Here is a 70,616-nt window from a genome sequence, read left to right as displayed (position 1 = left end):
AATTTTTTTAATTAATAGGAATTACATTTTGACTTACCAGAATTTTCCAAATAGTAGTTTTGCAGGCTAGATTACCCTTCTAAGGCCAGAAGAGAGAATTTAGTCATCTTGTTATAAAAAAGGCCTAAGGGAAATAATCAGGGAGGCTATGGGGCAACCTCCAGAACTTTTATCCACTACTACTAAATCCCCTGGTTCCAGAGCCCTTACCTGTAGATAGTGACATGGGGAGACAAAGGACGGTTTGAACCAGTGTTCTTAGTCCAGAACCTCTCCATCTCTTCTTTGGCTGTGGTTCCCAAAGGGACAGCACTAAAATAAAACCAAAAGGTTTTAAAATGATTAAAAGTAAACTTGGTTTAAATTTTCACATAACAAAAAGTTAAAATATATAAAGGTAAGCTGGGCTAGATGAACCTATGTATTAGGAAAACATGGTTTGTCCACTCACCTTATCTTTCTGCCAAGTTTGACTCAGTTATTAATAACCTCAATCATCCAATGAGGTCATATCAGAGGATAACTCTTCTTTCCAATCCCCCAACACACTGGTCCAGTAATGGAGGCTAAACTTCTTTCTTGTTGGGCAGCAGGGCAAATATATTTCAAAACCATTTACATAAATGGATTATCCTTTTCCCAGGCCATGGGTGATATCTCATACATTACCACCTGCTCTCATCTGGCTCTTCAAGACTCCTTTTTAGGTTCTCAAAAATCAAGAAGTGGATTCAGCTCAGTACCTCTGAATAGCTTCTTGGTTTTCCTTGTCACTGGGCTAGGCTGAAGCCAACTGTTTTTTTCTTTTTCTTTTCTTTTTTCCTTTTTTTTGGCTGCACTGTGGGGCATATGGGATCTTAGTTCCCCTACCAGGATTGAACCTGCGCCCCCTGCAGTGGAAGTGCAGAGTCTTAACCACTGGACTGCCAGGGAAGTCCCTGAAGCCAACTGTTAAAACAGCTGTGTTCAACACTTTAACTTACTATGTGCCTATATTAAACATGATCTATCCCCCTCAAGAAAATATTTCCCCATAGATTACTTATTAATTGCAAAAGTTAAAAACAGTAACTCCATACTGGGAAAAAATTTAGCAGACATTTCTGTATTCAAATGATCAAAGTTAAAATCACTAATGGGACAAATGACATCATATGCCCCTGATGTGATGTACTGAGAATACAACATCATTTATGTATTACTCTTGCCAAAAATGGATAACCTGAATCTAGTCATTAGAAAACAATCAGACAAACCTAACTTAAGAGACTACAAAATAACTGACCTGTATTCTTCAAAAATGTCAATGTCATAAAAGACACAGGAAGGCTAAGAAATAGTTCCAGGTTAAAGGGTACTACAGAAATATGACAACTAAATATAATATGTGAGCCTAATTAGATCTTGGATGGGGGACAGGTGGACTGTATTTCTATAAAGTACATTATTTGGGACAAATGGAAAATCTGAAAAACAACTGTATATCAGATAAGATTACATCAATGTTAAATTTGCTGAATTTGATAATTGCATTGGTATAATTATACTGTGTTTTATAAGATAATGCTCTTGATCTTAGGAGAAGTTTGTTTTTTTTTTTTTTTTTTTTTTTTTTGCCGCATCACACAGCATGTGGGATCTTAGTTCCCCGACCAGGAATAGAACTGGTGCCCCCTGCAGTGGAAGCTCGGAGTCCCAACCACTGGACCGCCAGGGAATTCCCTTAGAAGTATTTAGAAGTAAAAGGTCATGATGTCTGCAATTTAATCTCAAAGAATTCAGAGAAAATAATCACAATAATTAAATTGTGCTGAACCACACTAAATTGTCACTACTAGGCCAGTTTTGACCCACAAAAAGGGCAATTTCATATAGCACAACCTAAAATATATACAGTGATAGGTAAACACAGCAAAATGTTAACAACTGATGAATGTAGGTGAAAGGTATACAGAACCTCCTTGTACTATTCTTCCAACTTTTCTGAAAGTACCAATTATCAAAATATTTCTATCTCTCTTTTTTTTTTTTTCCGGCAGTACCACACAGCTTGCGGGACCTCAGTTCCCCGACCAGGGATTGAGCCTGGGCCGTGGCAGTGAAAGCACTGAATCCTAACCACTAGACCACTAGGGAACTCCCTGGAAGTACAAAATATTTCTAAAATTAAACGTTAAAAAAGAAAAGAACCACAAAGAGACAATTGTTGAAGTCAATAGACTAGAAATGAATATAGCAGAAAGAAACAGATATAAAGACTAAGGCCTGGGAGCTGCCCAAAATGCAAATCAATAAAGTTAGATATAGCAGAAAAGCTTAAAGTGAGGAAAATTAAGAAAAAAACAAAGATATATTCTTATCCTTCCTTCTTCTACTACCAGATGAGAAAGATAGGTACCACAATCACTAAATTTTCAGCGAACCATCTACAATTACCTGCTTTCGTACATATCCCCAAAATATCAGTCAACAACCTACTGCTTTTCCCTGATGAAAAAAAGGTTAATAATAATCTCCATATCTAGAAACTTACCTTCTGATACAGAGCAGAGGACTAAGGTGGGCACGGAGGCAATGATGGCCAACACGTCTGAAAGATAAGAGAACCAACAGTCAATATACATTTAGAGACCTACTTCAGTAAATCAACTTCTCTATTTTTTACTGTATTAGACTTGGGGTGGAGGGGAAAATTAGGAATAAGATGAAAACAATGACAGTATCAGGATCTTTGAGATTTTTTCTAGTTGGAAAGCTACAACTTTAAATAACTTGAGAATAATCACAAATATTACTCACAAATGCAAAATAAGGTTTTAGCTGAACACAAATAATACAAGGTAAAAGAATAATCAGAGTTTGTCATGTTCAACAAAGAAATACAGAAAGCAAATTTTTTCAAGCTAGATGTTAAAGGAGGTGATGGTTAAAAGACAGGGGTTTAAAAAAAAGAGGGGGACTTCCCTGGCAGTTCAGTGGTTAGGACTCCTCGCTTGCACTGCAGGGGGCAAGGGTTCGATCCCTGGTCGGGGAACTAAGATCTTGCATACCACGAGGCATGGCCAAAAATAAAATAAAATAAAAAAATAAAATAAAATTTAAAAAGGGGGTTGGGTACAGAATAAGCCAGTGGCAACACCAAGTACTATACAACTTAGCCAAAGCAGACACCTGATGCAAATGGATGAATTTAAAAGGTTTAAAGAACAAGGGGTTTGAGGAGGCAGGGTCCCAAGTATTAAGCTGTCATTTTAGTAACTACCAACAAGTTCCAGACAACCTGGATGAACTTTACATGAAAAAGGCTGTCGGGCTTCCCTGGTGGCGCAGTGGTTGAGAATCTGCCTGCTAATGCAGGCGACACAGGTTCGAGCCCTGGTCTGGGAAGATCCCACATGCCGCGAAGCAACTAGGCCCGTGAGCCACAACTATTGAGCCTGCGTGTCTGGAGCCTGTGCTCCGCAACAAGAGAGGTCGCGATGGTGAGAGGCCCGCGAACCGCGATGAAGAGTGGCCCCCGCTCGCCGCAACTACAGAAAGCCCTCGCACAGAAACGAAGACCCAACACAGCCAAAAATTAATTAATTAATTAATTAATTTTTTAAAAAAAACTTAAAAAAAAAAGGCTGTCATATAATAGTGCAAAAAATATGAGAATGTAGATTTCTTTACTATCCACATGAAAAGGTACTTGAAGAAGGTAACACAAGTTTTCTACTAAAATGTTGCTATTTTTGAAATGTATATATCAATACCAGAACTGCTTTTCAAGTCTGAGACTAAAATGTACCCAGGCATTCTATCTAAAGAGAATTTAACTGATCCAGCGTTTACATGGTATTATGAAAAACACATGATCACTACACCCCTTTAACTCACGTTATATCGAATCTTTCCAAAGGGATTTGAGATAGTTTTCAGAGTGAAGCTCTGGGACCAAATACATTGAGATTCTACAAAAGTTTATTGTATATACACTATGTGCAAGGCACTGTGGGGATACAAGATCACATTAAGATCCAATGATCTTCTAAAAAAGCTCATGATGTCCCTCGTACCATTGATATTAGATGCATAAACATTTCAAGAACCTTACACTCTACACTAGAACACTAGAAGGGCCCACTATTTGAAGGAGAAATAATCCAACCAACACTTCCTTCAGCTCTTCCCTCTTTCCAGCTTCGGAGGCAAGAGGTGAATACAGACATTGTGTACCCAAGACTCCCAGAAAGAAAGAAGTGGGAACAAATCTCTTTAAATCAATTGAAGTAATTGTGACTCTGAAGTTGCAGGGCATGCATTCCTCACACCAGGCTACATCCAGTCACTCAGCCACCCAGCAAGAGTTTGCAGATGTGGGTTGGAATCTACAGCACTCTCTGTCTAGTGCTATTGTCTCCCAGACAAATACCAACGTAATCTTTCCACAAGGCCCTAACAGAAACTAGTTGCACAACTGCATAACCTTATTTGAAATATGACAAGAGTAGATATCTCATCTATCCTTGCCTTTCATGTGAAACCAGGAACCCTGAAAAGATTTCTTTTTCCACCCAGGAAGAGTGCTTTATATGTTATAGCTAGAAAGTAATAGTACTTTCTTTGTTTTATTTTTAATTAACAAGCCAGAACTTATTTCTAGTTAGTGCCGGTCCCTTTCTAAATGCATTATACATGTCTCCCCCAAAATGTAATCATGGCTCAAATTGTTTTTGAAACTCTTCTCTGTACTGAGGCAACAACAGTAATGTAAAAAGAACACTGGACAAAGTAAAAAAGCCAGACTGGAGGTCTAGATCTGCATAAGTTGTGTAACTTAGTCAGTCACTGAGCTTCAGCTTTTTCATTTATAAAATAGGATTGATAATACCTACATTATTGGTTGTTGGGAGGACTGCATGAGAAAATGTATAGGAAAGCACTCTCTAAACTGCAATATCCCACATATATGCAATTTGGTATTATTTCACTGGTCTCCCAAAGGTCTTTAGAATTCACATCACGTTCTTTTTAAAACTCTTCACAGTGTAAAAATATTCATCTGCTGAAAATGGATTTGACTTTTGGAAAAAACCAAAAGTTATTCAAAGCCAAGTCTATGTGATCAAATTGAATAAGATCCAGATCCATTTTTGGTCCAAAACAAGATGTGACTATAATATAATGAGTTTCTCTTGTATGCCCTCTAAACTTGATCTGATGGCATGTCAAAATTTAGTTTCATAAATGTCTGAGGTAACTGCAACATTGAAATATTTATATAACCTTGAAGGACACAATGAAGAGCAATCACTTATATACAAAATTTCTGATTAATTGTGTGAGCACCCAACTAACTCCAAAGATACAATGTAAGTCATTCTTGATTTCTTTTCTCTTACATCCCCCCATATATATGCAAGGCATCACCCAATCCTACCAATACTATCTAGGAAACTTCAGTCCATTGTTTTAGTATGTATTCTCTTCATTTCTCACTAGGAGGACTATAACAGGAGCTCCTGAATTGATCTCCTAGCACCAATCTCTTCCCTATCGTTCAATATTACCAGAGTTAAATTACTGAAAAATAAAGCTGACTTCATCAATCATCTGCCTAAAAGTGTTTAACAGTTCCCCACTACTTATAAGGTTCACACTGCAGTCAAACAAGGCCCTTCTCAACATGACCTAATCCAATTCTCCAGAGCTATTCTCCTACAAGTCCCCTTCAGCCCTCTATACTTCCACCACACTGAATGTTACGTTACCCCCAGACAGAGCATGGTTTCTTTTTACCACATGCCTTTGCTCAGACTATCCTCTGAGTGGACCTCCCTCGCAGCCTGATAAACTCATCCTTCAAGATCCAACAACTCCCAAATGGCAACTTCACCACTCCTTTAGCCTTACCTGCTGCACCTGTCATGCTCCCACATCACTTGTTCATACATCTAAATCAACATTATGTAGCTTATTAATTAATCCAGTTATCTCCTTTCCTAAAATTGAGCTCCTCAAGAATAGAACTGGAATACTTTGCATCTATAGCACCTATAATAATATGCCAGAAGAGGCTCAAAAAAATGATTTGTGAATTAGTATGCTTATTTTAAAAAGCAGTCTTAAGAATTTAGACTTTAAATAAATTAAACCTTGTTTTTGGAGGTGCTTCACGTGTAGCATTTAATATAATGAGCAACGTTCGGAGGGTTAATGACTTGGTGGCTTTGTGCTTAAGCTGCGTGAACATTACTAGATAGAAGCCTAGCTGTTCTTAGTTCTCTATCTCGGTCTTGGCTTTGGCAAGTCATTCCCTGACTGACTGCCAATGGAGCTTGTGCTACTTAGCTGGTTATTCCTCCCTAGCTAGTCCATGAACTTTAGGGAGTACACAAAATATAGAGCACTATTAAAAAGCCATGACATACAATACTGTGGTAACTAATCATTTTTAGTTAACCAAGCATTAAAAATGTTTAGCCAATATTTCTCTTAAGTGAGTTCAAGTTATCACTGTTTTCATTCACAAATGAAGAAACCACAATCATGCAATCAATGACCTTGACTTGTCCAAAATAAATGGAATTAGTGACACTACTAGAACTAGAAACTAGCTCCTAGAATTTAAGGTGCCCTTTCCATAAGAGTTTTGTACTACCACTAATGAATCCTAGTGATGACAGCCTTACACAGCTCAAAATGATACAGATTGGACATACTCAACGTGTTCAGTGATCCTGGGTTTCTAAGCGCTAATCATGAAACTCCTAAAATGAACTGTTTAGATCCAATATGATCATTACAAGCTAAACGTTAATTCCACCAAAAAGCCTGTGACATCTTCTAAAATATGATATATCAAAGAATTCAAAAGCATTCAATTATGGTCAAACTACTTGTAATAAAGGAGGCAATCTGGCAAGACTAGCCCTGACACGCTTTAGAAAAAAGACACAATTGGAAATAAGAGTCAGGGAGAAAAACGAAGGATTAAGATAAACCATTCCTGATCTCAGCTCCAAGAGGAATCATTCTGTCACAGAGAAAAACTAAATAAAGTCCGTCTATTTTTATACGGGGTGATTGAAGTGGAAAGAGAAATGAGAAGACATTTGGGGAAATCAGGAATTAAATCTCAACTGCATTAAAACTAACTTTCCATAACAAATAGTTTCCAAAAATAGTGCTGGCACGAAACTATGCTGGGATTCGTACCAAGAGCGTCTAAAATCGCTATGGCTAGAAAGGCTCTGAGCAGAGAACGAGGCTTTGTAGACAGTAGACAGTTCAAAATGGAAGACAATCTAGGATATTTCTCTGGACAAGGAGTTGACACTACAGAGAAAAACTGGGGCATCTACTCCCCTCACCCACCAAGTAAAAAAATAAACTAAAATTGAAGTTCCTGGCTGCTCTGGGGCAGCAGAGCGACCACTATCGGCGCTATTGCTAATCGTCACCCCGATAGGGGTCTAGGCCTCCTGCACTCTCTGCCAGGGGCCCGTTAGGAACTGGGACAGTGCCCACTCATTGCCAGCGGCTGGTGTTTGCAGGAGTAAAACGCAAAGGTAAAGTACACCAAGGTCCTTCTCCTCGAGGCCCAAGCCCCAAGTAAGAGAAGTTAGACCTACTTATTTTCTTGGAGTTCGGCTCTCGCTGCAGCCCCGAGAGCAATCTGGGGAAGAACTATTTTAGAAATGGGGAAAAACTATTTTAGAAGTGGGAAAGCCGAAGCGGCGAGAGCCCCGCGACCCATCCGCAAGGAGTAAGGAAAAGATACTCGGCCAGGGACCCCGAAGCCCTACAGGGTGCACAGGAGACGCTAGGGGAGGGGAAGGGTCTCTACGTTTCCAAAGCGCGTGGCCTCCACCCACAGGTCCTTTCCCTGCCGAGGCACGGGGTAAACAGCTGTTAGCAAGACGTGAGGGGCCAGTGCAGCTCTCCCGAGAGCCGCCGGCACCGACTCCCACCCCCCCACTAAAGTCACCTCAACAAGAGCGCAGCCATCTTGGGTTCCGGCCTGGACGGAAGTGACGCCGACGTCCCCACCACCTCTGGGCGAGGGGAGGGGAGGGGGGCGGGGCTTCTGTCACGTGACGACACCAGCTTTTTCAGAGGATTGGGAGCGTCTCCGGCTCTTCCCTAGTTCCGACTCTTCGCAGATTTTCTGTGCGCAGTTAGTCTCTGACCCCGCCTCTCTCAGCTGACTTCTAGAAAGTGACAAGTTTTCCGCAGGACTGCCGCTGACTCAAATTCTGCAGTCTGCGTTTTACCTTTTTGTTTTTAGAGGTGCTTCACAGGTAGCACCTCTAAAAACACATTTTGTTTAGCACCACAAAGCAGAGGACTTGCACAGATTCTTCACTGAGGACTTCTCAGTCTAGTTTCATGCCTTCCCCCTCCCAGGTGGGACTAAAAGTATTATAGGGTGACTAAGACATGCAGGGAAAAAGATACTTTCGGCTTGCAGCAACATGGATGAACCAAAAGATTATCATACTAAAGTAAGTCAGAAAGAAAAAGACAAATAACATGATATCGCATATATGTGGACTCTAAAATATGGTACAACTGAATTTATTTACAGAACAGAAACAGACATAGAAAACAAACATAGTTACCAAAGGGGAAAGGAGGAGGGATAAATTAGGAGTTTGGGATTAGCAGATACAAACTACTATGTATAAAATAGGTAACCAACAAGGTCCTACTGTATGGCACGGGGAACTATATTCAATATCCTGTAATAAACCATAATGGAAAAGAATATGAAAAAGAATATATATATGACTGAATCACTTTGCTGTATACCAGAAATTAACACAACTTCGTAAATCAACTATACTTCAATTAAAAAAAATTTTTTTGTAAAGATACTTTGGGCTCCTTCCCATTCTTATGTGAACCGTCTTCACCAATACAGAGATAGTGCACAAGTTGAGATCCATGGGGGAGAGAACCTCTCAGAGCACCATTTCCGAGCGTGGGGAGCGTCCTCTAACCACCTCGATTAGCTTTATGTCTCACAATTCCTGGGCTTGAGCTGCTGCATGAGCTAGATGCCCACTAACCAAAGACAACGCTCCCTTGTTCCTTGTTTCAGGGCTATGTGGGTGACACCCACTGCCAGAAGAACCTGGGGTAGGGGTGGGGGAGAACTCGCTTTGATTTATATACGTAAAAACAGTTTTGAGGAACCCAAGCACAGCAATCACTTCCAGAGCACTTATAACATAAGGGAGAAAACAAGCAAGTGGAAAGGAACGGAAAAGCGCAAAAGTTCTTCAGCCTCTTTTGAGGCGGAAGGGTGAGGAGAAGTGAAGCAGACAGCCCAGAGCAACTCCTGTTCGGCAATAAAAACATATCCGTTACATTAATATTCAGATTTTATTTATATTTAGGGCTTCTGTACTTTTCCTTTCAGGACTTAAATAGCACAGATTCATTTATTTCTACATCAAATTAATATACTATTTTGCATTTCTATAATGCTGGCAAAGAAAGCACTTTAATAAACTTCTGGACTGGAAGGGACCTTACAGGCTCTCCAACCCGATTTTCTCTCCAGTGCAGGAATGTCCTCTGTAGCGCTGCTGACAGCTGATCTTCAAGAGTGTGTTCTAACACATTCGATAATGGGTACCTCAAAAAACAAGTTTCATTTAGTAAACAATTTAGTCATTAGGAAGTTGTTACGGTAAAATACAGTTTTCTGCTATTGATCTTCCAGTCATTGATCTTGCTTTGGCCCTCGGAAGCTTCACATTAACAAATCCAATGGATGCCTCTTTCACTTAGTTCTTCAAATGTTTCACGTAACGTATTTGTCTTAAAACTCAGCTCTGACCATGTAGACACTCCCATTCCTAACCCCAAATACCATCCCAAAACCATCAGCAAATTCTTATGATGTACCAAATTAAATCCACCCCCTTTAGTCTGTCATTTAAGGCCCTCCACAAACTGGCTTCAACTTTCCTGTACAGACTCCTTTCCTCTGATGCCTGTTCAAGATCCCCCAAATCGAGTAAAAATGGAGGACACCAGATCTGCCCTGAATATTCCCAAAACTTCACAAACCTACCCACCACCCCCCACACACACACACTTTCTTATCTCTTTGTCTTTGCTTTTGTGGTTCTATCTGCCTAGATACCCTCACTGCCAATTTCTCCTTTTCAAAATGGCATGCATCCTTAAAGGTTGGTCCACATCTAATATTGCCTTCTAGACATGACTCCCCCTTCCTCTGAACTTCATTTATTAAATGAAAGTTATTGATATTTTTGTGTTTAATCTCTGTTACATAACTTAATTTTCCTAATGTAGCTCTATGTGCCCTCATTTATACTCTCAGCACTTTGTTCATCAGTCTGCTATACAAGCATCATGGTTTATTATATTTCGTTGTTAATGGGTTTGTCCTCTGATTCTCCCCTCTCTGTCTCCCCAAACTAAATTTTGAACTCCTTGAAGGAGGATCTTAATTTTTATTCCTCTTTCTATTACTCACATACCCACATATTCGCATACTCATATATGTAGCTGGCTGGCACTCAATATAATTTTGTTGCCTTGCTCTTAACTGAAATGGACTTAATCTGCAGCATTAGGCAGTGAAGGACTTCCTGAAAAAAAGGGGAAAATCAGGGATTCTTCCCTGGATATTTTCCCATGGAAAAAAAGTTTTTTATCTGGAAAGAATCACCCAAGATGCAGAGAGATAGGGGAAAAAAAAAAGACACCCAAAGGACTTGGTCATCTCAAGAAGCCTGTAATGCAGCCCATAGTAGTCAAGATAACAGGGATATCCTGTTTTCAAAGTTCTCTGGGGGAAACCCGCCTCTAACTCCTAGAGCTCTAGGGGAGCCACTCTCAGGCATGGAGGCTAGGGAGGAATCCCTTTTCATAGCCTTAGGATTCAGGTTCCTCCGCCCATCTGTCCCTCAGAGAAATGTGTTTGTGTCCCTTTTTCTGTCCCTCCCCCTCACCCCCCCCCCCGACATTCCAGCCTGGGGCAGGGGGAGGCCAGCAGACACAAAGCCCTCAGTGTATGGGGTGGTATGTGTCCCCCCCCACCCCTCCACCCAGAGGACACAATGCCCCTTCTGCTCCCTGCACTCTGCCCCCCTCCCCACCACCTCTCAACTGCACATGCCAGGCTGCAATTGGCTACTCGCTCAGGACAGCCCCCTCATACTGGGGCCCTGGGGGATTTTAAGCGGGTTCCAGGAACCCCCGCTCAGTTCCTTGTCCCCCACTCTCCCAACCCCGCAGACGCTCCGGGCCCTAGCCCTGCCCCAGCTATGGCTCCTGGGGCTCCCTCTTCCAGCCCCAGTCCTGTCCTGGCTGCGCTACTCTTCTCCTCTTTGGGTAAGTTGAGCCACCCCAGTCTGGGGGCCCCGGGGCTCAGGTTGTCTCTCAGCAAGCTTTCCTCTGCCTTCGCTGTGCTCCTCACTGCAATCAAAGAAAGAGTGAGCAAGAGCAGGAAGGTGATATTCTATGCAGAGAAAAAAAATATATATAGTTTGGAGGGAGGCTGTAATGGTAAAGGTATTCTGTGAAGGGAAAAGGTAAAAGAGTGTAGAGAGCTCTCCTGAAGTGGACCTGACTGGACCCGGGTTGGAAACCAATAACATGCCCCCAAAGCGGTGGTGAAGGCCTAGTAGGAAACACTGTTAGAGCTTGGTGAGGAACATGTTCAGACATCTGGGTTCTGGTCCCTACTCATTCCCTAGTCGTGCAGAAGGTAACTTAACCTTAGTTTCCCTGAAGAGAAAAGTCAGGGAATGTGATCTAAGGAAGGAGCCCAAGGTTTGTGGTCCCAACTCCTCAGATCCTTTGTCTCTTGGTGCCTCAGTTTCTCTCTGTGGATCTGCGTCCATTATGTGGGTGAACAGAGTAGAAGGGAGGTTCTATGAGATTCTAGGGTCTTGTCCCATCTAAAGCTATCTTCCACATAAGTTGACCAGCCCCTTCCTTGCCCCAGGGCAGATATTGGGTGAGGAAGAGAAGTTCAAAGCAGGGTTATCTGAATGGATTGTTCCCTTCTCCAAACTGCCCTGAAGCCTAGTGCAGTGGGTAAGAAGTAGGGCAAATGGGGGGAGGGGAGGAAGGGCTGGTTAGAATGTCTGAGATTCTTTGCTGTCAGCTCCTTGAGTCCTAAACCTAGAAGCTAGACTCTTCTGGACTGTACTGGACTATTCAGAGGTACCCTGAGAAAATGTTAAAGATAGGGAGTTGGAGAAGGGCGTGGTGAGGGAAATGGGGAGAGGGAATCTTGGAGTATAAGAGGGAGAGAGAGTTCTGTCCCACTCATAGCACCATTGAACAGAGCTGAAGGGCAGTGGTTGATATTTGAACAGGAGGAATAGAAGTTAGATCCAATGAATAACCTTCCTTGTTACATTTGGGATACCCAAGAAGGCTCTAAGGCTGAGTCCCAGGAGGTGAGTCACTGGTATTGTATGCTGAGGTGGGAGATTTGGGACTATGGACCCCAGGCGGGGTGCGGGGGGCGGTGAGGGGAGGGGAGGCATGAGCCCCCAACATTGGTCAGTGGTCAGACAATGGGTCTCTATTTATTTGGTTGCTTCCTCCCCCTCCCATAGAACAAAAGGGTCTACAGTTGCCCCCAGCCAGGGCCAGCCCACACACATAATCTCCCTGGAATGGCCTTGTGTGGGTGAGTCTTGGGAGTGGCACTGGGACAAAATGGCCAAGAGGAGGGTGAGGAGGGTCAAACCAGAACCACAAGGGGCTCAAATGCAGAGTCATCTGAGCTTTGGGCTTGGGGGTCCTGCTCTGAATCAAGCTTCCCCTGAGAGGGATATGAGGTCCTTCCTTCCGTGACCCCCCAGTCAAGAGCAGCTGTATGGCAATCAGAGATTCAGCAATGAAGACAGCTGGGTCAGGGAAGAAGACTTACATTCTCTAGTTATCTTCAATTTTTCTGCAAGAAATTTGAGTTTGTTGTACTGTGAAATACTATGTAGCTGTTAAAAATAATATTGATCTGTATGCATCAAAGTGGAACACTCCCAATAGATACATATATTCTTTTTATACATATATTCTTAAGCAAAAAAAAAAAGTAGACTATAATGCAATGTATGTTAAAAAAAAAAAAAAAGGAAAGAAAAGAAAGCTCCACAGGAAGAAACTATTTCTTATAAGTACGTGTGTATCTTGAGTTTATATTGAGTCTGACACATAGAAAATTGTTACACATTAAACTGATAACATTGGTAATATCTGGGAGGGGACTACAGTAAAGGAATTGGTCAAGAGAGACTTTAGCTCTCTTTATCTCTATTGCTTGAATAGTTATAAGAAGAATGCACTATGTGTTACCTGTATAATTTATAATAAGTTTTAAAAATTGTAAAGCCTGCATCTAAGGGATAGCTTAAGAATTAGATACTGATCCAAAGGGAAAGTTAGACTTGGAGACAGAATTCAACTTCTGGAAGTCCTCAGGAGAATTCTGGTACTGCTGATTTATTTCTTCTATGAACATGCTGAAGAGCTTGAACCAACACAGCATTTCCACTCATCTATTCAATTAGGCGAGAGAGACCTGGACCTCAGAATTCGTCATTTCTGTCCCAGTCTTTGCTATGGCCTCTGACTCAGGCTTGACTTCCTATTGATCTCACTCGCTCTATATCCCTTTTTGGGCCCACATGTGCATCTGATTCCCTCTCTATGTTTGCAGTGCTCTCCCCAGCCCAGGCCATTGTGGTTTACACGGACAAGGAGGTCCACGGTGCTGTGGGCTCCCAGGTGACCCTGCACTGCTCCTTCTGGTCCAGTGAGTGGGTCTCAGATGACATCTCCTTCACCTGGCGCTACCAGCCAGAAGGAGGCCGCGATGCCATCTCGGTGAGTGCCTGGGGGGAATTCTGAGATTGCATAACAGAAAGGGTGCTTCAAAGAACCACAGAAAAGAGAACTTGGGCTAAGGAAGGGGAAATCCTTTATGAGCCATAACCCCATCTTTGGCAAGGTAAGTGGCAATCTTCGTCACCCTGACTAGGGCTGAATCCCCTCCCCAGCATTACCGTCACCAGCCCAGAATTCCTCACCCTGAGGCTAGAAATACATGCTTCCCCTCATTCCTCATAGATCTTCCACTATGCCAAGGGACAACCCTACATCGATGAGGTGGGGACCTTCAAAGAGCGCATTCAGTGGGTAGGGGACCCTCTCTGGAAGGATGGCTCCATTGTCATACACAACCTGGACTATAGTGACAACGGCACTTTCACCTGTGACGTCAAAAACCCACCAGACATAGTGGGCAAGACCTCTCAGGTCACGCTCTATGTCTTTGAAAAAGGTGTGAGAGGAGATGGGATGTGGGTATGGGAGGGAGTTCAGAGAGGGGATCGGGCCTCCCTGAGAGGCTGGGGGAAGGGGCAAAATGCCGGGGCTAATGCCCCTCAGCCTCTGGGAGAGTGGGCAGAAGGCAGCCTTGGTTGGGGTGTCTTACAACCCGAACCGTAGGGAATAGGTGTGGGGCTAGGAACCAAAGATACTTGTCCCTGCTCATTCCCCCACTTCTTTTCCTTCCCGTTTTAGTGCCTACTAGGTACGGGGTGGTGCTGGGAGCCGTGATCGGGGGTGTTTTGGGGGGTGTTCTATTGCTGCTGCTGCTTTTCTACCTGATTCGGTACTGCTGGCTACGCAGGCAGGCGGCCCTGCAGAGGAGACTCAGGTAAAGGGCGGAGCCGACTCCCCTTCCCTAACCCACTACTCCCCATCTGGGCGGAGACTAACCCAATGGGTGGGAGGGCCAAAGGGAAAAGGAAGCCTTGACCCCTCTACAAGGGGCTCCAACAGGGCCAAATCCATCGCACCCCCTTTCCCTGCAGTGCCATGGAGAAGGGGAAATTGCACAAGTCTGTGAAGGACTCGTCGAAGCGCGGCCGGCAGGTTAGCGGGACTTGGGGGGCCTCCGGGCAGCAGTCAGGGGCAGGATGGGAACAGTCAAGCCCCACCAGACCGGTGACTGATGCGTGAACTCCTCTCCACAGACGCCAGTGCTGTATGCCATGCTGGACCACAGCAGAAGCACCAAAGCTGCCAGTGAGAAGAAGACTAAAGGGTTGGGGGAGTCTCGCAAGGATAAGAAATAGCGGTTAGCGGGCCAGGCGGGGGGTAAGGGGTCAGGGGCGGAGTCTTCCAAAGGCTCTCAGATGGTGGTCATAGAGATGGAGCTACGAAAGGATGAGCAGAGCTCGGAGCTCCGGCCTGCTGTCAAGTCCCCCAGCAGAACCAGCCTCAAGAATGCCCTCAAGAACATGATGGGCCTGGACTCAGAAAAGTGATCACCCCCCCCCACCAAGGCCCTGCCAGAAAAGGGGAACCTAGGCTCCTCTATCCCCCGTCTAGGTGCTTTCCTCCTTAGCTCCCCAGCCCTGCCCTGCCCTCACTTCCCTTTGAGATGTAAGTTTCATTCCAAAATTCATTCCCCAGGCACTTCATATTCTCCCCCACCTTCACCCTCTGGCTTTCTGGAAGCCCAGGGCTCCATCCTACACTTCACCTGCCCCAAGGACTCTGTGTTTGGTGCCCGTTCCTCTGGCGCTGAGAAGAAAGGGACCTTGATACCCCCTGCCTCAACTCCAGGCCACCTGATATTCCCATCCCCTGCACCACCTAGCCTGTCCCTCTGACTCTCTTCTCTCTGACCCTCCCTCCCCTCTGTCAGGTGGCCCAGCTCCAGACTCTGCCCTCCCAGCTAACACCCAGGTCACCCAGATCAGACTCTCCTTCAGGTTTTATTTAGGTTGTTAGTTATTTTTTATTTTTTAATCCATTCTTGTTTGTTTGTTTGTTTGTTTATCTGATCTGTGCCCATGCTCTACCCTCCCCCCATGACTGAGTACCAATGACGTCATGCGGCTTTGGCAATTCCCCACCCCCCATTAAATCCTTAACGGAGAGCCAGCCCAAGCAGAGGGGCCCCTGATCCTCAAACCTCAGCTACAGGAATGGTGCCCCTGACCACTTTGGAGCACTGTTCTGGGACTCAAGGTCACGGGAAAGGAGAGGGAGAGACAAAGGATCTTCATAGGTGAGGGGGTTGAGGAGGGGACAAATGAGCCTTAAGAAATAGCTTTTAAATAACCAAAGACAAAGCAGGAAAAACAAATGGGAAACAGGGGGGAAAGGGAAGAGGCTGCACTCCTAGCCACAGGGGATTCTTAGGATTTTTCTACATTCTGTATATTTCTTCTCAAACCCCCAAATCTCCTTAAATGTTTAATAAACACTGACATTTCCAGAAGCTGCTGCCTCCATCTCCAATTTCCTCATTCTTCTGGGAATAATCCCTGCCCCTTATCCCATCCCCAACCTCCCACCTTCCCCAATCCCTCTCCTCCCCAACTTCTTCTCCCCAACCGGTTTCAGTTGTTAAGAATTTGATTTCATGGCATGGGGTTACATAGTATCGTGGAAAGAACTCTGAAATAGGCTCATAAGACACATTCATACATTCAACAAATATTCAGTGAGTTGGTACTATAGTACACAGAGTTTGTACTATGTGCTAAACTGTGTGTCAGGCTCTGCGTTTACATGGGTTATAACAGATTCCCTCTTCACCAAGATCTGTATTTTTAAAATATCCCAGCCACTCACAAGCTGATCCAGGGCTAGTCACTTGGCTTAGGTAAGCCTGTTTCTGCATTTGTAAACAACTGAGATAATGATACCTGCCCTACTGAATTCCCAGGATTTTTGTAAGAATCACATGATTCCATCCTGTGTATGGAAACCTTTGTAAACTATACATTGATATACAACTAAGATATTGAGGATCAGTCCTTTAAAGATGGAGTCCTTTCAATCTTGCCTAAAGGATTACACTTTACAAACTAGCACTAATCTCATTCACCCCTACAAACTCACGCACACACAACTTTGTTTTGTTGGTGCATTTTAGGTATAATATTAATAGCTCATTAGCTGGTTTGTTGGTATGCTAATGATACACCATTAATATCCTGGAATCCTTAAATAATTATGGAAAAACATATATATCTTTTTCCCTTGGTGGTTACTGATAGCAAAAAACCCAAGATTCTCACAAGTCATTTCTTCACCTTGTTAAGACGTTAAAGATAAGATTTTTAACAGCAGCTTTGCCAAAACCCAGAGTGCTTCCATCTATTTCAAGGGCTGTCTTCCACTTCTCTTAAAAGAAAAATTAACCCAAATTCATTTTAATATAAAAGCTAATAGATTCCATTAGGTAAATACAAATGAAAACTACAATGAGATACCACCTCATACCCATTAAGATAGCTACTATCCAAAACAAAGTGTTGACAAGGGTGTGGAGAAGTTGGAACCCTTGTGCACTGTTGCTGGGAATGTAAAATGGTACAGCTCCTGTGGAAAGTATGGAGGTTCCTCAAAAAAATTAAATACAAAATTACCATATGATACAGCAGTTCCATTTCTGGGTATATATCCAAAAAAAATTAAAAGCAGGGTCTTGAAAATATATTAGTACACCCATGTTCATAGCAGCATTATTCACAATAGCTGATATGTGGAAGCAACCCAAAGGTCCCTGGACAATTGATGACTGGATAAGAAAATGTGGTATATCTATACATACAATGGGATATTATTCAGCTGTAAAAAGAAAGAAAATTGTAACATATGCTACAACATGAATGAACTGAGAACATTATGCTAAGTGAAATAAGCCAGGCATAAAAAGACAAATACTGTGATTCCACTTACATGAGGTACTTAGTCACAATCATAGAGACAGAATGTAGAATGGTGGTTGCCAGCCGCTGGGGAAATGGGAGAATGGACAGTTATTGTTTAATTGGGATAAAGTCTCAGTTTTATAAGATGAAGAGTTATGGAGATGGATAATGGTGATGTTGCAAAACATTATGAATGTACTTAATACCACTGAACTATACACTTAAAAATGGTTAAGTAGTAAATTTTATGTTAATTGCATTTTACCACATTTTTTAAAATTGGAAAATAAAAGCTAATAGAGTCTACATAGCTTTTTCAGGGTGGGAGAGGAAGCTTAGTCACAACTCAATGAAGTTGGGAATATCTAAGCTAAAGAGTCTTTATCAGTAGACCAGAATATGGAGTCCAGAAATGCAAATAAGCGTGGGAACATATTTTATTATAAAAATAACATTCCACTTCAGTGGTAAATTAATGGATTATTTAACAAAAGGTATTGGTGCAATTGACATATGTCTAGAAGAAAACAAGGTAAGATCTTTATCTCATGCCATATATAAAAATAAAATCTAAATATTAAGAAATAAAATACAAGTATCTGAAGGAAATAAGCATATTCATTTAATCCTCAAATGGAAAAGGCCTTTAAACAAGACAGGAAGTCCAGAAATCTTAAAGGAAGTACATAAAATCTTGAACCTCTTTAATGGCAGAATATATTATAAATGAAACCAAAAGACACTTGGTAATTGTGGAGAAAAATACAACACAAATGAAATATCTTCCTACACATAACAATCTAATATCTCCCTTATTCGCATCTTCAGCTACTGTCCCATTTCTCTGCTTCCCTCTATAGCAAAACTTCTTGAACAAGTCTAGGGCACTATCTCCTACCTCCCATTCTCCCTTCAACACACTGACCCCATCACTCTACTGAAACTGCTCCTGTCCAAGGGCATTAATGATGTCCATTTCACCAAATTTGATGGTCATTTTTCAGTCCTCCTCACCCTTTCAGCAGCATTTAACATTAATGGCCATTTCCTCTTTCTGATAACACTTTATCTCTTGGCTTCCTTGAAACACACTGATGGTTTTTCTCCTACGTATTTGAAAACTGCATGACAATTTTAAAGTAGAGATTGAAACAACCAGGAAGACATCTTTTGTCCCTCACGAAGTGTGTTTGTTTATTTAAATTAAGGCTACATTTGAGCGTCACAGGGCAACAATCATCTTGAACTGAATATAGTTTTTTTCCTCTAGATAGGGCCTGAATTCTCACTACTCTCATTTCCTTACCTGCCCGACCACCCTTAACATGAATTTGCTGCTCTGCCTTAAAACGTCTAAGAAATTGGACAAATATTTATGTGTGGGAGTGAAGTTGGAGAAGGGAGGTAAAGTCAGACTACAAAACAGAGCTTTTCACAGTTCCTCAAACAGGCCACCAGTCATCATGTCCATCTCTGGCTATATTAGCTACTCCTTAAACCCAGAGTTCCACTTAATTTTTTGTTACCTAAAGATTAAATTCTGGAGTTCACTTCCAACAACTAGTATAATAACATAAAAATGAGAAGAAAGGGAGAGATGAATAAAATGGTTAACTTAGACAAACACATATCTAAAACAAGCAAACAGAAAATATGCCAAGTTACCACAGTCCTCATTTCTGTAATTGGTCAAGAAGCCGTAATTAATATCTGTAAACTGCTTCAACTACTCATTCCATATTTCCTATGTCTTCAGCCAGAACTTCAGATAGTCAGAGTTCTTTACCTGGTAGGGTGATCCAAACTTCCATTTCTGACTCAAGATCTGTCCTGTCTTTTTTTTTTGGTTGCTATGTTAACATTTACTATTAGGCAAGGAAGTATTAAGTGGTGCCCCAGAGAATCTCCTGGGTTCCAGAAATAGCTCTCCTTGCTCCCGTTGTGTAGCAGCATCCCAACTTCCCCTAGGTCATCAGGATAAATCACACCAGCCAGCCAAGTAATCATTTTTTTTTTGCCTCTTGGTTCAGTGATGTATAGAGCCCAAAATGACCAGGTGGCAGTCTCCTCTTCTAATTCAGTGGAACCATTGTGCCTAATGGTAGAAGCATTCTCCTTTTGGAGACTAAGTCCTCCAAACCAGTAAAGCTCAAAGTTGCCAGGAGAAACAAAACTTCTGTGAGTTGGTTATTAGGTGTAATAGTGAAAAAGCCACCCGCACTTTTACCCCTTGACTCTGGAACCCTTGTATTCTGGCCATGGAGGAGAAAACACCATGTAATAGTCTCTGATTCAAAGCATATATTGCATTTTGTAAGCCAGAACTTCATTCTTTCAGGGTATTGTCTCCCAGTTGCTGCTGTAAATCTTCAGTAAACCATTCCACGTTTCAAATAAGCTTCTGCTTTCAGATGATGGGGTACATGGTAAGACCACTTAATTCCATGAGCACAAACCCATTACTAAACTTCCTTTGCTATGAAATAAGTTCCTTGATTAGACATAATGCTATGGGGAATGCCATAACTATGAATAGGCATTCTGTGAATTCCCCCAGTGTTGGTGCTGGCAGCAGCATTATGAGCAAAGAAGGCAAACTCATGTCCAAAACGTCTATTCCAGTGAAGACAAATCTATGCCCCCTCCATGATGAAAGAAATCCAATGTAATTAACTTGACATCAAGTGTCTGGCTGGTCCCCCCCAGGGAGTAGTACATATTAGGGACTCAGTGTTGGTCTCTGCTGTTGACATATTAGGCACTCAGCTTTGGAATCATCTAGAAGATTTGTTTGTTTGTTTGTTTAAAGCATTTTAAAAATTTATTTACTTATTTATGGTTGCGTTGGGTCTTCATCTTCATTGCTGCGCGCAGGCTTTCTTTAGTTGCGGCGAGCGGGGGCTACTCCTCATTGTGGTGCGCGGGTTTCTCATTGCGGTGGCTTCTCTTGTTGCGGAGCACGGGCTGTAGGCGCGTGGGCTTCGGGAGTTGTGGCACGCAGGCTCAATAGTTGTGGCTCGCGGGCTCAGCAGCTGTGGCGCTCGGGCTTAGTTGCTCCGCGGCACGTGGGATCTTCCCGGACAAGGGTTCGAACCCGTGTCCCCTGCACTGGCAGGTGGATTCTTAACCACTGCGCCACCAGGGAAGTCCCTCTTTGCTTATTCTAAAAGAACCCAAAATTAGGAATGGTCTAAAGAAGGAACTCACCCCTGTTTTTGGCAACCTAAAACACGGATCAAACCAGTCTTGCTTTAATTCCTGTTGAAGCTCTCTGTGACCTGGGACAAATCACGTGACTGTGGAACCTTGAGTTTTGTTAAGTTGATATCTATCCTATGGTGCACTTAAAAGAAGAAATTGAGAATATATGTAAACCATGTCACTAAGTACTTGGCATAGAGTGGAAGCCCCATCCATGTTAGTTCCTAGTCATCCTCTTCCTCCCTTTTTTCCCTCTGTTCAGTTGAAGCAAGTGGGGAACCTCTCCCCCAGTACGCACTCAGGCAGGAGGGCCTAACTTGCCCACAGGTCAGATCTCCATCTACTACTGTCTGCTTCACAATTCAGGCATCATCACAACACAGACATGATCCTTTTGTCCTGCAAAGGCTTTCCTTTCTAGGCATTAAGTGTGGCTTCCAGCTGAGTCCCCACTATTTATCTTGTGGTCCCTCTCTGAGTGTCCAGCTCATGGTAAAGACTTACAGCTTGGCAGTAAGGTTTGGGGGCCTCTTTTAGAGAAAAAAGGGGTGGAGGCAGGGGAAAGATGAATTCCTGAATCTTCAGGCTAGTGCTGGGCATGACTTTCCAAAAGCTTAGGTCAACAGTTCCCAAACCTCTCAGACACAGTGCCCGTTTTACTATCCAGGAATGATATTCATATGTAATATAAACTATAAACATAATTTCAAAAAGTAAATATAATACTCTAACCATATTATAAAGGTGAAATAAAAGATTAATTTATAATACAATTGTCTGTATTTTAATATGTAATGTTCAGGCATAACTACACTGGAAGCATATAACATAGCGGAGACTTGAACCTACATGTAGAATCACTGTAAATACAACAGCAACAAATGCAAACTGATAGGGGCATATGTATCAGTGACTCAAATACCATAAACAGTATTGTCATTGACGACGTGGATTTCTGAAACGGTAAGCAACTCATGATAAAGTTCTGAACAAAACAAATTATAAGTTCCTTCAATCTACATGTTAGTTGCATTTCTGAAAATTCAGTGTTTAAAATGGTGCAAAAAGTACTTTGTGTTCATACGTAAAATGCAGTTGGGTTCCAGGTACTCTCAGATTATAACAGGTTTTTCACATTAATACACAATGGTATTTTTAACAGTCACGTGGGATGTGGGACAATTTTATTTTGTGCAGCACTATTCTGGTCATTGCAGTATGTTTAGCATCTTTCACCTCTGAAAGCTCAATACCAGGAAACCCTCCCCCATCCCCACCCCACCCCCCTACATATCATGACAACCAAAAAAATACCCCCATGGACTTCCAAAACATCCCCTAGAGGGCAGTACATCTTCCTGTTGAGAACTGGCTTGGGGAATAAGTGAGACCTGGAGCCCTCCCAGGAGTTAGAGAAGAGTTTGGTTTCATTTCATGATGCCCACATCTCTTCACCTTTATACCCTAATGTGAGTCTGTTGACCCTTCTTCCTTTTCTGGGCATGCATATCAGCCCTACCCGCCAAGTTCTGTGCCCCATTTCTTTAGCCATTTCGTTTCAAACCACCTTTAATTCCAGAGGGCCTGCCCCTATATTCCTTGGAGCACCAGGGGAGGCAGCTGGATGCTGTCAAGCCACTGACAGAATTCTGGTAAGAGTCTAGCAGTACAATCAGGTAAAGCCAGAGCTGGTGGTCCCCTAGAAATATGGGGGACCACAGAGGGTCTAGGTCTTACTTGTGTGGGCTATGAGGGACCAAGTAGATATGCCTGGGCTCAGCTAAGGGAAGCTTGGCCCTCTCTGCCCTCTAAACTAGGCTGAACGACATCCTCGACAACAAAGCTCTCTACTCTTCAGTCATCCAGTCCCTTATCAAGCTGGTACAAAGAGCACAGATTCTGGAGGCAGACTACCTGAGCTCTGATACTAACTCACCTATTCACTTGCTTTGGGAAGGTTATTTAATCTCTCTGTGCCTCAGTTTCTTCATACGTAAAAGGGAAATAATATGTCATAGGGTTGTAAGAATTAAATGAGTTTACATATGTAAAAGTGCTTGGAACGTGGTCTGGCACAGAGTACTTTACAAATCTAGATATTACCACTGTCATCACCATTCATGCCCTGCGGGTAACATAAGGCTAGGGAGTTACCCCAACTTGATGAACATGACGAAACCTATGTCAACAGAACATTATGTGCAGGTAATACTCAAGTGATCTAGGGGAGATGGCCCTCTTGCTTCATTCTTGATGATCTAAGTGATTAGGGAATAAGAAAGGCCTATTAGTAGTAGCAGTAGTGTTATACCAAGGGGAGGCTAGAATCCTGAGAGCAGGAGGGAGGGCTGTCAATGCCACCCTAACCCAATGGCTGGAGGAGGGAAGTAGTCAAGGAGGGAATGAAGAAGTCTCTCCTGAAGCCTTGGGAACAGGCTGACTTTCTGAAAATCCGTGGATTGTGAGTTTCTGCCTTTGCAGATCTGGACTCAGGGCTACCACCCAAACAACCAGAACAGTAGGCACCAGTGATGTCCATCTTAACAAACCACCTGACCCACAAACCCTCAGTTTTCAGAGGCACAGACAGCACAGGATTGAAACTGAAAGACAGCAGCTCACTGGAGAGTGATTCCAGTGAGAACTGGTTCTCAGGGATGAGTACAGCAGGGACAAAGAAGCTGCCAGGAGTCACTCCCACTGAAAACAACTCCAGAAATAAGGGAAACACAGCAAGGGTAGACAGAGAGAGGCAGAGGTGGACAGGAAGGGAAGCTCCTAAAAAGGGCATTAGGACAGGGGTTAAGTGTAAGAGTAAAAGATGCAAGAGATCAAAGTGGAAAAAGATGGCTCTATATTGGGGCAAGTTCAAGGAGAGGTCAAGAGCCCTACCCAGCAACGACACCAAGTCCCTGAAAGTAGGTTGTCCAGGGAAGCAGGATCCTTGTCCTTTTAGCTGCCTGAATTTCTCCCAAGACTTTCACCTCCAAGTTTGGGCTTTGGGAACATATTTCAAAGTATTCCCCGCTCAGATCTCCAGACCTCTTTCACTTTTGACGAGACTCTACTCCCAGCTCTGCCACGCCTACACAGAGAAAAAGCACCAAAAGAGTTATCAGTGATATAGATGTGACAACTGCATTTGCTTTCTTCCTCGACTGTTTCTAATGCGTGTGTCTTCTGCTAAACCACTTATTATAAGAGTATTCACCGATCCCTCAAAGACTTGTGGTTTTTGCTCCACAGAACAAAGCACTCAGGAATAATTTCTCAGTGATCAGTACTCAAGGATCGTGTCTCTGGCAGAGAGACAGAATTCTATGGCCCCAAGGAGGAGTTACAGATATGCCAGAGAGGAAAGGCTCAATTTGAGTGCCCTATGGTAGAAGTAAGCAGCCTGGGCAGAGAGAAACCAGCTTTCAGAACTTTTATTGAGAACTACCACTGGTCCAGCAAAAGATGCCTAAACCTTTCTTTCCAGTTCAAACTATCTTCCCCAAGGCAACAGACTATGTTTTTGCTACCATGCCCTTTCTTTAAAAAACGCATGAGGACAAGCATAGTACCCTGGAGCTAGTAGTAGTGAAGGGGAAAAAATCATGCTCCAGATCAGTGTGGCAAAAAACAAATCAGCAGGTATCCTCCAAGCAGCAGAGTCTATTGGAGAGGGCTGGTGACAGAGAACGCCACGATTGCCCTAGCACCAGCCAACTCTCAGAAGCTCATACCACCAGGAACAGGAAGTATCTGTTTTACTTTAGTGTGAATAGGGGCAGACCAAAGTGCAGTACAGTTAATCCCCATCTTGTGTCCGCGGAACTAGAGAACAGGGAATCCTCCTGTTTTACCAGGACATACTGGACACACACCTGGTGTGGCAATGAGGTTATCCTTTTATTTGCCCCTGAGTCCAGGACTAAAAGCCACCATCATCACTATACTGCCCTCAGAACAGATTTCAAATGTAAAATTTCCTTCTCGTCTCTGGCAACAGGAGAAGAGGGCCTTCCCATGAATTACTGTTTAATCCTCCTGATAGTCTATAGCCATGGCTTGTCAGGCATGGATAAACTTTGTAATATAGGTTGCTTCCAGGGATATTGTTCCTTGCTTCCTACTCAGAGCTGCTGCATGATTCCAGCTTCTGTATTCTTAAATCAGTACTAAGAAGTGAGGAGAGTGGGGGAGAGAAAGCATTCCTTGTTCGACCTTCAAGCATTTGGCTTCTGGCTTCAATGTATAGAAATCATTTCTCAGCAATGTAAGCCACCATTTGATTCATGGTTTAAAATCTTCAGCGTGACAGTGGTGCTCTATATTGACCCAGAGTCATCTGCTTCTTCTCCTAAGTTTGAGAAAACAGTGGGAGGGGAGGAGGAGGGATGTGGGAGGAAGACAAAGCAGGAGGGACAGCTAGCACAGGTCATTCGGGGAGAGGGAGGAAGGGAAGATCAGGTTTGTTTTCAGAGGCAGATCCACCAAGCATGTGCTCGCTGGAAGGGGAAAGGGAAGGAGATGGGCACCCTTGCAGGGGAGCACCGGGGGTGGAAATAGCAGCAGATAGAGACAATGTGGGTGGTGAATCAAGGTGAGGACAAGGTCAGGGAAGGAAGGTAGGAGAGGGCTTCGGTCTGTGTTAGTTTCCTGAGCCACCATGTAATCCGTGCAGTTGCTCTACCACCCTCCCTGAGGCCAGCTCAGGCTTATATTCATATTCCTCCCAAGAAAAAACAGAAGTAGAGGTCAAATGGCCCCATTTAAGGATTTTGTTTATTGTTTTCATAATTATTAAACATGCTAAAATCACACAGAGTGGCTGTTCCACTTCTGCTCTGACTCCACAGTGGGGCAGGTGGGAACTACCAGGGTCACTTGGTTTGTGTGGCCTCTGGGGGTGGCTAGGCATGAGGGGTTAGAGGTAGGCAGGTTAACAAAGCCCCAAGAATCCTTCATATAGTACACCTTTACCAGCAGTAACTTGTGTCCTTAGAGATCTCCTCCTCCTTCATTTTTCTTTTTTTCCCAAATCAATTGGCGATTTCCTTCCCAAATCTTCCCATTTCCCTGCCTGTGGCCCCTTGAACCTCTTCCACTTCTGCCCCTTACGGTTCTAGACTAGACGATGAAGGAAACTTTTCCTTGTCTCTACCAGTCCCAGTCTCCCTTCCTTGGAACTAATCTACTGAGCATGCACTAACATGGGAGCAGCTTGATTTAGGTCTGCCCAGGGGAAAGGGAGGCTCCAGTTCCCATGGTGGCTTAGCTCATAGGAGGGAAGTTGAGGTCCTGATGAGAAGGATGTGAAGGGGAAAAATGCTACCTGAAGTGCGAATGTTGTAACCAGTGGAACAGGGCATATGACCCACCCTCGGGCACCCTACTCTGAAGGCTTTTCCCTCCCTCCCATATTGTCAGGGGTCCCTCTCTCAACCTCAAATCCTCTTCCTCTTCAACCTCATAAGTCAGACACAGGTACTGATTAAGGAGCTGTATCCCAAGGAGAAAACGTTCCACCCTTAAGCAAGTGGCTGCCTGTTGAATTCTTCATCTTCCCTGTGTTCCTTGTGCCTCTGCAGCTGCGATGGCTTGAGGGGCCAGAGAAAATAATGTATAAGGGTTGGACTTGCCTCAACGAGAAGCTTGAGGGACAAAGAGACAAAGATACATGGGAGTAAGAGCTGTGGAGAAGGGGAGGGAAGGGAGCAAGGTGAAGGGTAAGGCTGGTTATTCAGGAACTGGGATCCTTTTTCTTTTTCTGGAACCGCCGGAACTTGCCCTGAATAGCAAGGGCAGCCTTCTCTGTTTCTGGTGCCGTCAGATCAATATCAATCTCCTCCTCCTCCTCAGCCTTCTTGGTATTGCCAGCTCTCCCTGCAGATAGTTGAGAGATTCATTAATGAGTAAACCTGAATTGCCCCAGGCCCCAAATACAGTGGTTAAAGTCCACTTTCTGCTGGACTCTGTGACATCCCCCAATCTTTGCTAGGACCAGGAATGCCTGATAACTCTCCCAGAAGCTTGAGTCAGGGTACCTGGGCTGAGAATTAGCTATAGTAGGTACTCAGGAGCTTTGCAACTCTTGAACCAAGATGACAAATGTCTTCTATCACCACTTATTACTAAATCCTACAGTTCAGAGTCCCAGAGCACACTCACTTTCCCCTGTTTTCCCTAAAGTTCTGATTGAGACAGAGGCTGGGATTATTTGATGAGTTTCTTCCTATCACTGTACCTGTTTCCAAGCATTCCAGAGCCAGTTTCTAAAGTCAAAGAGTAAATTCTAGTAGGTTTACTTCTTAGGAAAAAGTGGAAGGAAGTTTATAGATATAGTAGTCCTAACCTAGTGCTTTGTTTCACTTATCACATTCTTATTCCTGTTACATCTGACTTTAGGAGCTTCCAGGCTTACAGCCCTACTTGTCTTCATGTCCCTATATTTACCTGCTCTACAAACTGCTTAGCCCACCCCCACTCACCCTTTTCCTCTGGGCCAGCTGCCTGGTTGGTTGCTGGGGATGTTTTGGTGTTCAGCTGGAAAAGAAAAATCAGAATATTAGCTATTCACAGAAGTATTAAGGTGCCATCCCCGTAGACTCACCATCATCATTTTCAAGCCCTCCTACTACCAGGTACATCCCTTAGTCTTTTGAAGAAGTGGGTCTCGAGATCAGAGAGAGGGAGAAAAGTCATCAAAATTTATTCAACAAGTATTGATTGGTGCTAGGGAAACTGTAGAGGACAAAACAGAAAAAACCCTGCCCTCATGGAGTTTACATTCTAGGATATAGATAGACAAATGAATAAACAAAATTATTATTATGTTAAGTGGTGATAAGTGCTATAGAGAAAAGACAGGGAAGGGAGGTAGTGACTGCCAGGTGGGAATGGAGAAATACAGTTTTATACAGAGTGGTCAGGAAAAGCCTCTCTGAAAGGTGGCATCTGAGCCAAGAGCTGAAGGAGATAGGGAGTAAGGGCTGTAGATGGTCGGCAAGAGCTTTTAAGGGCCCTGGGGTGGAAGTGTGACTAGCGTGTTTGAGGAATAGCATGAGTCCAACGTAGCTGGAGTGGAGAGGAGGAGGAGGGAGGAACCACAGATGGAGATGAGATCAGAGATAACTGGGAGTGGGGGCAGACTCTGTCAGACCTTGGGAGTCTTCTTACGCCTTGGGAGTCTTTTTAAGGAATTTGACTTTTATCATAAGGGTGATGAGAAGCCATTAGAAACCTTCAATTTGCACATAAGGGGCATTAGGGAGGAAGCTGAAAAATCTGTTAGGCGATTATTGCAGAAAACTAGACAGGAGATAATGGTTGCTTGGATCAAAAAGGTGTCAGTGGAGGTGGTGAGAAGTGGTTTGATTCTAGGTATACAATTGTCCCTCAGATTCCGCAGGAGATTTGTTCCAGGACTCCCGAGGATACCAAAATCCACAGATGCTCAAGTACCTTACATAAAATGGCATTTATTTGTATATTGGCAAGTATTTGCATATAACCTATGCACATCCTCCCACATACTTTAAAAGCTAGATTACTTATAATACCTAATACAATGTAAAGGCTATGTAAATAGTTGTCAATACAATGTAAATGCTATGCAAATAGTTGCTGGCTTGCAGCAAATTCAAGTTTTGCTTTTTGAAACTTTCTGGAATTTAAAAAAATATGTATTTTCAGTCTTTGGTTGGTTGAATCCACAGATGCAGAACCCTCAGATACAGAGGGTCAACTGTATTTTCAAGCTACGACTATTGGTTAAGTGGCATAGTGAGACAACTCAAGGATAGCTCCAAAGTTTTTGGGCTGAGGAAATGAAAAAAAATGAAATTGCCATTTCCTGAAATGAAGAAGACAGCAGGAGGAGCAGGTATTAGGGAAAGGATCAGAAGCTTGTTTTTGGACAAGTTTGAGATTGCCTACCTAATTATCCAGGAGTTTTTTTTGTTTTGTTTTGTTTTACATCTTTATGGGAGTATAATTGCTTTACAACGTTGTGTTAGCTTCTGCTGTATAACAAAGTGAATCAGCTATATGTATACATATATCCCCATATCCCCTCCCTCTTGAGCCTCCCACCCACCCTCCCTATCCCACCCCCCTAGGAGGTCACAAAGCACCTGATCTCCCTGTGATATGCAGCTGCTTCCCACTAGCTATTTTACATTTGGTAGTGTGTATATATGTCAGTGCTACTCTCTCACTTTGTCCCAGCTTCCCCCCGCCGCCCCCCTCCCCCGTGTCCTCAAGTCCATTGTCTACCAGGAGGAGATGTTTTTATAAGCTGTTGGATATTCAAGATGAGTTAAAGAGAAGCCTCTTGCCTAGAGATATAAATTAGAGAGTTATTAAGATGTGGTTGGCATTTATGCCATGAGACTGGGTGAGATCACCAAGGGTGTGAGTTCAGATAAAGAGGAGAAAAGGGTCAAATCCTGGGGCATTCCGGTGATTAGAGGTTGTAGAAAAGTGGAAAAATCAATAAGAAAAGTTGAGAAGAGCTTGCACTGTTGGTGGGAATGTAAATTGATACAGCCACTATGGAGAACAGTATGGAGGTTCCTTAAAAAACTAAAAATAGGGGCTTCCCTGGTGGTGCAGTGGTTGAGAATCCGCCTGCCAATGCAGGGGACACGGGTTCGAGCCCTGGTCTGGGAGGATCCCACATGCTGCGGAGCAACTGGGCCCGTGAGCCACAATTACTGAGCCTGTGCGTCTGGAGCCTGTGCTCCACAACAAGAGAGGCCGCGATAGTGAGAGGCCCGCGCATCGCGATGAAGAGTGGCCCCCGCTCGCCGCAACTAGAGAAAGCCCTCGCACAGAAACGAAGACCCAACACAGCCAAAAATAAATAAATAAATAAATAAATTTATTAAAAAAAAAAAAAAAACTAAAAATAGAACTACCATACGACCCAGCAATCCCACTACTGGGCATATACCCTGAGAAAACCATAATTCAAAAAGAGTCATGTACCAAAATGTTCATTGCAGCTCTATTTACAATAGCCAGGACATGGAAGCAACCTAAGTGTCCATCAAGAGATGAATGGATAAAGAAGATGTGGCACATATATACAATGGAATATTACTCAGCCATAAAAAGAAACGAAATTGAGTTATTTGTAGTGAGGTGGATGGACTTAGAGTCTGTCATACAGACTGAAGTAAGTCAGAAAGACAAAAACAAATACCGTATGCTAACACATATATATGGAATCTAAGGAAAAAAAAAAAAAGGCCATGAAGAACCTAGTGGCAAGACGGGAATAAAGACACAGACCTACTAGAGAATGGACTTGAGGATATGGGGAGGGGGAGGGGTGAGATGTGACAGGGTGAGAGAGTGGCATGGACATATATACACTACCAAATGTAAAACAGATAGCTAGTGGGAAGCAGCCACATAGCACAGGGAGATCAGCTTGGTGCTTTGTGACCGCCTGGGGGGGTGGGATAGGGAGGGTGGGAGGGAGGGAGATGCAAGAGGGAAGAGATATGGGAACATACGTATATGTATAACTGATTCACTTTGTTATAAAGCAGAAACTAACACACCATTGTAAAGCAATTATACTTCAATAAAGATGTTTAAAAAAAAAAAAAAAGAAAAAGAAAAGTTGAGAAGAAGCCAGGAGAAAAGTCAAGAGATTATAGTACTTTAGAAGCCATATGAAGAAACTATTTCAAGGAGACGAGAGTGATTAATTGTGTCAAATTCTGCAGGTAAGGGACTTCCCTGGTGGTCCAGTGGTTAAGAATCCGGCTTGTAATGCAGGGGACGCTGGTTTGATCCCTGGTTAGGGAACTAAGATCCCACATGCCATGGGGCAACTAAGCCCGCTCACCACAACTGCTGAGCCCGCGTGCCACAACTACTGAAGCCCGCACGCCTAGAGCCCATGCTCCGCAACAAGAGAAGCCACCACAATGAGAAGCCCGAGCACTGCAACAAAGAGTAGCCCCTGCTCGCCGCAACTAGAGAAAGCCCGCGCACAGCAACGAAGACCCAACCCAGCCAAAAATTTTTAAAAAACAAAGTAAAACCAGTCAAGATATTGTCCCTATCTTCCAGGCTGAGTGAGGAGATAAGACAAGTACCCAAATAATACTTCCTGAGCATTTATTATCCGCCAAACCCTATCCCATTTAATCCTCTGAAATCTCTGAGATGTCATCCTATTTTATAGTTGAGGAAACAGGCTTAGAGATGTTAAAGATCTTGCCCAAGTTCAAGCCACACTACTAGAAAACAGTGGAACTGGCTCTGGGACCCAGGCAGACCAACTCCACACTCTTAGCCACTGTGCTATGTCCACAAGATCGAATACCGTCACATGCTGACACAAATATGCTAATATATTAACAGTTACTGAATCTAGCTGGAAAAGATATGGATGTGCATTGAACAACTCTTTCAACTCTGATAAATTTTTCTAACAGAAAGTTAGGGGGAAATAAGAAGAAAATAATAATTGAAAGTAAAATAAAAATTATTCAAATAAAAACGCTGGGACTTCCCTGGTGGCACAGTGGTTAAGAATCCACCTGCCAAGGCAGGGGACACGGGCTTGAGCCCTGGTCCGGGAAGATCTCACATGCCGCAGAGCAACTAAGCCCCTGCACCACAACTACTGAGCCCATGTGCCACAACTGTTGAAGCCCGCGCACCTACAGCCCATGCTCTGCAATGAGAGAAGTCACTGCAATGAGAAGCCCGCGCAACGCAACGAAGGGTAGCCCCTGCTCGCTGCAACAAGAGAAAGCCCATGTGCAGCAACGAAAGACCCAACGCAGCCAAAAATAAATAAATAAAGATAAAAACCGCTGATGCAGTGCTATGTTTGATAGGGAAGTGTCTTTTAAAATAAATTACAAATTTAAAAATTGTTGGGTAGATGGACAATCCCATCTTTTTGGATGTTAAAATTTGGGCCAAAGATGGCTTTAATGATCATGTGTGATTTTCAAAGGATATATTGGTCACATTTATACCGCCTTTTCAAGTCTTGTGATTTATTTGTGTATTCCTAGCATCTTGCAAAGTACTGGAGAGAGCAGACAGTTATAAAATAACTATTTAATTTTTTTTTTATTATTTTTAAAAATTTTATTGTAGTATAGTTGATTTACAATGTTCTGTTAATTTCTGCTCTAATGTTTTTTTGTTTTGTTTTGTTTTTTATAAATTTATTTTTTGGCGTGTTGGGTCTTCGTTGCTGTGCGCGGGCTTTCTCTAGTTGCGGTGAGCGGGGGCTACTCTTCGTTGCGGTGCATGGGCTTCTCATTGTCGTGGCTTCTCTTGTTGCGGAGCAGGGGCTCTAGGCGCACAGGCTTCGGTATTTGTGGCACGTGGGCTCAGTAGTTGTGGCTTGCAGGCTCTAGAGTGCAAGCTCAGTAGTTGTGGCGCACGGGCTTAGTTGCTCCGTGGCATGTGGGATCTTCCTGGGCCAGGGCTCGAACCTGTGTCCCTTGCATTGGCAGGCAGATTCTTAATCAGTGCGCCACCAGAGAAGCCCTGCTCTAATGTTTTTAAAAGTTGATATGGTCCAGGGACTTCCCTGGTGGCACAGTGGTTAGGAATACGCCCGCCAATACAGGGGACATGGGTTCTATCCCTGGTCCGGGAAGATCCCACATGCCACGGAGCAACTAAGCCCATGCGCCACAACTACTCAGCCTATGCTCTAGAGTCTGCGAGCCACAACTACTGAAGCCCACACGCCCTAGAGCCCGTGCTCCACAACAAGGGAAGCCACCGCAATGAGAAGCCTGCACACCACAATGAAGAGTAGCCCCTGCTCACCACAACTAGAGAAAGCCCACGCGCAGCAACGAAGACTCAGCGCAGCCAAAAACAATTAAATTTAAAAAGAAAAGTTGATATGGTCCAATTTTTGTAAAATATATTGATTGCTTATCTATGTATATGTACATTTTTATTTAAAAATCTGAAAGAACATGCACAAGGGTGTTCCCCAAACCCTACGGAATACCTGCTAGTCCCCCTTTCACCAAAAAAAAAAAAAAAAGTTTCCATGAGAGGAAGGGTTGTTCCTGAGACTCTTGGGAGACTGGCCACTCATTACTCTTTCTTTTCCCATGATCTTCCTGTAGTCAGTATATATATATATATATATATATATATTTTTTTTTTTTTTTTTTTTTTTTTTTTTTTTGGCACATGATCAATGTAATGACCCAGTACTTAGCTAGGTGACACTTTCCACACTGGCACGCTGTCATCACAAGAGGTCTGTCCACACTGCAAAAGCATGAGATAGATAGGGTGTTTAGTAATAGGATAACAGTCAATAGTCCAGACAAGAGGGTCTCAGGTCAAGAGGCAAGTTCTACAGTCCCATGATCTCTGACTTCAAATCCTACTTTCTTTATTGCCAGCAAATCCCTGAATCTGATCCTTGCTTTAACCATTATCCCTCTCTCTCTCTCTAAGCCTGTTCCCTTAATCCACCAATTCTTTTCTTTCATCCCTCCCCTTTGGAGGAAAATCTGGACCCCAGTTCTAAGCATCTCCCCTGGAGTAGCTGTCCCTTCCTCTACCTTCCTTCTCATATCAGCTAACCTTGAGAATCCTCGAAGCAGGAATATTTGTCAGGACTGAACCTCACACGCCACCCCTTTCCCTCCGCCCTGCCAGCTGTCACCTTCTTGAGTCTCTCCTGAGATTACTGACCCTGTAATGGAGCCATGGCTCAGCTGCTGTCTAGCCACCCAGGGGTTCTCAGCTCCATTTGGCTTAAATTTAGGAGAGGTCACTAGGGAGACTAGAAAACGGTTCTGTAAAGGAGAAGAAAACCCCTATTACTCACAATGCCCCTTGAAATCTCTCTCACACCTTCTGCTAAAAAGTAATACGCTGGGGCTTCAACCTGCCCCTCCTCCCTGTACCCTCTCCAGCCAGTTCTCAAATAGCTACTCTGAACACTATGGATTTCTGGATTTAGTGGTTAGTGATTTGCTGAGGTGGGAGGTGGGGGCAGTTAGGTCACAGGTTGTTAGCTCCCACCCTCTACGTCATACTCAGCCCTTTACTGGTCCCTGGTCTCTGCCCCAACCCCCCTGTGTATCTTCCAGAAACTCAGCAATTTTAGATGAATCAAGGTCCTCTGGTGCATCCATCTGACAGCCATCAGATTAACCATATTTCTAAACCTAGGAGGCACGGAGGTCCACTCTGGATGAACCAGAAACCACATGTGCTGTAAGACTGTCTCTTACAAAAACTCACAACTCCAGAGGATCAGTGCTTACCCACAAGAGCTGTGACAGGTGAGCGTTTCTCAGCCACTCTCTCTCAGCCTCTCATTCTAGCCAGGTATGGATTACTGGAAACTCTCAGGTGCTCTTCTACTTCTTTCAATACTGAGCTCTTCTGACCAGAAATAACAACAGGGAAATGGTTTAGCAAATCCTTCCTTTTCCTTATGGGACCCATCTAGGGGAACTGGAAGAAATCAAGGACTTTAGAATGCCACCCCACCTCATCTTATTAATAATCATATATATTGATATAATACTTACTTTGTGCCAGTCACTTTTCTAAGTACTTTAACACGTTGAATTCTTACAACAGCCCTATTATATAGGTATTGTTACTAGTCTCACTTTACAGATAAGAAAACTAAGGGCCAGAAGAGGTTAATTAACTTGCCTAAGGTCATACAGCTAAGAAGTAGCAAAGCCAGGATTTGAACCAAGGTGGTCTGACTCCAGAGTCCACCCTCTTGAACATTATTCTATGCTGTATCCCAGTCTCCAGCCAAAGGCGTAAGCATGTGTATGCATGTGGTACATACATACCACATGAGACGGATGTCCAGTGTGAAACTGATTTAAATAGACAAGTTCTCCCACACAGCAGAGTAATCCCTAGGTAAGAAGGAAAGTCCTAGAGATCATGATTTCCTTCCATTCCCACAGTTAGGCAGCTGTATTCAAGGACCAGTCTCTCAATCCATAGTCCCCAACACTTTCTTGATATACACTCTAGAGGGTCCTGTCCTCCCAATATGGGGAAAGCTTACTTGTAATTTGAGAACCTGATCCCAGACCTTGCCTACTGACTCAGATTCCTGCTCTGCTAGTTGAGCTAGCCATGCTGATTCTGGCTTTCATCTTGACGTTTGTCCAGTGGGCCTCCTGACACATACCGGGCTGACCCCTGGGGGTTAGCCGTAGCCTGTGTATGTGTTCTTCACTCCCAGGGCCAGATGCTAGCCTTTCAGATTCTGAGAATTCCATGTGAAGGATCATCCTATTGGTTTCCATTTCAAATGACTCTCTTGCTTACATTTAAGCCTGTTATTCCAAGTTTCTAGTGAGTTGAAGCTTGGTTCAGTTCAGCCTCACTGCCTACACAGGACTAAATGTTTCTTACTTCTCAACATGTAATTAGCAACTATGAGGCCCATCAACTCTTGCCTTTCCCTAGAGGGCCCTAGTTTCTTTCCCTGCCTACCTTCCTGTGTTCCTTTTCTCCTCACCTCTGGGCCTGATGTGCTCCAATGTTCCATTCCATCATCTTGGCAGTAGCTGCCAATTCCCCATGAGTATACTTTTGTTTCCTCTGCAGTTCAAAGTTGTGGACTCTCCCTTCCAGTGTGGAAGGAGGAAAAGGAGAGGTCTGCTGGCTTAGGGGTCTTTTGTCTTCAGACTTTGAGAGACTGCAGAGAGGGAAATGACACAGCAATATCCTCCCTTTCCTGACCCCATACCTCCTTCCAGGGCATTTATCAGCATTCAGATGATGTCTCGTCCTTCCATTCGAGCTTTAGATCCCATTCCCCTTTTCTCCTCCTCAGGAATCTTCACAATCAATTCTCTTGACTTGCTTATAAATAAAACCTCTTCCTTTTTTTAAAACCAAAAAAAAAAAAAAAAATCTTCCTCAATCTGAATTCCTTCTTCAACCACAACTAGAATGAAAAGAAGTGGGTCTAGGACCATGCCTTGAGGAACCCCAGTATTAAAAGTTTAGGGTGAACAGATGGAGAAATATACCATGTTCTTGGACTGGAAGAATCAATATTGTGAAAATGACTATACTACCCAAAGCAATCTACAGATTCAACGCAATCCCTATCAAACTACCAATGGCATTCTTCACAGAATTAGAACAAAAAATTTTACAATTCGTATGGACACACAAAAACCCCCGAATAGTCAAAGCAATCTTGAGAAAGAAAAACGGAGCTGGAGGAATCAGGCTCCCCAACTTCAAACTATACTACAAAGCTACGGTAATCAAGACAGTATGGTACTGGCACAAAAACAGAAATATAGATCAATGGTACAGGATAGAAAGACTAGAGATAGACCCACGTGCATATGGTCACCTAATTTATGACAAAAGAGGCAAGAACATACAATGGAGAAAAGACAGCCTTTTCAATAAGTGGTGCTGGGAAAACTGGACAGCTACATGTAAAAGAATGATATTAGAACACTCCCTAACACCATACACAAAAATAAACTCCAAATGGATTAAAGACCTAAATGTAAGATCAGACACTATAAAACTCTTAGAGGAAAACATAGGAAGAACACTCTTTGACGTAAACCACAGCAAGATCTTTTTTGACCCACCTCCTAGAGTAATGAAAATAAAAACAGAAATAAACAAATGGGTTCTAATTAAACTTAAAATCTTTTGCACAGCAAAGGAAACCATAAATAAGACAAAAAGACAACCCTCAGAATGGGAGAAAATATTTGCAAATGAAACAACGGACAAAGGATTAATCTCCAAAATATACAAACAGCTCATGGAGCTCAATATCAAAAAAACAAACAATCCAATTAACAAATGGGTGGAAGACCTAAATAGACATTTCACCAAAGTAGACATACAGATGGCCAAGAGGCACATGAAAAGATGCTCAACCTCACTAATTACTAGAGAAATGGAAATGAAAACTACAATGAGGTATCACCTCACACCTGTCAGAATGGCCATTATCAAAAAATCTACAAACAGTAAATGCTGGAAAGGGTGTGGTGAAAAGGGAACCCTCCTGCACTATTGGTGGGAATATACATTGATACAATCACTATGGAAAACAGTATGGAGGTTCCTTAAAAACTAAAAATAGAACTACCATATGACCCAGCAATCTCACTACTGGGCATGTACCCTGAGAAAACCATAATTCAAAAAGAGACATGTACCACAATGTTCATTGCAGCACTATTTACAATAGCCAGAACATGGAAGCAACCTAAATGTCCATTGACAGATGAATGGATAAAGATGTGGCACATATATAAAATGGAAGATTACTCAGCCATAAAAAGAAATGAAATTGAGTTATTTGTAGTGAGGTGGATGGACCTAGAGTCTGTCATACAGACTGAAGTAAGTCAGAAAGACAAAAACAAATACCGTATGTTAATGCATATATTATGGAATCTAAAAAAAAATGGTACTGATGAACCTAGTGGCAGGGCAGGAATAAAGACATAGACATAGGGAATGGACTTGAGGACATGGGGAGAGGGGGAGGGGGAAGCTGGGGGGAGGGGGAGGGGGAAGCTGGGGCAAAGTGAGAGTAGCATCAATGTATATACACTACCAAATGTAAAATAGATAGCTAGTGGGAAGCAGTAGCATAGCACAGGGACATCAGCTCAGTGCTTTGCACCAACCTAGAGGGGTGGGATAGGGAGGGTGGGAGGGAGGCTCAAGAGGGAGGGGATGTGGGGATATATGTATGCATATAGCTGATTCACTTTGTTGTACAACAGAAACTAACACAGTATTGTGAAGCAATTATAGTCCAATAAAGATCTATAAAAATAAATAAATAAATAAAATGTTAGGGTTGTCCTTTCAAAATAGTGCTGGAACAATTGGATAGCCATGTGCAAAAAAACCTCAATCTATATCTTGCACCCTATACAAAAATTAACTTGAAATGGATATAAAACCTAAAACTATAAAACTTCTAGAAGAAAATACAGGGGAAAAATATCTTTGCAACCCTGGGGTAGGCAAAGATTTCTTTGATACACCAAAAGCACAATCCATAAAAGAAAACAATTATAAATTGGACTTCATCAAAATTAAAAACTGCTCTTTGAAAGACACTCCTAAGAGAATGAAGAGACAAACTACAGACTGGAAGAAAATATTTGCAAATCACAAATCTGATAAAGGACTTGTATCCAGTATATATAAAGAACTTTCAAATCTCAATAGTATGAATACAATTTGTAAAAAGGAGCAAGATATTTGGACACTTCACCAAAGAAGATAGATGGATGGCAAATAAGCACATGAACATATATATATCATTAGTCATTTGGGAAATTTGAATTAAAACCACAATTAGATATCATTATACACCTATTAGAATGTTTTTTGTGTTGTTGTTTTGAGGGGGTTGTGTGTGTGTGCGCGCGCGCATGCACGCATGGATGCACACACGTGTTTTTGTTGGTTTTTTTTTAATGACTATACGATGTGCTGGCAAAGATACAGAGTATCTGGAACTCTCAGACATTGCTGGTGGGAATGTAAGATGGAACAGCTAGTGTGGAAGTTTCTTAAGTGTACATTTTTCGTACAACCCAGCAATCCTACTCCTAGGTATTTACTCAAGTGAAATTAAAACGTACGTCTACACGTAAACTTGTAAGTGAATGTTCATAACGGCTTTACCTGTAATCACCAAAAACTGGAAACAGCCAAATGTCCCTCAACTGAGGAATGGGTAAACAAATCGTAATACATCCATAAAATGTAATACTACTCAACAATTAAAGAAGGAATGAACTACTGATACATACAACAACATGGATGAACTTCAAAGGCATTATGCTAAGCAAAGAAGCCAGACCCGAAAGGTTACACGTATACTGTATGATTCCAATTATATGACATTTCTTGTAAAGGCAAAACTATAGGTACAGCAGACAGATCAGTGGCTGCTAAGGGCTGAGGTCATGGGAGGGGTGACTATAAAGGAAAATGGGGGAATTTGGGGATGATGGAACTGCTGTATATCTTGATTGTGGTGGCAGTTACATGATGTATATGTTTGTCAAAATTCACAGAACTATATCCAGATAAAAGTACATTTTACTGCATGTAAGTTATACCTTATTAACTTATTAAGTTATACAAGTAACATAAGTTATTAAATAATAAGTTATTTTTTTAAGGGGAAAAAAGGTTGAGAGGTCAAGAAGCTAGCCAAGACTGAGAAGGAGCAGTTAGAAAGGTAGAGTAGACAGGTGACTGGGGAAGGGGTGGGAGCCAGGGTCTCTCACGTCTCTCTTCTTTTCATAGCTGGACTTCTCAGAACACTTACTGTCTCCATTTCCTCACCTCCCACACACTCTCCAACCCACTTCAACCTAGCTTCTACTCCTACTCCACTGAAATGCCTCTTTAGAAAACCAATGTGCTCTATGATAAGAAATCAAATGCAAAAGTTTCAGCTCCACTTGGCTTGACCTCTTGAAGCATTCAATACTGTTAATCATTTCACCTTTCTTGACACATATTCTTTCCTTGGCTCCTGGGACATCACAGTTTTTCCTGGTTTTTCTCCTATCTTTCTGGACACTTCTGTCAACATTTAAGTACTGGGGGCTCTCGAGGTTTAGGGCTAGGCTCCTTTCTGTTCTCTTTTCCTAGATGATCTTATCTGCACCTATGACTTCAGTTATCATTTATACAGCACCATCCAATAGAACAGTGGTCAGCAATCTACTGCTCACTGCCAAATCTGGTGTACGGCCTGTTTTCCTAAATTAAGTTTTACTGGAACACAGCCATGCCCATTGTTTGCATATTGTCTGTGGCTGCTTTTGCACCACAATAGCACAGTTGAGTAATTGCAACAGAGGCCACAGGGCCCACAAAGCCAAAAATACTTGCTACCCGGCCCATTACAGAAAAAGTTTGCAGACCCCTGCAAAAGAACTTTTTGCAATGATGGCAATGTTTTATATCTGTGCTGTCCAATATATGGCATCCGCTAGGCACATGGGGCTATTGAGCATTTTGAAATGTGGCTAGTGCAACTGAGGAATAAAATTTATAAATTTATTTAATAAGTTAATAATTTATTAATAACTAATAAGCTAAATATCTACATGTGGTTAGTGGCTACCATATTGAACAGCACAGAATGCCATTGACGGCTCAAATGTACAGCTTTCCCTTGGTATCCAAGAGGGATTGGCTTTAGGATCCCCAGGGATACCAAAATCCACAGATGCTCAAGTGCCTTACATAAAATGGCACAGTACAGTCTGCCCTCCAGTACCCATGGGTTCTGCATCCTCAGATTCAGAAATTCGATCCGCTGTTGGTGGAACCCGTGGATGCAGAGGGCAGACTGCATACCTCTATCCCAGAAATCTCCTCTGAGGTTTAAAACATCTCCACTTGGATGTTCTATGGAAACTCCAAACTCTTTGTGTCTCAAACTAAATTCATAATCCTACCTACCCAACCTAGTCCTCTACGAGTATTCCCCATTTCATCCAGTTGTACAAGTCACAAACCTAGAAATTGTTCTTGACACCTTTCTTTCCTTCACATTGCATATCCAATTCAATATTAAGTCCTATTAAGTTTATCTCCCAAATATCTCTTAATCCATTCACTTCCACCATCCTAACACAGTTGTTTCTTATGTGGACCACGGTAATAGCCCAAGAGGTTACTGATGCTCTTAGGATAAAGAAGAAAATTCTTTTTTTTTAGAAGAAAATTCTTAACACAGTCTAAAAGGCCTTACATTATGCAGCCTCTGATTACCTCGGTAACCTCATCTCTGTTCCTTCTCACCTCAGGATCTTGGCACATGGTTCCCTTACCCTTGCTCCCCTTTTACCTAGTTAATTCCTATTTATCCTTCAGAGCTCTCCTTAAGGGTTCCTTCTTCCAGGAAGCCCTTCTTAGCTCCCCAGACTAGGCTAGGACCCTCATAAGTTTTCACAGCACCTGGTATTTCTCCTTAGTAGGACTTGTTACTAATGTAATTAAATAATAATTTATTGATTAGATATTTAATGTCTGTCTCCTCCATTTCTGTGCGAGTTCCTATGAGGAACTTGCTATGAGGGTAAGGTCAGTGTCTATCTTACTCACTCCTGTAGTCCCAGGATCTAGCACGATATAAACTCATATGTTGAACAAATGAAGGGAGCTCCTACTCTGCTTTATTTGCCACCTCACCACGATTTCTGAAGTCTAATTTGTTTTCAGATAACTGAGGGCCTCATTCTGTAGCTGGTTCAGAGATTGTGAAGCCAGGTCATTGCTTTTCCTCACATCAGTAGATGTGCCTGAAAAACAGCTGAGGATGAAGGGGAAGATCTTCTCTAGGAGTGTATTTCATGTTACCTGTATTATAGTTACTGTGTATTTGTCTTACCTCTCCTTCCCCAACTTCACCACCCCACCAGAGTCCATTTCCTTGAAAGCACGGTCCATTTATTTGTGCATCACTTGTAGTAACTGCAACCTATGTCTTGCACATAGTAGGTATTCAGTAGATATTTGTTTACGTGAATTAAAATTTTCTCAAGCCTCAAATTCCTGGTGGAAGCAATATGTCATATTAGGTAGAGTTAGACAGATCCGAGTTCATATCCTGGATCTGCATTGACTATCCCAGCTCTCCCATTACTAGCTGTGTGACATTGGGTAAATCAGTTAGCCTTGCTGTGCTCAGACATCTCATCTGCAGAAGAGAAAACATATTTATCCTAAAAGGTGAAAAGACTTAGAAAAAATGTATGCAAAATACCTAGCATATATCAAAATAAATAGTTATTATTTTGAAGTAATGTAACTCTGGATTGAATATAAGAATAGGTCAAGTTACTGGGTTGTTGCCTGGCTCAAGGTCTGGAATCAAAGAGTAGAGCTGCCACAGAGTATATCTTCACTAAGTGAGACTGAAGGAGGAAGGGAATACCTGGGATGGCTCTAAGGGCCCTTGAGGCTTATTCTGCTACCAAAGGAGTTTCATAACTGTTCTCTTTCTACCCTAAACCAACCCTGGAAATCACAATCTCCCTGTATTCTCAATGTCTGTCCCCAAAAATGCTGACAGTAGCTCTAAACCTTTGGTAAAGGGCCCAACAATAGTCTGCTTGGGCAGAAATTGTATTCTGTATAGCAGCTGCCCACGTCTGTAACCCTGGAGCCTCCTGGAACTACTCCCAGGTCAGAGGTGTACCAGAGGGGACCTCCAATACAGCACCTCCATTAGTGTTCATGTTTCATTGCAAAGAACCCTTAGACACAAACACACCCTATTTTTTTTTTTTTTTTGGTAGGCCACAGGGAGAAGATGATTAGTGCTCAGGAGCAAATAGACCATATCTCCTCAATCAATCCTTTGTATCAGAAAGATGACTCTGTAAATCCATTCCTTGCCTCAGAAGGATAGTTTGTTAGTATTGGCAAAGCACCTGAAAATAGTCAAAGTGGTAGCGACTTAGGTGCTTTTTCCCTATAGCTGTCACTATTGGGGAATAGGTACCCTATAACTCTAGGTCCTACTCGCCCTGCCCCCTTCTTAGGCTGCATTTCTTCCTTTCTTTGTCTCTTTCATCTTTAATGGTGTTGCCACAGCAACCATTGTCACGCGAAGAGGCAAGATAGCGTCACCCCCTCTGTTCCAAGCAGCAATTTAGAACTAACCATGGGAAAGGTAAACTACCCAGATTTCCCCATACTTCTCATCCCACTGGGGTCTTTAAAGAGGTATCACAGGTTGTTAGCAGCAGCAACAGACAGGAACAAAGGAGCACCTCACTGTATCTGGATCACATATACTGTGCTTTTGCATGATATAGCTTGGATGCTGGGCAAATGAAAACACGTCATATACATATTATAGTACTGTTAGAATCACTTAGCTCAGATGAATAGGCACAAGGACTCAGAATACTGTCCTATAGTCCAGGGCAGGGAAATCTAAAAAGGGCCTGAATCCTAAAAATCCTAAACATGAGCCCCAAAGACCCCTTTCTTGCCTTAGTATTGAAATAAATCCTAGGCCTTGTAAGCTCCCTGCTTGCTTTAGAGATGCAGAAAGTGAAGGGAGAAAGGCATTAGTGCATTTGCTTTCAAGTAGTGACAAAGAGGCTTCAGCCCCCCAGGGACCCTTTTATCCCTGCTGACATGTTCTCCCCCAATGATAAATGAAGTTCACTGCTAAATATCCTTAGAGAGGCCTTTGGGATCCCCTGGTGCCCCTGAAAGACCCTGGACTGCTGTTTTTGGAGCACTGTTGGAACTGTTTCAATTCTTTCAGTGCAGCAACCAGCTGCAGTCCTCAAACAGCTTCAGAAAGACTTGCTCAAGGTCACCCTCAAGATAATAATAGAAAAAGAACTAGGAATCCTTACTCCAGGTTCTACAGACACACATTCTTTTCCTAATGTTTCCTAATGCATGGAATATAACCCAGATACCTTAGAGACAGGAATAGAACCTAAGCAGTCCGAGCTCCCAAGCCCCCTGGTCTGTCCTTCCCCCCTCAGCCATCCCACCCCTGTTTCCTGAAATAGCAGTACCCCTCACTGGAGTCAGGCAGAATTCTTTGGCTATGCCAGCTCATGGTATGCGGTGAGTCAACAGCCCCCGCCCGTTTCCCCCCAGCATGGGCTGCCACAATTTAATGAGTAGTTATTTGTGGTGCTCTGCACACAGCTTGGAACTGTGCCTTCACCTCATACTGAGGGTAGGGGGTGGGGGAGAGAGAGTAGTGCCAAAGCATCATTTATTACTGTAATCTTCAGTGTGCATCCCACCCATGGCGTTATTGTCCCAAAATAAACGTATTAATCCCACCACAGCCTACAAAGCAAACACTCAGCTGGAGGGCTTTGTGTGGGAGGGAGGCAGCACCAAGGACAACAGAATGGTAAATGGCACCTCTTTTCCCTGGATGGGGGGTTGGGAAACCTAGGTGGGCCTGCCTTCTGGCGTCAGCCTGGAATTAAACAATAATCAGGCTTCAGGGAGGAGAATGTGATGAGGTCTAGGCACCTGCAGGGATGCAGATTTCTTAGAAAGGGTGGTTTGGGATCTGCTTCTGACTTGGCTTACTCTTACAGGTAAAATAATTCTGGGGCAAGTCAAGCCACTTTGAGAAGTAGGTCTGGAGTACGGATTTAGAAAATCATGCACTTAGTATTCATCACTTACTTTGCCAGCCTAATGTGTTCTTCTTTCCCTCTTCTAGATTTCTCCTCCCAAAGCCTTTGTACTCTCTTTGGAAGTCAAGTGGCCAAATGAAGGAGAAGTAAATGTTCAGTGCCTGTCTGATTATCAGGTACAGCAATTTTACTTAGATACCTGTTTTCTACGCTGGATCCTCCAAGTCAAATACTTTAGAGTTAAGAGAATTGCTCATTCCTTTCTTTTCTGAAAGAAAACCTCTCCTTCTGGTCCTTGATGCTTTACAGTTATGGAAATCAGTGATGGACACCAGAAACTAAGAATGCATGAAAAGAGGACCTCCAGACTTCCCCCTTCCTACACTCCTATTAACTTACCTACTCCACTTCAGCACATTCATTGCACCCACTTTTAAGGTGACTAGTCGTCTTGCATAGGAAGAATAGTGCTTACCCTGTCTAGTATTCTACCAAAATTTACCCCTTTGATACATATCATCCTATGTTGGTCTCTCCTCTCTCTCTATCCTCTTGCTCAGGATTTATTAAATCACACTGCTTAGATCTCCTATAGAAAGTATTTGTAATATATTCCTTCAAAGTTGCATGTAAATTAAATCATTCTATCACTGGAGTCACATGTTAAAAGAGTCTTAGGGAAAGTTCTTTGGGGATAAGAAGGCAGCAGTTCTATGCCCCAGTGTTGGTTCTAATACTGTGTAAACTTAGATAAGGTTTGGGCCTCAGTTTCCTCATCTGTAAAATGAGAAGATTGGACCAGACGATCTTTAGGGTTCCTTGACAAATCTGAAATTATATCGCTAAAATGTTTTGATATATTATTTGAGATTTTCTTGGTAAAAAAAAAAATACCTGTATTTCTTCTAGATAGAAGGATTTTTGCAAAACTAAGCTTATTTTTTCCATGATAACATAGACTCATGAAAGACAATTTGGAACTATAGAAAAACAGAAAGAAAACAGGGGGAAGCACTCATAGAACCACTACCTTGAAAAGACAAGGTAGTGACTTGTCTTGATTGACCTGATCCTACTTCCTCCTCTGCCTTTGCAGCCCTATCTCCATCACTGTCATCACTTAAGACTCTCCATGGACAGACATGAAAGACACATCAGGTTTGCATATTCGGACTCCAGCCACAATACTTACGGTGCCTGACCCTATAGAGACTTGACATTCTAAGGTGTTACTGATCACAGCTGCAGCTTAGGAAGAAGACTCGTCTATATTCCCAGGTCACAGGCTGACAAAGTCATCCACTTTTATCAACCAGAGTCTCCTGCTCATGCAGCTAAAGCCAACAACCTGAACTGGTGACTAAGAAAGGGATAAGCAAGCTCTAGAACCAAATTCTGGTTTCTCTTACTTCAGAAGACAGATATTTCTAGAGGTGGAAGGCTTTCCAATATCAAGCTCTTCTGTTTTATATGTCCAATATAATCATCATCATAATAAAATACCAATGAGAGAGAAAGAGAGAAACTTGGATTTCCTCCAAGTCCCTACCAGGTTCCCTAACAAATGGTTCACAGAAGACATAACAGAATGATGTCACCCTGATCAAACTTCCATTGTGGAGAAGGTTGTAGATTCAGGCAGATATGCACAGGAAGGAGAATGTGATCCCCAAAGTGTGATATCCCATTCCTATTACCTAAGAGGACAGCAAGCAGAATAATAAGGGAGGGAGTACTGGTTCTAGTGAGGTTTCTAACTGATCTGTCCCTTGCTCCATCCCCTGCCAGCCTGGGGACAGACACTATGGGGCAGACACCATGGAACTAGTTACCAGTCATCCATAACCCCCATTTCAGCAGAATGACTGCTGGACCAAGGGATGCCTCCAGCTGGGCTTTTTACAGTTGAGAAGTGCAACAGGATCACAGAAGAACTTGCAAGTGTGCTTTAAGCCACCAGCTACACCATATGACAAGGGATTATAGGAAAGAGCCCTCAGGGACTGAATGCATCTCCCAGCCCCATTCTTCACCGAAACTAGCAAAAAGTTATTAAACTATAAGAGATAGACTGTGATTCACAGCAATCAAGTCCTGCCTGCAGCTGTGAATGCAGACGAGCTGGAGATGAGCCCCTGCAGCTCCTCTGCACACGAACACACACACTCACAGGGAAATGCTCTGCTGCAGTACTGAGTGACAGCAAAGAGCCAGGAAGGGAAAGAATAACCAGAGACCCTCCCCAGCAGCGTCACCAGGACCCTACACTTTTCCTCTAGGTCTGGAGACCCCCTCCCCAATTTTTGTTCTTCGTTTGAAATGGGAATCTCTTAAAGAGATCCCAAATTCTCTCATTTCATGCAGTTTCACTGAAGCAAGAAAATAAGCAGGTGGGGGAGGTGAAGCTTACATAAGATTCAGAGTGCACAGGGCTTTCCTGGGCTAGGGCTCCAGCCTGAAAGAGAAGACCCCTGGGGCTGGGCTGAGAGAAATAAAAAAGTTTGGAGTCTCCCTAGAGCTTCAGAGCTCCGGGCAACACTTCCACTTTTCTTCACAGCTTTCACAAGAGGAAGAAAACAGGCTGGATCTTGGCCTCTAGGGAAGCAGAGGCCCTTTGGGGATCTGGTTCAGAGACAGCTGATCTCTGTGTAAGCCCAGGTGGCTGCTTCTGGATTTTATAAATACTCATCCCTGAAGCCAGGCTCAGCTCTGTATTAGGAGGCAGCTTCTACGGCTAAATTGCTAGTTAGGACCAGTTCACTCTGACAGCCTGGGAGGCCAGGCAGCCCTGCAGACGCTGTCAGTTACTTCTCATCCAAGGATCCCACTCTCATCATTCTACTGAGTTCCTGATTGAGGCTAGTCAAGTACAGCTGCTAAGTCAAGACTTGACTTTCCCCTCAAACACCAAATTATTTTTCTTGACACTGCTTTGTGATAGCTTTGTCACTCCACCAAATATCACCCTAAATCTCAGCCCCTGTAGTGTATCCTACAGAGGGGCTGTGCACTTCCCCCAAAAAGCACAGGCTAACCACACATCTTCATGTTGGCATAGACTTCAGATCACAAACCTCCAGGGGATGGCTTGAATTGCAAATTTCAGATTTAGAAACACTAGGGGGGCCTTGAACTCTAGACCTCAGTGAAAAGAGGGCAAAGAAAACCTCTCTTCTCATATTAGGGCTGAAAGAAGCAAAAGGAAAGAAGATTGAATCTTTTTTTCCTTTTCTTTCTTTCTGAAAGGCTGCTGTGGTCACGGTCACAACTATCTGAGGGACAGGAAACCACTTTAGTTCATCTGCAGCCCCCAGAGTAGCTGAATTTTCCAGGATAAACTTAGTGGACATGGCAACCAAAACATAGTAGTTGGCACTAATTGGCTCCCTGGACGAGAGCTTTTGGTAGGAGCCAGCAGAGCTCCTACTAAAGATGAAGATCTAAACTGAGACCTCGGCTACAGGGTCCTACCCCTTCACTAACCTTGTATCCTTGAGCCTTCTCATGCTAGTTTTCTGAAATACTCTAAAAAAAATTTTAAAAGAGAGAGGGAGATAATAACAATAGCTAACATACATTGAGTGCCTACTCTCTGCCAGGTACTGTTCTCAGTACTTGGCATATATTATCTCATTTAATCATTAGAACAACCAGTATTACCCCCATTTTGCAGATAAAACACTGAAGCAGAGGAAGGTTTAGTAAACTTGCCTAAGGCCACATAGCTAGTAAGCAGTAGAGCTGGGATCTGGCATATAGCTGAGATGTTGGATTTAACACAAGATCCTGGGTACTAGGAAAGGGGTTGCAGAGAGCAAGCCTGTAATGTCACTGCCCATACTGACTTCACTTAGAAAGGAAGATCCTTGTCTCTGGATGCCTACAAATGCAGTCAAACAATGGGAGAGGTCTTTCCCAGTCTCTGCTTTGACCCCCACGGATGGACGGTGTTCTTTGAATAGAGGAAATCACAGTTAATGGACTGGGTCTGGCTCGGATGACCACGGACCCTGTGGAGACTCAGGGTGTAACAAGCGCTGCAGAAGGAGGTCTAATCTTGAAGGGGACATCTCCCCAGAAGCCAGACAGGCCCCCACTACAAGGCTTCTGAATATCAGAATGGTCCCTCCAACGGTTGGTTCTTGATTGAATGAGTGGAGGGTAGGATGCCACCTTCCTAAAAGGGGCGAAGTGGCCACCCCAGGGGGCGAGGGCTGGAGTTCTCCATTGAATGCTACATAAGGAGTGTAAAAGCAATACAGCCCTAGGAGAGGGAAGACAGAAGCTAATGTTTTTCTCAGAAGTCAGGGGAGTGAAGGGAAGCCCGAGTAACCTCGGAGCAGTAAGACCTATGCAGAGGGCAGTATCCTGAGGATAAAACTTACGACCTGAGACCTCAGCCCTCCCATTCTACAGTCGATTCCAGTCCTCCAAAATCTCCACCGACAGTCAGGGAACTTAAAGCCTCCCTCTTCCAATCGCTCCCCAGCACTCCAAGGTGGGAGCTTTCCCAGAGAGGCAGGGGGCGTCCCGGGAGGATTCTCAGCGGCTCTGGGCTGCAGCACCCTCCCTCGCAGCCCTGGGACCCCGAGCCGCGGCCTCCCCGCGCCGCAGCCCTAGTCCGCAGCGGCGGGGCCGGGCAGCGCCTCTCACCTCGCTCATCGCGGCGGCCAGACGGGGCGTGCGGGGCGCGACACGTGCAGGGGAGACAAGGGGCACTCGGGCTGCACGGGCGACGGCCGCGAGTTGCCGGGCTCTGAGGTAGGGGCCCCGCTGACGAGGCGAGGAGAGTTAGTGCGGAGAGCCGCTGCTCCAGTGCCCGCACCCCAGCTCCGGGCGCTCAGCTCCGTGCCAGGAGTCCCCTTCCGACCCTGTCCTGTCAGAGCCGCTCCGCGAGCTTCCGTCGGCCCCACCTTTTATAGTCAGCTCCTTACCAGCCTCCAGCCCGACCAATAGGAGCTCTTCCTGCCGCAGAGTGACAGCCCCTGGCATCCAATGGTGGCAGGCTCAGAGGTCGGCTGCATTTCCAAACTAGGGTAAGACAGAGAGCGGGAAGGAGGGGGAGACCGTCGGGGGATGAGAAGATGGAAAATGAAGCAGGGGGAGCAAAGAAGGAAGGAGAGGAAGGAGTAGTACATGAAGGAAGGAGAGAGAGAGGGAGGGAAGGAGTGTGTGAGTTTGAGAAAGTGAAGAAAGAAGAGCTGGAAGGAGATCAAGAGGGTGCATGTGAAGCAGGAAACTGAATGAAAGGGTAAAAGCCAAGAGATGTTACAGATTAAGATTTAGTAATAGGATGGCAGTCTGAATAAGAGAAGGGCAGAAAGGAGGAAGGGAAGGAGAGGGAGAGATAGAGACAGAGAGAGCAAAAGAGAGACAGAGAGATGCAAGGGGACGGTATTCTGTGCCAAAGAACAGGGAAAATTTGAACTGCCTGTTTGATTTGGAAGATCATAGATCTAAGGAGTTGAAAGACATTTTAGGATTCATCAATTCTACCTCCCACATAATGCGAAAAACCCTTCTCCAACAAAATGATGGTCCCCTAGCGTCTACTTGAATAGGTAATGAGCGCCCCCCAAAAGTTAATTTACGACTGTTTACTCATTCAGTCTCATTCTGACAATGTGCCCTCCACTGTGGTGGTGAAGCTATTAAAAAAAGAGAGAGACACACACACACACACACACACACACACACACACATTATGACCTTGCACCTATTGTTGCCATTAAAATAGATTTCAATATGCAAGTCCTATCTCCTAGAGTCTAGGTTTTTTCTTCCTGCAATTCAGGTAGGAACCCATTTGGTGGTATATGTTTGAGTACCAAAACTAGCAAGTGGATTCTGCCCAGATGTAGGGAGCAGATGTGAAAGATGAAGCTCACAGTCCAATCTATATAGATTATTTTTCAATAAGATGGAACTTTACTAAATAATCACTATGTTGCATAAGTTTTAAGAAAAAAACATGATTAGAGCAAGATGAAAAGAAATAGAACACCTAGGTAAAAGTCAGGAACTTTCTGATAACTTCAACTGCTATTCCTAAATATCTGGCTTTCATTTCTACTTTAAAGAAATCTTTTAAATGCTCTTGCCTGTGATACTTCTAGGCATTGTAAAACCTTTTAGCCTACTTAAAGCTTCAGTCAGCCAAAGCCAAACACTTTCAGCTTTAGCTGTTACACCCTTTTGATAGTTTCTTTCATGGCCTGTAATAACTGAGTCATTAATAGCTGAGCTTCTCTCAGCCAGCAATCACTGATCCCTTCTCAACAACCAGATTCAGATAAGACCTCAAATACCCTTTCTCTAGCTAGACCCTCTGTGTGTTTACATTTTCTCTGCCACTTCGGAAACAGAGAAGATGGAAAAAAGGTCACATATTTTCCCCCATCTACCTGGGATCTTCTGACTCTCACTTTCCAATGGAAATCTGGTTGCCTAAGTTACTAAATTCTAAGTAGGCTAGCTCCTACTTACTCTATGCAGCCTACTCTCTGGCTTCCCCCACCTGTCTAAGGAACAGCTAATTAGCCTTGAAAAGATTGTCTTTAGTGAAGCAGACCTCTCCAAAGTTCTTGAACAGCGATGCAAAGATTATACAGAGAATTCAAGATCCTAGATCAGAGGTTAGCAAGCTTTTTCTGTAACAGCCAGAGAGTAAATATTTTAGGCTTTGTAGGCCCTATAGTTAAACTACTTGAGCCTCCCATTATAGCTTGAAAGCAGTCATAGACAATGTCTAAACAAAATAGGTGTGGCTATATTCTAATAAAACTTTATTTGTGGACACTAACATGTGAATTTCATATAATTTTCATATGCTGTGAAATATTCTTTTTCTTCTTTTACATTTTTAATGTAAAAACTATTCTTAGCTCACAGACTGTGCAAAAACAGGCAGCAGGCGAGATTTGGCTTACAGGCCATAAACTGCCGATCCCTGCCATAGATGATTAAATGCCCAAGTATGCTACAACAGTAAGTTGTATAACAGTAAATAGTATAGGTCTAAGAAGAAAGACATTGTCTAGGACTGAAAGAGTCAAAAGCTTCCTGGAGAAAGTGGAATTTGGGTTGGATAAAGGAAGGGTAAAATTTAGACAAATGCTAGAAGGAATGGGGGAAGGAGGAAAAGGTGTCGATCTGACATCTGGGTGATAACAAGAAAAAAATGATGAAAGAAGAATGAGGTTTATGATAGGGAAGTGGCAGGAGATGTGTGAGGGCCCTGAATGTCAGAATAAGGAATTTAAACCTTACCCTTGTACAAATGGCATTTTTAGATTATTCTTGCAAGGAAAACAGGACTGATTTGACAAGAGAAAGACCAAGAGCAGGGAGAAAAAGATGGGGATGTCATAATAATACAAAGTGCTACAGTCTGGGTGACTATAGTGACAGTAACAGAAGAAAAGGGACAACATCAAGAAACATAAGGCATAAGGAATCAATAACAAGATTTAGGAGAAGATTCAAAGTGACTCTTGGAATGGGGACCAGAAAATTGGGAGCTATTCAATTATTCACTGGATATTAAACACACATTATGGCCAGGACTTATGCTAGGTGTTGGGAAAAGAAGACCCACATGACATAGAACCTACAGTCTAGAAGGGGAGAGACGTTCATGTGAACGCGAAGGTGCAATATTATTATGGGTGCTGTGGTGGAAGTCTGGGCAAGTGCAGTGAGAGTCCAGAAAAAGGAATAGAATGAGAATAATAATCTGAACAGGCATCATAAGGAACTACTAAGAATAGCAAGATCCCATGCATGGAACTGGAGTTAATTTGTGAAGACATTCACATACTAGAATGAGAATAAATGAAATCAGGTATGTAAAGGCACTCTGTAAACTGTGATGCTAAAATGTGAGCTATTTTTACATTTTACCAGAGCCTTGTGACTAGATGAACTATGAGGGAAGAACACAGAAGAAGAAAGGTGAGGAGGTTGAAATTGAGTCTTAGAGAAAAACCCATAGTTTTCCATAACCCGTAGCCTTAGGAAAAATGAGAATCCAATAGAGGAGAAAGAAAAAAGAGCTATTAGAAGTACAGGTTGAGAATCAGGAACGCATAACATCATAGAGGCTAGGGAGAAAAGACATTTCAAAGAAGATAATGTGGTTGTCAGGGAGTCAAAGCAATAGGGAGGTTGATTGGGAGAAACATAAGAGAAAGCCCATTGAATTCAACAGGTCACCGGAGATCTTTGGTGAATTTAAAGAAGATCAAAACCAGATTACAAGGTACAAAGGAAAGGAGGTAGCCTGAACCCTTCCTATTCAAAGAAGTGTTTGTGCCAAAACTTGGGAGGCCAAATAGGATAAAGCAGGCCCAGACTGGCAATTTGGCTCAGTGGACACCTGAGTGAGGTTGACCACGTGTCAACTGCAAACATGGCAGGTAAGAACAGCAGGCAGCAATTGTTCAGAAGTCAGAAAGGAGTCAGGAATCAGACTAAAAGACTAATGAGTATCCTGTCAGAAACTCAGAACAGCAAAAGATAATCAGCTATGAAAGACAGCAGCTAAAAGGGAAACAGGAAATGTACCCAGATGACATGGAATATACCTTACTAAAAAATGCCTGGAAAAATAGATACCCATTAAGTATTTGTTTAATGAATGAATGCATTCTCAAATAATAACATAATGCCACATAGAATGAGCATGAGTTTGGAATCAGACCTTAATTCATATCCCAGCCCATTTATTCACTCTGTAAACATTTATTATCTGTGCTTGGAGTATACAAGACCCTAAGTATCCAAAAATAAAAGATGCAGCTCTTGACTTCAACTCACAGTTGATTGACAGTCAGAAAGTGACAGTTGCTCTGCAATGTGATAAGTGCTGTGACAAATGTGTGAGCAGATGTGTAGCTCTAACCCACAGGCTCCCAGAGGTGATCTGCTGTACTCAGGCCCAAAGGGCCAAAAGGATCAAGAGGACCTGGTGGGGGGATGTGTGGTGGTTTGGAAGTGGGGTGTGGGGGGCAATTCCAATCAGGCTGAATAATAAGGGCAGATGTTCAGAGGTGTGTGAGTGTAGCTTGTTCAGGGAACTCTAAGTGCTTAAGCACAAAGTATGATGTGTTAGGTCAGGGGAGGGAAGTGGGATAAATGAAGGCAGAGTGATAAATAGGGGCCAGATCACAAAGCACTTTGTGTGGCATGCCAAAGAGATTGGATTTTATCCCAAAGGTGATGAGAAGCAAATGAAGAATTTTAAGCAGGGGAGAGACATGATCAAATTTGCATTTTAGAAATAGCAACAGCATGGAGGATGGGTTGGAAATAGATGAAGCTGGTATTAGGGAGAATAATTTAATTTAATAATTTAATTCCACTACTTGCAGTGGTAAGTGGAAAATGATGAGGGCCTGAACTCAGCCAAGAGGTAGTGGGCATGTAGAGGCCAGGAGACAGGAATGGCAGGGCATGGCATCTGATCTTTTTTAGGGAGGGCGAGAAAAGGGGCTAAGTGACTCCCCGGCTTCTGGCTTGACATCAGGGAGAGGGTAGCAGTGGAAAAGAAGGAAAGGAAGAGGGTAAGAGAATGAATATGTATTGACTTCTTTCCATGTTCCAAGCACTGTGTAAGGAAGTTTACATATATCACTTTATTTAATCTTCACAACAAACCCAGCTAGTGGGTATCATTAAACCCTTTCTTCCAGATAAGAAAACCAAAGTTCCGAGAGTTTAACCTACCAGGCTACAACCAACACAGGTGTTTTTCAGAGCCTGGCCTAGGACAGGTATGTTGGAAGAGGGTAAGGACATCAGTTAACCCTGAAAGCCTGTTCATCATGGATGGCAGGGGCATCCTGCAGCACATCTCCCAGCCTCAGTCCGCTCAGTGGGAGAGACCATGAAGCCGGGGGAGCATTTCTGTACATAAGAAGAGCAAGGTCAGAGAGGTGTGTTCCTAAGACAACCCCGTCTCAAAGAACTGCAAGGTGGACTTCTCCAAGAACAAGAAAGCTCAGGGCCAGGGAATTCCCTGGCAGTCCAGCGTTTAGGTCTCTGCACTTTCACTGCCCAGGGCACAGGTTCAATCCCTGGTCAGGAAACAACAACAACAAAAAAGAAGGCTCAGGGCAATCCCTGGGCCCCAGGTGAAGGGGCAGCCCCGGGCCAGAGCACCTCTCCTCTAGTCTGAACTTCTCCCTAATTCAGTACTGAGCTAGGAAAAGGAAGTCAGCCTCCCTTCCCCGGTCTGGGAATGGCCCAGCCTGATGATATCTGACTCCCGTGGAGCTGAGTCTCAGTGACTTCAAATAATTAGGAAAGGAACCAAAAAAAAAAAAAAAAAAAAAGTAATTCAGCTAGCAAGAGCTGGAGTCAAAATTTGGACTTAAGTCTGTATGACTCCAAGCCACATGTGCTTTCTATTGGCTTGGCCAAAAAGTTCATTCGGGTTTTTCCATAACATCTTACAGGACAACCCAAACGAACTTTTTGGCCAACCCAATACTTCCTCATGTTGGGATAGTCACCAAGGTAGGTTGTGTAGGAGAAATTAGTTTGTGGGGAGGTGACAATGATTTCCATTTTGTTTTTATTTTTTCTGGTTTTATTGAGGTACGACTGACATGTAACATTGTGTAAGTTTAAGGTGTACATCATAATGACTTGATATGTATATATTGTCAAAGGATTCACCTCACAGCTACAATTTTTTTCCTTGTAATGAGAACTTTTAAGATCTGCTCTCTTAGCAACCTTCAAATATACAATATAGTATTGTTAACTATAGTCATCATGTTGTGTACTACAACCTCAGAATTTATTTACATTATAACTAGGAGTTTGTGCCTTTCGACCAGCTTCACCTCTCCCCCCACCTCTGCCAACCACCAATCTGATTTAAGCTGATCTTTATTTCTATGAGTTTGGGTTTTTTTTTTTCTTGGCCGCCCTGTGTGGTATGCGGGATCTTAGTTCCCCCAGGGTTCAAACCGGTGCCCCCTGCAGTGGAAGCGTGGAGTCTTAACCACTGGACCACCAGGGAAGTCCCCGAGTTTGGTTTTTTTTAGATTGCACATATAAGTGAGATCATACAGTATTTGTCTTTCTCTTCTTCCCTTAGCATAATTCCCTCAAGGTCCATCCATGTTGTCACAAATGGTAGCGTTTCCTTCTTTTTTATGGCTGAATTAAATATATATCATATATTAAATAGATATTATATATTATTTATGTATATATAAAAATATATATACATATATATCTCACATCTTCTTTATCCATTTATCTATTGATGGTCACTTAGGTTGTTTCCATGTCTTGGCTATTATAAATAATGCTGCAAAGACCATGGAGATACAGATATCCCTTTGGGACAGTGATTTTGTTTCCTTCAGGTAGGTACCCAGAAGCGGAATTACTGGATCATATGGTCGTTCTATTTTTAATTTTTTGAGGAACTTCCATACTCTTTTCCACAGTGACTGTACCAATTTACATTCCCACCAACAGTGCACACAGTTTCCCTTTTCTCCACATCCTCACCAACAATTGTTATTTCTTTTCTTTTTTTTTTTTAATTTTTTATTTATTGTTATTTATTTATTATTTATTTTTAGCTGTGTTGGGTCTTCGTTTCTGTGCGAGGGCTTTCTCTAGTTGCGGCAAGCGGGGGTCACTCTTCATCACGGTGTGCGGGCCTCTCACTATCGCGGCCTCTCTTGTTGTGGAGCACAGGCTCCAGACGCGCAGGCTCAGTAATTGTGGCTCACGGGCCCAGCTGCTCCGTGGCATGTGGGATCCTCCCAGACCAGGGCTCGAACCCGCGTCCCCTGTATTGGCAGGCAGATTCTCAACCACTGCGCCACCAGGGAAGCCCGTTATTTCTTTTCTTTTTTCGTGTGTGTGTTTGTTTATTGAGGTACAGTTGATGAACAATATTACGTAAGTTTCAGATGTACAACATAGTGATTCACAATTTTTATATTTCTTGTCTTTTTGATGATTGTCATTCTAGCAGGTGTGAGGTGATATCTCATTGTGGTTTTGATTTGCATTTCCATAAATATTAGCGATGTTGAGCACGTTTCATGTACCTGTTGGCCATCTGAATATCTCCTTTGGAAAAATGTCTATTCAGGTCCTTTGCCCATTTTAAAATTGGATTATTTGGGTTTTTTGCTATTGAGTTGTATGAGTTCCTTATTTGTTTTGGATATTAACCCCTTAACAGATGTGTGGATTGCAAATATTTTCTCCCATTCTGTAAGTGGCCTTTTCATTTTGATCATTTCTTTTGCTATGCAGAAGTTTTAGTTTGATGCAGTACCACTTATTTTTTTATTATGTTGCTTGTGCTTTAGGGATCATAAAGCTTCACTGTAGACATACTGAATTTGAGATGCCTATGTGACATCCAGGTGAAGTCACCTAGTAAACTATTGGGTATAGTAATCCTTGTACAAGTTATTTAAACTCTCTGGCCTCAGTTTTCTCATCTGTAAAGTGGTGATATTACTTATGTTTTAGGGTTAACACTGGTAAGGATTCTTACACAGTATGCTGCTCATAATAAGAACAAATTAGTGAAGCAATTAATACCTATAATATGATACATGATCTTTACCACACAATTTAGAGTTTGATTATATATTTCCTTGTAAGATCTAGGAGTTCCATTTACTTATGCAATCTCCATAATCAGTCAGTAAATTCCTTGATAATAGGAACCCTCTCTTTTATCCCTTTCCATAGTGCCTCACCACAGAGTGGGTACTTAATAACTTATTGCTAGAGTAAATCTGCAACTGTGGAAAAGAATAGGGGCCCAAGTAGGGAGGGCCCTATACTCCTCCTGTAGTCTCTCTCCCAGTTGGTGGTACCACCATCCACTCAATCACCCATGCTAGGAACCTGGAGTCATCTTTAACTCTTCCTCTTTCTCAACCTAGACATTCTAGTAATCACCAAGCTCCAATTATTTCACCTCCCATGTATTTTTCAAAACCCTCTCCTCCACTATATCCTACCACTATCCTAGATCAGGCTTAATCCCTCACCTACTTTATGGCAAGAGTTTCTAACTGGTTTCTTTGCCTCCAGTCCTGCCCCCTCATATCTATCTTCCAAACAGCCAGTAGTTGGATATCTAGAATAGATCTGACCATGTCATTTCCCATCTTACCCTTTAAAAGCTTCCTGATGGACTTAAGTTGCTTTCTCTGGCACACGAGGTCTCCCATGAACCGGCCCTGCCTACATCTCAGCCTCATACCCCATCTCTCTAGACTTTTCTCTTCCCATTCCAGCCTGAAATGTTATGCTCCAGCAAGAAAGACCTGTTCGTGGTTCTACCATATTTACTTTTTTGTATCTGGCTTCTTGAACTTCTCAGGTTGTACCCTCTACCTGAACTACCTTTCATTTGTATCTTGCTAACTCCTCCTTATCCTTTAAAAATCAACTCAGCTGTCACTCCTCCAGGAAGACTTTCCTGCCTCCTCCTCAACACCTCTTTGCTAAAGCAGGATTAGGTGCCCTTCTTCTGTAGTCTCAGAATGCTCTGTGCATAGCGTCACCAGTGATAGGATTATATTTCTTTTCTTTCTTTTTTTCGGCCGTGCCGCCCGGCATGCTGAATCTTAGTTCACCAACCAGGGATCGAACCTGCACCCCCTGCAGTGGAAGTGCTGAGTCTTAACCACTGGGCCACCAGGGCAGTTCCCGATTATATTTCTTTATATCTATTTAAAGGTCTGTCTCTCCACTAGCATCTTTAAACTCCATGAGGGCAGGAGAGCATCTTATTCATCTTTTTTATCCTTAGTGTCTAATACATAGTAGGTTCTCGGTCAGTATTTGTTGATTGAATGAGTTAGTATGAATTCTCACAGAGTCTCACTCAAGCAAAGATACCAACAGATGCATATGCATAAATATGCTCACCGACTCCCAAGGACCAGATCCAAGCACCTGTGTTCTCTGGAGCTCAGCTTCCTTCAAAATGCAGTAAGTTATACATAGTTGGATGTTGCACCTACTTGAGATGAAGGGGACCTAAACAAGGCTCTTTTTAACCCAATCTCTTCTCTCTGTCTCTGTCTCTCTAAGTGTATTTTTATGGCTCTAGACTCCACTTGGGTTTTTAACTCACTGTTAGAGTATCATTAATTATAATTTAACCCTTAACTGAAGAAGCAGACGATATGCCAAAAAAAAAAAAAAAAAAAAAAAAAATGCTGTATTCTAGCGGGAGAAGACTACTATATTAGTGCAGAAACAACAAACACCCAGGGAGATGTACAGTGAGAAAGACCTTTCAAAGTGAAAGACTGAGATTTGGACCTTATTCCAGTGTGTGTGGGATCGGATTTATCCAACATAGATGTATCCAACATGTTACCCATCCCCAAAACATCCAAATAGCTTTTGAAATTACTTTTTCTGTTCATAAAGGTTGGGAGAGAGAGTGCATGTGTATGTGTATACACACAAACCCACTTTTTCTTTTAGAAATTCCCACCTTTTTAATTTTTTTAAATTTTTATTTTATGTTGGACTATAGTTGATTTACAATGTTGTGTTGGTTTCAGGTGTACAGCAAAGTGATTCAGTTATACATATACATATATCAATTCTTTTTCAAATTCTTTTCCCATTTAGCTTATTACAGAATACTGAGCAGAGTTCCCTGTGCTATATAGTAGGTCCTTGTTGGTTATTTATTTTAAATATAGTAGAGTGTACCTGTCAATCCCAAACTCCCAATTTATCCTTCCCTCCCATCTTTCCCCTTTGGTAACCATAAGTTTGTTTTCTATGTCTGTGAGTCTGTTTCTGTTTTGTAAATAAGTTCATTTGCATCATTTTTTTGGATTCCATATGGAAGTGATATCATATTTGTCTTTCTCTGTCTGACTTACTTGACTCAGTATGATAATCTCCAGGTCCATCCATGTTGCTGCAAATGGCATTATTTCATTCTTTTTAATGGCTGAGTAATATTCCATTGTATATATGTACCACATTTTTATCCATTCGTCTGTCGATGGACATTTAGGTTGCTTCCACGCCTTGGCTATTGTAAACAGCGCTGCAATAAATACTGGGGTGCATGTATCATTCCAAACTATGGTTTTCTCCAGATATATGCCTAGGAGTTGGATTGCTGGATCATACCGTAGCTCTAGTTTTAGTTTTTTGTTTTGTTTTGTTTTGTTTTTTAAATTAATTAATTTATTTATTTATGGCTGTGTTGGGTCTTCGTTTCTGTGCGAGGGCTTTCTTCTAGTTGTGGCAAGCGGGGGCCACTCTTCATCACGGTGCGCGGGCCTCTCACTATCACGGCCTCTCTTGTTGCGGAGCACAGGCTCCAGATGCGCAGGCTCAGTAATTGCGGCTCACGGGCCCAGTTGCTCCGCGGCATGTGGGATCTTCCCAGACCAGGGCTCGAACCCGTGTCCCCTGCATTGGCAGGCAGATTCTCAACCACTGCGCCACCAGGGAAGCCCTAGTTTTAGTTTTTTAAAGGAACCTCCATACTGTTCTCCATAGTGGCTGCACAAATTTACATTCCCACCAACAGTGTAGTAGGGTTCCCTTTTCTCCACACCCTCTCCATCATTTATTGTTTGTAGACTTTTTGATGATGGCCATTCTGACTGGTGTGAGGTGATATCTCATGGCAGTTTTGATTTGCATTTCTCTAATAATTAGCGATGTTGAGCATATTTTCAACTGCCTCTTGGCCATCTGGACACATACACACTTTCTACATTTGCAAAAATATTCTTCAGTGTCTATGGAGCACTAGACAACCCCAGTGAAGGCTCCTACTTCTGATTCTTAAGCTTATTAATTAGATGTCCTTCATCTTGGCTCCATACAAACCAGGTACATAATTTGCAGGGCCCACTGAAACATGAAAATGCAGAGCTCCTTGTTCAAACATCATTAAGAATTTCAAGACAGGACCTCCCTGGTGGCACAGTAGTTAAGAATCCACCTGCCAATGCAGGGAACACGGGTTCGAGCCCTGGTCCGGGAAGATCCCACATGCCGCGGAGCAACTAAGCCCGTGTGCCACAACTACTTAGCCCGAGTACCACAACGGGCTGAAGCCCGCACGCGTAGAGCCCATGCTCTGCAACAAGAGAAGCCACAGCAATGAGAAGGCCGCGTACCACGACTACAGAAAGCCCATGCACAGCAACGAAGACCCAACGCAGCCAAAAATAGATAAATAAATAAATTTATTTAAAAAAAAAAAAAGAATTTCAAGACAGCGGCAACATCAGAGCATTAAACCAAGCCCAGGATCCCTCTGAGCACAGAGACTGTGTGACTGCTCAGGGCACACTCCCATGATGCCAGCGCTGGTGCAAGAGCCCCCAGATCAATCCCATATATCTAATGTTTTAGAGGCCATTCTGATTTAATTCTCAGCCCTCCCTTGTTGGGAAGTGGGACCTCTTCTAGCTCTTTACATAAGCCCTTAATTAGACCCCAATCTCTTTTGAAGAACTTTCCTTTTGGGAGCTTTGTACAATTGTTATGCCTATTCTTTTACTGTTGACATACTGCATGTGAAAAAGCTCGCTCTCTCCCTCTCTCCTCAGCAATAGGGAAAATCTACATGTATCTGATAAGGAGCAGTTTCTATCCTCGTTTTCCAGATACTGAGGGCCGTAATCCCTAACTCTAAACACTAGCAGCTCTTGAGCTCAAGGGGAAAGCAGGGTCAGAGTGGGAAGAGAAGCAGGTAGGAAAACTTTTGGGGTCCAGAGACTAAAAGCAATAAAGTGCAGATAATGCAGGGGGTCAGGCCGAGGGCAGGTTTGGGAAGAGGCTCTGCAGGAGGGGAAGAAGGTCAAGGGTGGTCCAGAGCTGACTGATAACCCTCTGACATTCAGGGGCCTGTGACAGCCACTGCAACACCTGAAGCCAGGGCCAGTGAGGAAGATGAGCCAAGGAATTGTGTGGTGTGCAGGCACTGAGCCACAGGCTGTCACTTCCATGCCCTGCCTTTTGAGGACTGCAAGGGTTCCTTCAGGTGAGAACCTCCTCCCCAACAGAAACGCCCTCCCAAACTGCCTGCCAGGCAGCCTTTAAGCCCTGGCACATGCCCAAGCTTGTCCAGTTACATCACTCCTGCATCCTGAAGCCTAACTACGCTGTGGCTAGCACGCTACAAATTGCCAACCTCATCACTTGTATAAACATGAGGTAAAATAACAGAGGGAAGGCTGAGTGCTTGTCCTATGGACACAACCCCTTAGTCAAGGGTACTCACTACCTGCAAAGCACCAAACTAGTACAGCATCAACTAGGCCTTCCTGACTGATTCTGTGCCCCCATGGAAATGCTTGAGATGTGTTGTATCCTCTCTACCCCTAGGGACCTCTGGGCACAGCTCTGTCACCACAGATTTTTTTTTTTTGGCCACTTGGCTTGCGGGATCTTAGTTCCCCAACCAGGGATTGAACCCCAGGCCCTCAGCAGTGAAAGCACATAGTCCTAACTGAAACCGTGCACCTCAGATTGGGACTCGAACCCAGCCTAGACCGATTGGGACTTGAACCCACATGTCTGGGCCTCGAACCCGGCCAAAACTCAGATTGGGACTTGAACCCTCTCGGCCAGGACTCGAACCCGGCCAAAACCCACGGTCTTCCAACTGAGATCACATACCTGGTTTCAGGACTTAATGGAGCTCAGGTTCTTGATGTCTCATCGCAGAAAGAATTCAGTGAGAGACAAAGCGATAGGTAAGAAGTGGATTTATTTAGAGAGAAGCACACTCCACAGACGGAGTGTGGGCCATCTCAGAAGGCGAGAAAGGCACCAGGGTATGGGGTTGTCAGTTTTTATAGGGGTGGGTAGTTTCATAGGCTAATAAGTGGGAGGAGTATTCCAGCTATTTCAGGAAGGGGTGGGGATTTCCAGGAATTGGGCCACCACCCGCTTTTTGATCCTTATGGTCAGCCTTGGAACTGTTATGGCACCTGTGGGTGTGTCATTTAGCTTGCAGATGTGTTACAGTGAGCGTATACTGAGGCTCAAGGTCTAGTGGAACTCGACTTGTCTGCCATCTTGGACCCATTTGATTCTAAGCAGTTTATGTCATGTCCTTGGGCTATGTCATTCTTTCAAAGGTTGTGCCCTGCCCCCTTCCCTCCTGTTTCATAGCCACTGGACTGCCAGGGAATTCCCACCATAGTTTCTTTTTGACCATTTCATTTCAGCCCCTCACATACCTACCTGCTTGCTGCCATCCCCAACCCTCACAATGTCTCTGTCCTCTCAGGCGAACAGTCAGCAAAAGCACCGGTCTCACGTGCCCCTTTGCTGGAAGCTGGAAGGTCAACAAGGCCCAGAGGCGCCACTGCCCAGCCTGCAGGTTGCAGAAATGCCTAGATGCTGGCATGAAGAAGGACAGTGTGTTGGCCCCCTAACATCCCGAGAATCCACTATGTCCCTCCACTGACTATGCTTTGCCCTTGTTCCCACAGCGTATTCTCCACAGGGCAGGCAGAGTAAGCTTTCTGAAACAAGTCAGACAATGTCACTATTCTGCTCAAAAACTCCAAGGGCTCCTCCTCTCTCTTATGGTCCATGATCTCATGGTCCAGCTCCTCCATACCACCTCTCAGATTTTACTTCCTACTCTTCCCCTTGCTCAACCCATCCCAGCCACACTGACGTCAATGCCATTCTCAAACACACCAAGCACACTATTCTCAAGACTGTTGTAACTTATACTTGCACTTGCCATTGCCTCTACCTGGAATGCTCTTCCCCTAGATATTTATATGGCTTGCTTTTACTCTTCCATCTCTCAAATATAGTGCCTGTCACTTAATAGGTACTTGATAATTGTTGAATTATTTAATGTTTTTTCTCTGTGCCAGGTAATAAGGCTCTGCCCCCAAAAGATACTGTAACTTGTAATCAACTTAAAGTAACAGAAATCAACTTGTCCAAGTCCACTCAGCTGAAAAGTTGTAGAGTCAGTATTCACCAGACCCTTGCTTTCTCCATGACATCACACTGCTTTTCAATATGGAGCAGTGGAAAGGAAACTGTAGAAGTCAAAAAATCTTGAATTCAGTCTACATCACATAACGATTTTGTGACCTTGGACCTGTCACTGGAATGTCAGTCTGTTTCTGAAAAATATGGATAATAACACCTGCCCTCTCCACCCACAGGATTGTTTCATTCAGTGAGACTTAACCTCAGAAGCTTTGAAATTATAAAGCTATGCAAACATAAGGTGCTGTTTTTGGTATCACGAGCCCCCCCTCTTCAGTGCTCCCCCAGAAGCCAAACATCTCCCTATACTGTTCCCACTTTATTGTCTATCCTTTTTTTCCTTCCCACAGTGCATTGTTTTCTGCTGCAGTGACTCACAGGTCGGGGAAAGTGTACAGGAACTCCCTACCACCTGGAGCCCCTGGGACTTCAGCCAAGCCCAAGGAGGCCTCAAGAACTCTCCTCCAGGGCTTCCCTGGTGGTGCAGTGGTTGAGAATCTGCCTGCCAATGCAGGGGACATGGGTTCGAGCCCTGGTCTGGGAGGATCCCACATGCCGCGGAGCAACTAGGCCCGGGAGCCACAACTACTGAGCCTGTGCGTCTGGAGCCTGTGCTCCACAACGAGAGAGGCCACGACAGTGAGAGGCCCGTGCACCGCGATGAAGAGCGGCCCCCGCTTGCCGCAACTAGAGAAAGCCCTCGCACAGAAACAAAGACCCAACACAGCCAAAAAAAATTAATTAATTAATTAAAAAAAAAAAAAGAACTCTCCTCCCTCCCCTGCGTCCTTCATTACGCAGAGTGTCTGAGGGCCCCAGACCAGGGGCTGACAGAGAAAGGTGCTCTCTGCTGGTCTCAATAGCTTTGTCACATCCCTTCCCCGGGCACAGTGATCCCATGGGCAGAAGCCCGGGCGTTGCGGTGAGCAAGACAGGCCCGGCGACGGGCACAGCAAGCGCCGATGCAGCTGAGGAGCAGAGAGCTAGTCCAGACACTGCTGGGGCCCAAACTCGCCACATGGGCACCACGTTTGACCAGTTTGTGCAGTTCAGGGTGAGCATTTACAGGATTCAAGCTGAAATGTGACCAAAAGGTGCCCAAGGAGGCTGGCCTGAGGGAGGGGGCTGTGTGCCATGCACCAACAGAGGACAGGACTTCTCCAGAACCCCAGCTGAGGCAGACTCCTTAGCCCGGAACCCTTCCAAGATAAAGCTGGAGAGGCCTAAAAGAGCTCCCTAGGACCGGGGCCTCTCACCCAGGCTCTGATCTCCGCAGCCTCCAGCTCATCTGTTCATCCATCACCAGCGCCGCCCACCCAGTTCCCTGTACTGCCTCTGCTCACGCATTTCGCAGACATCAACGCTTTCATGGTACAGCAAATCATCAGGCTCACCAAGGATCTGCCCCTTTCGGTATGTGACCTCCCCTTACCTTTCAGGAAGAAAACACTCCAGTAAATTATAATCCCACCCTCACCACCCCCACCCTCCACCAAAAAAAAAAGGTCACTAACCAAACTAACCCATCGCTCAGCCTTTTCAAGTACCAGGTCTTGAATTCCCAGCTTTTTTAAATGTCTCAATCAGAACTGGGAGTTCCTCTCCCTCTCTGAAGTTCAGGCTAGAGTCTAAACAGCAGGTTTCCTGCTCTGGCCCATGGAGGACCAGATCTCCCTTCTCAAGGAAGCAGCTGTAGAAATGTCACATTGCACTCAATACCACTTTCTGTCTCCAAACACAAAACTTCCTCTGCGGGCCTCTTCGCTACACAGTAGAAGATGGAGTGCATGGTGAGATGGTGCTAGAACAGTAGAGGGCATGCATCCCTTCGGTATGGTATGTGGCGAGGTGACCTGAAGGCTCCTAAGCCTGGTATCTCCCACAGTGGGGTTCCAGGAAGAGTTTTTTGGAGTTCTCTTCGGCTTCCATAGGACACTGCGCCGACTGCAGCTCCAGGAGCCTGGAGTATGTGTTCATGGTTGCCATGGCCCTCTTCTCTCCTGGGAAGCATCCCCCAAAGCCCAGAAGCTTTTGTTCCACCACCTCTGCCCAAACTCCCAGCTCCCTGAATCCATCCATCCAGGCCTTTTAGTCTTCAAACCTGTGGAATGGGTCTATCCCAGTCTTGGCTCCCCAGGGCACCATGCAGGTCACCCGCAACCTCCCACCTTGTCCTTCCCCACTCCCTATCTTACAGACCGGCCTGGGATAACCCAGAGAGAGGGGACTGATAAGTTGCAAGAGGAGATAGCGCTGACTCTGCAGAGCTATATCAAAGGCCAGCAGCAAAATCCCTGGGACCAGTACAGTGGGACTGGGCGCGTGGAGGCTGCACCAGGGTGGGAAGGAGTTAGGGAGATACTGAACTCAGGATGAGTGCTTTTACTGTCCTTTCCTTTGGGAAACCAGGGCCCCTGGGGGTCTAGTCCTTCCCTCCCATCTCATAGAGTTCCGGCATTCAAATTGCTCCTACTGCTGTTTCATCTCACTTTTTCCAGATTTTTTTATTCAGGAGAGATGCAAAGTAGTAGCTCACAGGCTTGGTATAATAGCATTCCTGAGATTGATGACATCCATCACCTCACCAATCCAACTCCTCCAGACTAAAACAGCCTTTCAAGAACCTTGTTCACTCTCTTTCCTTGGCCCTTCCCCTCCTCTCCATTGGTCCAATTCCTTTAATTTTTCATTCCCTTTGAAGTTATGGTCGTTCAGTTTCATGGCCAATGCCAGTCCCTGGTTCAACAGTCCATGATCTAACCAGACTCTGAAGTACATTCCACTTCTGTTTTGCTTATTCCTCCATGTGCCAGTTTGGCCAGGAGAGGGTTGCTTTATACCATAGAACACACCCACCTTCTAGAACCTGCTCTAGAAGGCCAGATCCTCAGATTCCACACAGCTGAATATCTGGCAGAGTCTGGGGCTTTCTTCACACTTGGCCCTCTGAGCTCTGGGTTCAAGAAAAATGGCATGGTGAGAGAAGTCAGTGTCAGATAGAGGCCCCACTTGGGACCTTTGGAACTTTTGATACATTTGTCACATCAGAGCATATTTTCCCTAGTGTTCAGACCTAGCTTCACAGAGAGGCAGTTTAGGGGGTCAGGGCCTCAGGACAAGACTCTCAGCTGCCTATCTCTCTCCTCCTTCCCTGGTGACCCCGAAGGTTTCTATATGCGAAGCAGCTGGGCCTGTTGGCTGAGCTCCAAAGCATTAACAATGCATATTGGTACCAAATCACGAACATCCAGGGGACTGTCCACCATGGTGCCACTGCTCCAGGAGACCTGCAGCTGAGACCCAGTTCGCCTCCTTCCCCAGCCCACCTGGACACGCTAGACTGGAAAGGGGAAAATGCTCGGACCAGAGGCTGGAGCCAGTAAACAGGGAGCCCACTGGTTGCAATGAAAGATTAAAGATCTGCCTCTTCATGCGGTAATGGGGAGAATGAGGCGTGGCCATGGGGACAAAGTTGTTCTCTGGACGCACAGAAGATGGGGAAGGAGGAAGCCTCAGGGCTAAGAGGTAAAGAAGCTCCGTCTGGGAATAGGTGGGCCCCACTTTCTGAGGTCAAAGATTTAGCCCTTCAGCCCTTCTTTCCCAGCCTTGGGAAACTCTGGGATGGAAAACAGGATGGGGACCTAATCCCATGCAGATTTTTCTGCGCTGAAGAGGAAGAGACTGGGAGCTTTAATCCATAAGGAAATGAAGGAGGTGGGAGTGAGGGGAGAAAATGCACCCAGCCAGACCCCTTAATCCTTCTCCCTTAGTCCAGAGCCATAAGAGTATGGGAAGATGAAACTGGGGCTGATGGCAGAGGTGGGAGCCTCAAACCACTGCCTCAGCAGCTGCCTCTGTGGCAGCTTCAGTTCGGAGGAGGGCATGTATTGTCCCCACTCTGCTCCTGGGACCTAGAGGTCACCCAGCAAGGTGGGCTCTTGAGAGGGGCCTAGTTCCTGGCCCCAGGGCACCTGACTCAGAGGTTCCAGCTGTTATGGGGGCTGGCTCTGGGACAACCTCAGCCCACAGTGATGCTGAAGCCACAGTGGAATCTGTTGCGCCAGTGATTAAGGAAGGCTCCAAGGGCGAGGGTGACGGGCAGGGGGGGCATCTTCTTCTCCAGCACAGCACCCACACACCAGTTACTGTCCACCAAGCCTGTTGGGGAAGAGAATATACACTAGGTTATCTAACAGGGCTCGGAGAAAGGGGCCAGCAGAGTAAGGTGGGGCTTCCCTCCCGCTGTCCCCCACCCCAATCCCTCAGCACCTCCGAATGTCATCTGAATAACCCTCACCTCTAAATACCATGTTGGCCTGGGGCAGAGTCAGGTGGTAACCAAAGGAGAAAGTTGTGTCTTGTAGCCTCGTATTTGCCTCAAACTCCACTCCAACCTGAACCTGAGAACCACGGGCAAGGATGGGAGGGGGATCTTTCTCAGTGAAGACTAGAGGAGTCCTGACAGGGCATCAGCAGAATGAAGGTGCGCGTGAAACGTATATGTAGCGAGGGTAGGAAGAACAGTGGGTCAGCAGGGCCTGTGGAGGTTGGGAGGGGCTTGTTGGGGCGGGGGATGGGATCAGTAGACTCACCTGTTCATTTGCCTTGTGGTAATAACTTGCATGGGCCCCACCTGATCCCACATTCAAGGTAGCTACCCAGTGTACAGCTGTCAAAACCAAAGTAGAAGTGAAAAGGAGTGTTACTGTACTAGCACACAGGCCAGGACCCCAGCCAAGTCCAGAATTTCCCTCCCTGTCACTATTCCTCCTCACCCCATACCCGAGTACTTCCCAGCCAGTGTCAAAATGGCCCCCTCTTCTCCTGGCCGCCGGTGATAAACTAGCTCTCCTCCCAACACCAGCCGATGAGTGAGGCTCTGCAGGAAATGAGCGACCATGATCACTGTGGGGTGGGGAGACATGGAGTCACTCATAGAGACAGGCCCTCTACCTCACCCCCAGCAGCCCCCCACCCCAGCCTGCCCCAGAAAGTTTCTTTTCTAATCCCTGAACTGTACAGACAGTGAAGAGGCATAGCCAGCATTAGCAAGTGGGCAGCCAAGACAAAAAGAACCCTGTACCAATTCCTCACCCGACTCCCCAATCAGGTCAGGATTTCCTAGGGTCAGAGTGGCTGTGTAGTCATCTCCTCGATACTCGCCATCAAACTGCCACGTCAGGAACTTGGCCTGCTGCGTCTGGGTAGGGAGAGGGAGAAGTAAAATCTCCCTCCCTATTTATGATCACTGTTGCCTCTGCTCCTCCCCCTGAGCCCCCAGAGCAGGACACTCATGGGGGAGAAAGAGGAAATGCTTCAGTAGATGAAGGCAGGAACCATGGGTCACCTGGAAGACAGCCTTGGCTCGGAGCCGCTCTGCCAAGAGGAGCAGGACCTGGGCGTTGAGGCTGCCACTGCTATCCATATCCCCGACCACAGTGGGGAACACCTGTTGAAGAGTGTCCAGACTAAGACTGAGCTGGGTGGCACCACTCAGCCTAAATCCAAATGTAGGATTTCTTTAACGGTACCCAGGGCCCCCTAGTGGAGCCACAAGGACAAACTCCCAGCTCATCACAGAAATGTTTCCCCACCCTCTCCCATTCAGCAGAAACCCGGAGGAGGTGCCCTGCCCATTCTTCCCCATAACACACACATTTCCTCCTCCTCTACACCTGGGTCCTAGCTGGGTTTTTAGGGAGATAACCCAGGTGTGTGGAGCCCTCACCTCAGTTGGGCTAAGTTGCCAGTCCCCTGCATAGGCCGCATGGAGGTGATAGCCCGGCAAGCCCAGAGCACTCATGTGCACAGTGTGAGCCACCTGAGGAAAGAGAAGTTAATGGAGGAGAGAGCATTTCTGCTCTATTTCAATCCCCCATCCCCCCCTTCATTTTGTCCCCATCCAGCAGGTCTTTTAAGAAACCCAAACATTCCAACATATACAGAGGGTCACCAGATTAAAAGCAACAACTCCCACAGGCAAAGGAAGTAAAGAGAGCCCCCATACTCTCTCTCTTTTGTCCCATATAGCCTGGCTAAGGCTGGAGTACAAAGGAAAGAAGAAGAGGATCCAGAGACAGGCAGGGAGGAATTGAAAGGAGGGGCCAGAAAAGTGGGAGCACCTGGAAATGGCTGCTCAGAACCTTGTTGACAACGAGCTTCACTCCCTCCATCTGTGCTGGGAATACATCTGAAGCGGGTGGAGGGGAGGGGAAGGGAAGGAATAAGCACAGACAAGGAACCCCTACCCCATGAAGTAGTCTCCCCTTTCAATCCCATAGAAAGTGCTTTGGAGGAATTGACCTCCTTTCAAGTCCTGTAACAGGAAGTGCTCCGCTCCACTGAGCACCTGATCCTCCCTGAGGCTGCACGCCCCAGCTGTGATCTCCCCCTTTCTGCTCCCATCACTGTACACCCACCATTCAAGACCCTCCCCTTCTCTGCCCCTTCAACTTGAGACACCCAGATGCCAAGTTCTCACCTTTGCACAGCCGGTGCAGCTCATCGAAGCTCCCAGGGTTGGGGAGAGGTTCCTCTCGACGGGGGCTCCGGCGGGGCAAAGCCCCCATCGGTGCCAGGCCCAACGTGTTCCCCATTTCAGTTCAGAGGTCAGGGGAGGGGCCGGGGTTCGCCTGGGAAAGGACGCTTTTGCTCCCTCTACCCCGCACGGGCCCCACGCCCCATTATCCGGCTCCCCAGTCCCAGAAACTTCCACATGGCCCGACGCTAGACCTGGAACAGGAAAAGTGGGGGGAGAGGGCACCGGTGGGGAGCTTGAACCCAAGCCACACTCCCATCCCATCTTTAATCCCTCACCCCCACCTGTCACCCCTGTACCCTCCCCCACTCTCTAATCCTAGCCTCCACCACAGACCTCACCCAGCTTCCTAGCTTTTCTGCTCTTCATTCCTATGCCTCAAGGCGAGGCTTGCAATGGAGCAATAACCCTTACCGTCTCATACCATCATGCTGCCCCTTTCCCCCAGGCACACCCCGGTCATCTTGATGGGGGCAGCCATCTTGAATGATGGCAGAACTGCGGCTTCACGTTGCATTCCCAGCGTAGTCATGAACACCATCTTGGAACCGGGCGAAAAAAAGATTTCAGAGACCCAACCCTCCCTTGATTGGGCTCCGCCCAATCGATTAAAAAAAAAAAAAAAAAAAAAAAGCTGCCTGGCTGCTGAGCATGGGCCAGTGGGAGAGGAGGACGCAAAGGAGTGACAGACCTCTCTCATCCAGAGAGCTCCAACCCCCGCACTGCAGAGACAGTTGTTGGTAGCTGCTTAGACTTACTCAAGTGGATGGCCTTAGATCGCCCTGCCTTTCCAAGGTCGGGAAAAACCTTTGAGCGTGCAAGACACTAGAGGGAGCATCTTGGAGCTTGAGCCACTGAAGTTCCCTCCACCACATAGCCTGGAGACGCGTTTTGTGAAGGGTGGCGGAGGGAACTACTGTGAAAACTTCTGTCGAACACTGCTTCGGAACGCCCCTAGGCGCCCCGCACCCTCCCAGGCCCTGGGGA

General features: G+C 44.3%; 5 protein-coding genes across 7 annotated transcripts in view; 2 read left to right on the top strand and 3 right to left on the bottom strand.

Annotated features, from left to right (window-relative positions):
- Positions 1–8,037, bottom strand: part of SDHC (succinate dehydrogenase complex subunit C) — a 28,110-nt gene extending 20,073 nt beyond the window's left edge. The window contains exons 1-3 of the mRNA XM_036851879.1: positions 7,973–8,037; positions 2,534–2,590; positions 211–312 (exon numbers count right to left, since the gene is read on the bottom strand). Of these exons, the coding sequence (XP_036707774.1) occupies positions 211–312; positions 2,534–2,590; positions 7,973–7,992 (179 nt within the window). The 5' untranslated portion in view covers positions 7,993–8,037. The remainder of the gene's footprint in view (positions 1–210; positions 313–2,533; positions 2,591–7,972) is intronic.
- A 3,188-nt stretch (positions 8,038–11,225) lies between these two features.
- Positions 11,226–16,279, top strand: MPZ (myelin protein zero). Its single transcript, XM_036863557.1, is given in 6 exon segments — positions 11,226–11,358; positions 13,703–13,869; positions 14,113–14,326; positions 14,569–14,704; positions 14,862–14,922; positions 15,024–16,279. Coding segments are annotated over 6 exon segments (939 nt in total). The 5' UTR covers positions 11,226–11,291; the 3' UTR covers positions 15,318–16,279.
- Positions 16,280–25,673: 9,394 nt separating this feature from the next.
- PCP4L1 (Purkinje cell protein 4 like 1) lies at positions 25,674–48,964 on the bottom strand. Its single transcript, XM_036863692.1, has 3 exons — positions 48,728–48,964; positions 27,398–27,452; positions 25,674–26,792 (listed from the first exon to the last, which is right to left on the bottom strand). Exons 1-3 carry the CDS (start codon positions 48,734–48,736, stop codon positions 26,650–26,652), a joined length of 207 nt encoding a protein of 68 aa, XP_036719587.1. The 5' UTR covers positions 48,737–48,964; the 3' UTR covers positions 25,674–26,649.
- Positions 48,965–61,178: 12,214 nt separating this feature from the next.
- On the top strand, positions 61,179–66,402 carry NR1I3 (nuclear receptor subfamily 1 group I member 3). The gene is given in 13 exon segments (XM_036871229.1): positions 61,179–61,282; positions 62,208–62,494; positions 63,983–64,087; positions 64,090–64,145; positions 64,368–64,398; positions 64,401–64,508; positions 64,731–64,788; positions 64,790–64,881; positions 64,977–65,053; positions 65,055–65,094; positions 65,274–65,394; positions 66,258–66,342; positions 66,344–66,402. Coding segments are annotated over 13 exon segments (1,209 nt in total). The 3' UTR covers positions 66,389–66,402.
- Positions 65,459–70,151, bottom strand: TOMM40L (translocase of outer mitochondrial membrane 40 like). 3 transcript variants are annotated; one of them, XM_036828647.1, is made up of 10 exons: positions 70,044–70,151; positions 69,573–69,823; positions 69,214–69,281; positions 68,820–68,912; positions 68,439–68,540; positions 68,186–68,291; positions 67,874–67,996; positions 67,684–67,760; positions 67,389–67,491; positions 65,459–67,249 (listed from the first exon to the last, which is right to left on the bottom strand). In XM_036828647.1, exons 2-10 carry the CDS (start codon positions 69,685–69,687, stop codon positions 67,110–67,112), a joined length of 927 nt encoding a protein of 308 aa, XP_036684542.1. In that variant the 5' UTR covers positions 69,688–69,823; positions 70,044–70,151; the 3' UTR covers positions 65,459–67,109. The 3 variants fall into 3 exon arrangements, with proteins under 3 accessions (XP_036684542.1, XP_036684562.1, XP_036684553.1); XM_036828667.1 differs by lacking the exon at positions 67,874–67,996 and having other exon boundaries at positions 66,759–67,249; XM_036828658.1 differs by lacking the exon at positions 68,439–68,540 and having other exon boundaries at positions 66,759–67,249.
- Between the last annotated feature and the right edge of the window lie 465 nt (positions 70,152–70,616).

The sequence above is a fragment of the Balaenoptera musculus genome, chromosome 1 (genome assembly GCF_009873245.2).
Source record: "Balaenoptera musculus isolate JJ_BM4_2016_0621 chromosome 1, mBalMus1.pri.v3, whole genome shotgun sequence".
Taxonomy (NCBI): domain Eukaryota; kingdom Metazoa; phylum Chordata; class Mammalia; order Artiodactyla; family Balaenopteridae; genus Balaenoptera; species Balaenoptera musculus.
The sequence above is the reverse complement of the archived record's forward strand: the minus strand, read 5'-3'. Positions and strand labels throughout refer to the sequence as shown.

Excerpts from the sequence above, each read along its gene's own strand:
- PCP4L1 (XM_036863692.1), bottom strand. Across the intron at positions 26,793-27,397 it reads AGCTGGCCCAGAGGAAAAGG|GGAGAGCTGGCAATACCAAG; the intron begins GTGAGTGGGGGT and ends AACTATCTGCAG.
- TOMM40L (XM_036828647.1), bottom strand. The coding sequence starts at position 69,687 with ATGGGGAACACGTTGGGCCTGGCACCGATGGGGGCTTTGCCCCGCCGG. Across the intron at positions 68,913-69,213 it reads TTCTGAGCAGCCATTTCCAG|GTGGCTCACACTGTGCACAT; the intron begins GTGCTCCCACTT and ends CTCTTTCCTCAG. Across the intron at positions 68,541-68,819 it reads GGCAACTTAGCCCAACTGAG|GTGTTCCCCACTGTGGTCGG; the intron begins GTGAGGGCTCCA and ends ACTCTTCAACAG.